The sequence below is a fragment of the Solanum dulcamara genome, chromosome 12 (genome assembly GCF_947179165.1).
Source record: "Solanum dulcamara chromosome 12, daSolDulc1.2, whole genome shotgun sequence".
Lineage (NCBI taxonomy): Eukaryota > Viridiplantae > Streptophyta > Magnoliopsida > Solanales > Solanaceae > Solanum > Solanum dulcamara.
In genome coordinates this window covers 23,034,007-23,106,095 of record NC_077248.1, presented here as the reverse complement: position 1 = coordinate 23,106,095, position 72,089 = coordinate 23,034,007, and the positions used below count along the sequence as shown (strand labels likewise).

Below are 72,089 nucleotides of genomic sequence, written 5' to 3'. Positions count from 1 at the left end.
GGCAATGAAATTGCTTCGTTGTATCATCACTAGCTCATAAGTGATAGTTGTCGGTTAGAGAAACTCTTAATTCAGTAAGCATTGCTTATTATTATTATTATTATTATTATTATTATTATTATTATTATTACAATTATTATTATTATTTTTAAACTTACATTATATATTGATGTTGAGATGATGTTGAGTTCTGACCCGAGTCTTCTTGAGAGGAGTTTCTTGATATTTGTCCTTACTTTTCTGTCATTTTACATACTCGTACATTCCACGTACTGACGTCATTTGACCTGTATCATTTTATAATGCAGATACAGGTGTTATAGATCCTCAACAGGCGCATCGTTGAAGATCATTATTTTTCAGCCATTTGGTGAGTCATTCTTGTATTCGGAGGAACTCTTTATCCTTTTATTATTATTAAGTATTATGTTTCTTTTGAGGTAGTCATGGACATGTCATTGGCACCGTCTGATAGTATTAGAGGCTTCATAGACAGAGTTTGATGATGTAATTAGAGTAGTTCTCCTTTGAAACTACTTTTTCTAAGAATTTCTTTCTTTCATTTGATGTTGATGATGGAGAGCCCACATAAATATTCTTATTTTCACCTAAATCTTCCACTGATGAATGAATAAGTGATGAGACCAAGTAGTTCTCTCGGAGTCTAGAGATGGTTTTTGAGTGCCGGTCACGCCTAGGATACCCTCTCGGGGCGTGACAATGAAAGGCTAAGAGTACAACTCCTATCTCAATTACCCACACCCAAAACCCTAAAACTAATTTTACTTTTCTTTTTCCCTCATCAAAGATCTCACTCTCTTTTTAAACTCTCTCACCCTCACTCTTTCTCTCTCTCTGTCGACTCTCACACCCATTATTCCTCTATAAACAAATCACCATCCGCGTCCCTTCCACCACCGTACACCACCCTTTCTCCCATCATCGTCCCCTCTACTGTCTCGCTCACCGGAAAGACAACCAAACGCCGCCTTCGCTCCAGTAAACAACCACCACTAGACAGTGGTATACCCTCTCCCTCTATTTTTATTATCTCTCTATCTCGTGTCGCTGCTGTGTTGGAGGACCCAGTCGGCGCCACTCATCTCTCAATGAAGCAACTCCTTTTCAGTGAACACCATCCGCCTTTCCACGCACCTCATCACCAATGAAAACCACCAGCAGAGAGGTCTGGCAAAGCCAGCTACTCCGGTCAATGGTGAAGACGAGGCGACACTACTTGACTAACAAAATGAGAGGTCAAAGACGGATCCATCTTGGTATGGTCCCATTTAACCCTTAATTACTATGTATTTTGTTCTTTTATGAATAGATTTAAAAGTTCATACTCCTTTTATGATTATTGTGTACATGTTGGGCTGATTATATTTTGTATTCGGTGTTCTTAATAAGTTTCTTACTTGGAAGATTTAGACCCTTTTTCATATTAGACTCCATTTACAAATTTTTATTTTCGTACGAATGTTGGGCTGTTGATTCTGTTCAAACTCATTATTTCATCCTTGAATGATTCTGAAATCTAAAGTGAATTTGTTTGCTGTTAAGTTGTTTAGTATGAAACCTCCATTGTTGTGTAAATTAGCTTCGAATTTGCTAAATTATTATTTTTATTTTGGTATGGTTTGCACTGTTCTTGGCATTATTAAAGTCTTTAGTATACTAATTATGCCCTTATTTTCTACACATTTCATTTCTTTAACTGATTTAGTATCATTTTGAAATTAGAATAAATTCTATATTTAGTTTAATTGTGTGTAATCTAATTTGTCAATTAGTTACTTAATTCTGGAGATTATTTATGATAAGATGTGATATTCCTTAATCAATTTTCCTTTTTATAGTATGTATAATTGATATTCTTAAAATTGGAACAACTCTAAATCTAATCTCTTTAGATTCTCACTTGTTCCTATTATAGTAAATGTTACTTTATCTCTGCCTATAATTGAATATTTCTTTAAATTAAATGAATAAATGTTTTACAATTATTGTTAGTGGGTCCCCCTATGCATTACTTTTGACTTTTGAAGCTCCTTTTGAATAAATTTGGATCAAATCTTGGAAAAAGCAGATTGTAAGGACCGATAAGGTCGTTTTGAGAACTAAAACTTTTCATTTTATAAAATATTCATCCCGTAAATTTTAATGGGTATTTTGAAAATTATAGATTATTTAGTAACTAAGGTTAATTAGTTGAGGGGTGATTTTAAATAATTAATTTAGTTGGTAGACTAAATTTATAAATTAATGGTTATTAATGATTGGATATATTGGATGGAGATGGGCTAATCATTTTATGGCATTGGTAAGCTTAATTTTTGGAGAATCTTATTTTGGTGTAGAAAAGAATGGATACTGCTGCAAACTTGGTAAGGCTAAATGGATAATTTTTATTGTTCTGTCGTATTTGGTAGAATTATTGGCAAATCTGATTCTTATGGTTCAAGATTTTAATGAGTAATAATGATTTATAAGCTAATCATTAGAGATAGGGATATGTAGAATGGATGTTTACATTTAGGTTAAGGTCATGCATCTTGTTTCCGTAGTTAGAAGTTATTGGTCACGAATTTACTATCATATTATGATTTAAGTTTTGATAATATTAGTGTACCTAATTGAATATTAGGTGTAAATATGGAAACCTTAGAGTTATGTTATTTGGAGGAATTAAGACTTAATCCTAGACTTGCTATTTAGCAAGTTGATTATAGTAATATGAGTGTCTATGGACTCATTTGCTTATGAATATTATATACTTGATAGATTGGAAATGCGAGGCGTCGAAGAAAGGAAAGACACTGGTGAATTAGCTTGCTTGACATTCGGTTCTTCGGTTGAGATAGGTTATGGTTTATTCTATATCATAGATAGACTCTTAATAGCGATTGATAGTCATTGAGTAATGTGTGAAGTTTACTACGTATTTAATTATTGTGGTTTGGATGGTTGATATGTTGTTGTGATTGGTCTGAAATCCCAAGACCGTAAAATCTATAATTTTGAAATTGCCCTATCAAAAATGGTTTCTTGAAAAAAGTAGGCTTGATAAAATATTGCTAATGAAGTAGAATGTAATAATAAAGAATGATAAATTAATTATATTTAGATCGGGTGTCACATTTATACATGGTATACTTGGATCGGGTGTCACGTTCTGACATGATATTATTGGATCGGGTGTCATATTCTGACATGGTATTATTGGATCGGGTGTCATATTTCAGCACGGTATATTTGGATCGGGTGTTACATTCCGACACGATAATATTAAAGGAAAACAAATTTAAATGACTTAATGCTACCCAATCTCCAATAACTCATTTTTCAAAAGAGCGTGATGTGGAGGCCTGAGTTTTCATGTGTGATCTTAATATTGTTGATTGGTTATGTAATTGTTCATTTCTTGTTGGTTGTCACATGTTAAGTGTTATGGTTAATTTCCCACTATTACTATACATATTGATTTCTATTTTGAGTCGGCCGATGATACCTACTCAGTACATATTGTCCCGTACTGACCTACTTGTATTTTTCTTTGTTTGATTTTGTGGAGTGCAGCGAGTGTTCCATCGACTTCGACTCGATCTCAGCTCTAGCCAGTGTCCAGCACATCAGGTTCCAGGGTGAGATATTCATTCTAGATCATGTTGGATTCTCTCGGGCATGGCATGATGTCCTTAGTTTTCGAACACATTAAGTTATTTATTTATTCTGGTGTTTGATATTTTCAGACTTAGTATTTTAGAATTAGATGTCCTTGAAGTGCTGACTTTCAAGTTTTGGGAATGATATGTAATAGACCCTAGAGGATTGTTGTTTCTTATTTTCGTAAGTTGGGCTTCCGCATTATTGTAGCATTCCATAAGGTGAATTGCTAACTTAAGTTGGATTTGTTGCGTTGGTTCTCCCACCTAGGAGTTTAAGTGTAGGTGTCACTCATAGCTCATTTTGGTTCATGACACAGATGTTGTTGGATTGTTTTGGCAAATCTTGAAAATCTTGCTATCTTTTGTGAAAATTAATGGCCCTCTCACTGACTTATCCGGCAAAGTTTGAATTTAAATCTTTCCCAGCTATTTTTGGACATGATCACTTATTTTTTCATAAGTATAAATTAATAGCCCATCTTCATTTTTTGGGACGGACACAGACAGAAAAAAAAGAGGGATACATACAGGGAGAACACAAAAAAGAAGAGAGTAAAGAGAAAGGAAGAGAAAATATTTTACTTTACATTCTTAATACCTCAAACAAAAACAAAAACAAAAAGAAAGGCTTTCTTACATACTTTTAATATTCTATTTCTAGTTCTTGACATCGCTGTCCGAATTTGTTTTTTATTCCTCTTAACCGAAGTATCTAGGTTAGTCCCAACCTTTCTTTATATGTTAGTTTATTATTTTTTTAAAATGTTCTTGCCTTGCTTGTTTGCTTTATTGAAATAAAATTATATAATCATGTTATACCTCCATATTATTTTTATACTGCTTGTATTTTCTGTATGGTTTATCAGGGATTGGACTTTAAAATTCAAAGTACAAGAAGAGTTCACCGGGGTTTAGCATACATTCTCGGATGGATTGCTTTGTAGTTTAAATTGTATTGTTGTTACTCTTTCCCTAAAGTGTTATTTGTATTCGGTTATGTAGTAATTTTGTAATAACTCTTTCTATATAATAAATTATGTTGGGACTATATAAGGGGGATGGGAACTTACGTGCTACTTGCATTTATTTTATTCTATCATAATTTGTCCATGTGCTAGATAAATACGCCTATAAGAGTTAAATAATTTTAGTTATTTAAATCATGCCTTTATCGTTATGCTTAGATAATTTTAAATGATTTTCTTTTTTTATAGTTGTCACTAATTTTAGTTGATTAAAAGAGATCAATCTTTTGTTTGAATGATGATAATGTAATCTGGACATCATCCATTTATCTACCATCAATTGTCTAGTTTTAACATATTTTAACCCTTTTATATAATTATCAAGTAATATGCTAGTTCCCTTTGTTGTTTTGTTTAATTTGAATCGCCAACTATTAGGTTAATAAAGTCATAATTAATTTATCTATGTATATGTTTCCGCTTAGAAAAATTGCCAATAGGATTTAATTATATTTTTTAGCATGTTAAAATTATATAGAAATCATGCCTATTTAATTCAATTATATTATGAGCATATTATGTTATAGAAATCATGGCAATAGGTTTTCATATATTTTTTATATCAATTCGTATAGAAATCATACCTATAAGATCATAAATATTTTCAATATGTCACATTACCAAGAAATCATGTTTCATAAGATTTATTTAATATTCTTTAGCATGCTAAAATTATTTAGAAACCATGTCTATAGGACTTAACGAATATCTCTATATTTTATAAAATCATGTTATATGTTTTAATAATAATTTTAGCACATCATTTAGATTAAAAAAATATTGTTTTATGTAGAAATAATGCTCATAGATTAAAATTGACCTTGCAAGTTAAAATCATGTCCAAAATAATGTGATCAATCTAGAAATCATGCCCATAAGATGTAATAAATAATTCTCACCATGTTAATTTATATAGAAATCATGTCTATAGGATTTTAATAAACATTTATCATGATCTTATATATAGAAACCAAGTCTATAAGATTCTAATAAATATTTATCATGTTATTCTATTTTTGAAATCATGTCTACATTTTAATAAATTTTCAGCATATCATTTCATTTAGAAACCACGTCTATAGTATTTCAATAACTTTTAGTATGTGATTAATCAGAAAACCTATGCATAGAATTTTATAAATACTATTAGTTAATAACTAAAATTGTCGAGCATGCCTTCTTTTATTACAATTACCTTAGTTATTAAAATTGCCCTCATATGTCTAAATAATGAAATTTTCCTCCATGCTATTCAAGTTTTTATATTTATAATACATACGTCTGATTGTGTACGCACACACGGTAATTTTTATGGCTTTCCACAACTTATTTATGTTTTCAAGTATGCTAATTAATTAATCTAGATGTTTACTTGAGATTATATATGTTAACTGCTTGTCGTATCTATTTTGTTTGACGATGTGTCTAATTAGGATGCCTATATTTTCTTTAGTCTAAAACTTACCTTAATATTGCGTCCAATGCCTCTTGGATATTAAGTTGGACGTTAGACACATTTTAGGACGTTAATTTTTATTATTTCTTTTAGATTGCTTTAGGATTATAATAATAAATAAACCTAGGAGAGGTAGGGGTAGATTGGCCCTTCGAAAATGATGGAAATTGACTCGAACATAAAAACGATAAAATACTATATTTTTGTCTTTCGATTAATAAGCCGGCGCTGATCCGAAGAATATAAGTACATAAATATTTTTTATCCCTTCTACTTTTAAATATTTTCCTTTGTATATATTTGGGTAGTTTAATGTTTTTTAAAAAAACTGAAATGATTCCTTTTAGGCATCATCAATTCCTATTATTTCGCTTGCCTTTACTCTTATTTAATTAGTTGATAATATTTATTTATCCTGTATTCATTTTAATATTAATTATTTAGTTTAGCTTAATTAAATACCTTAAAGAGAGACCATTTTTATGATCATTTGTTTTATTTAAATGATTTATTTAAATTATCCCTCCTTTATTTAATTATTTTCATACCAAATCTATTTCTCTTATAAATTATCCTAAATGTTTTAAAGTTTATATTCCTTTCAAATTTTTTAATGCCTCGATAGTCAAAATCAGAATTTTCAAATCGCCGGATAACTATGCGTTAGCAGCTACTTTGAATATTTAGCACCTTGTCAAAGTGGAAATGAGTAGGGTTGGGCATTCGGTATTCGGTTCGGTATTTTTAAAGTTTGGGTTCGATAATTCGGTAATCGGTAATTCAAAGTATATACCAAATACCGAACTTTAAAACTTCGGTTCGGTAATTCGGTAATCGGTAAATCAAACTTTGGTTCGGTACGATATTCGGTAATACCATATTTTTTTAATAGTTAATGTACAATAAAATTTTATCCGCATTTAATATTTACATTAACCTAAAGAATACATATCTTAACTTACATTTTTATTACTACACCATAATTAAGTAATATATGCATTTTAATTTATCGAATACCAAAATCGAAATTGCTCTGAAGACACATTCTACGGAGGAGAAATGATACATTGTAAACAAAGAGAAAATAATTTACGAATAGATACAGAATAAAAAAAATATTACCATGTAATAAAAATGATGAAAAAGAGTGAAAACAAAAATCTCTAATATATCACACATAATTTTTATACATATGTTTTTCTTTGAATCATCAAAAAACTCTACATCATTGCACTAATTATTAATTAGATCCTGCAAAGATATGAAAGAGTTGGAATCTTTCGTTTTCAATGTAACTACCAAACAGTTGATGTAGATAACTGACGTGGTAAATCATGCAAAGTGAAATTAGAATTCTTAACCAATTGCATAAATTTGAAATTAGAATTTATAATTTTTACATGTACATTAATTTAAATTTTAGCAGTTATCCATAATATATGTATTTGAAAGTGTGCATATAGTATGCTGTAAACGTGGGAAAGTTGAAATGGAAATGGTAAGGGAAATGAAAAAATGGGATAGTTTCCTCTTACTAAACTCTTCTCTTTTTGGTATTTTTTCTTCTTTTTTTTTCCAATTTTTTTGTATTATAAAAAAAATCGGTATTCGGTGAAACCGAAATACTAAATGCCAAAACCAAAATACCAAATTTTATATTTCAGTACTGAATACCGAACCAAATTACCGAATACCGAAATAGCCGGTTCGGTTCGGTAATTCGGTTTTCTGTATTTTATGCCCAGCCCTAGAAATGAGAACCTCATACATTTTTCTCTAAATTTTTAAGACTTAAATCTGTTAGGGTCTTTTAAATTAAGTTTTCTTAATTTCTTTAAAAAATTACGTGGCAACTCTTCTTTTCTAAAATTTATTTTTTTCTCTATAAAATTGAAATTAATTTTAAACCATCTTTTCCCAACATAACACATACAACGTGTGCGTTTTTTTAAAAGAAAAACATAAGAATATAATTTAAAAATCAAATGTTTTAAATATGAAAAAATAATAATAAGACATTTATAACTATACCTTGAATAACATATAAAATTCTGTATATTATAATTGCTCTAAACAAATAATAATAATTTATAGTAATTGATAGAATTATTTCACCAATTCTAACCACGAATACATGATTAGTTACTTCAATTGTAGTAATTAAGAATATGTTTCAAAATTAAAAAAAGGAATAAAATCATATGTATAAGTATGTATTGTATATGTTTATATATATTTAGGCCCAATTCTTAATTAAATAATCAATAAAATTATATACTTGATTTGATAAGGTGTCTAATTGTACCGCTTAATTGTTGTTCTCTTGGGAATTTTATTTCTATTTTGGTAAGTTAATATATAGGACATGTATAAATAATTTATTATTAATATCTTATTATTACTTATATTAATCTTTTATTGGTACATGAGAAAATTATAAATTTTAATAATTGGTCTCTTTTATTTATATTATTGATTTGACTTTATTTGTTTGTACCATCTCGCATTTAAGTAGATAAAAATTAATATATATATATATATATATAACAAATAATTTAATTATATTGTATTTATTACTTTATCTACTAAAATAGAGTGTTGCAATCATTTTTTCTCCCTACCTCAACATTGATATGTTCATTATTCACAGAAGCTCAAAGTTTTGTAATAAGAATAACAATTCAGGACTAAAGTCTGATTACAACATTAATGTGTGACTATCTTGGGTTGCTATCAATATGGTCGACACTTATAACTATATAATTTTTTTATGATTTCTAGGGTATGTTGTTGTCTATCGTGTAAGAGTGTTTTGAGTTTGACAGTTGTTATTATAATATTTTTAAATTATATTAAAAAATTATTTGAATATATAGTTAAATTTATTTAAACATAATAATTAATAAAACTACACACATATATATAGGTAATGATTCGCAGGTTATCAAATCGGCGTAACATAGGGACACAAGACTCTAATGTTAATGTGTGACTTTTTTGAATTATTGTTAACTAGGGTCGACACTTATCCACTATATAAATTTTATGATTTGCACAATGTGTTGATGTCTATCATGTGTAAAATATTTTGAGTTTTGACTATTCTTATTAAAATATTCTCAAATTATATTTAAAATGTATTTAAATATGTAGTATAAATTTATTTTTACATAATAATTAATAAAATTATTTAATTAGAGATCATATTAATAGTAAATATAAGTAGTGATTCGCAAGTTGTTAAATTGGTGTAATATAAGGGCACATGACTAGAACATTAATGCACGACTCTCTTGAATTATTGTTAATTAGGATCGACAGTTATGAACTATATATTTTTTTGTTATTATATTTCTATAACGTATCGATATCTATGATATTTAAAGTGTTTTAAATTTTAACTATCGTTATTGAAATATTATCAAAGTATATTTAAAAATTATTTAAATATATAATTTAAATTTGGTTAAACATAATAATTAATAAAATATTTAATTAAATGACATATTAATAACAAATATAAGTAATTATTCGTAAGTTATCAAATCGGGGAAGACTACTACAACATTGTGTAACTTTTTTGAATTGCTATTAATTAAAAATGGCACTTATAGGCTATATATTTTTTTATGATTTCTATAATGTGTTTATGTTTATCATGTCCAAAGTGTTTTGAATTTTGTTTGTCATTATTGAATATTTCAAATTATATATATATTTTAAAATAATAATTTAAATTTGTTTAGATACAATAATTAATAAAAGTACTTAGCTAAAAGTCATATTTGTAACATATTTTTTAAAACAAAGTGGTTTATGACAAAATTTCAGTTGTTTCAATAAAATTAATTGAAAAAAGACACTAAAACACATTGCTTACCTATTTGGGTATTACTACTTAAAACATTTGTTATAATGCAATAAATCTGTCCCTTTCCCATGCATTGAAAATGTATGGGAAAATAATTGATGAATAAATTAATGAAAAAAGTTCAAATTTGAGAGGAAGGACAAAAATGTCAAAAAAAAACTAGTTTATAGTGTGAATAGATCTTTTTAGCATTTGGGTCAAATTTGTTTGGCCGAAAGGATTTTCCCATAATTAAAAATAATTTTAACTTTAAATTTTTCTTTTATCATTAATGCAATGATTTACAACTACATAAATATCTAATTATTATTTTAAATCACAAATTTCTCAAGTCTTCACTTTCTTCCCTCAAACATAGTGCTAAATCAAATGATGTCACATAAAATGAGACGAAGAGAGTACTATATAGAAACCGAGGGCGTTTTTGAATTTTTTGTACTCTTTCTGTTTTATGTTATTTAATGTGTTATACATTTGTAAATTACGTAATAAATACTATAAATCACAATAATTAGAAACTTAAAATATTTAAAAGATATATAGAAATTTTGGTTGATTCACCAAATTTTACTAGTGTCACATAAATTAGGATAGAGTGGGTAACATATATTATTTGAAATGATATAAAAAGTATTTTAAATCAAAATAATTAACAATTTAAAATTTAAATGATATATAAGAATTTTCAAAGATTCTCAAAAGTCTATTAGTGCCACATAAGTTGGACAGAGAAAATAACTATATTATTTACAGTTACGTGAAAGGTACATTTAAAAGTCAAATACAAATTTTGATTGTGATAGAAGGAGTAATACATATTATTGAAAATTATGTAAAAAGTACTATATTACAATAATTAACAACTTTAAATATTTAAAGATGATGTTAAAATTTGATTGACTCTCCAAATTCTGACTGTATCTTTTAAATTAAGTTTTAAAAATAATAAATATTGGGTCCGTGCTAGCACGGACTCCCGTATCTAGTACACTTATATTGTAATGTAAAACTTGATCGATAAATTTATATTGTAAATTTTTTTACAAAAATTATCATTTTAAATTTTACAAAAAACAAAGTGCTCATCGTGAAAAGATTGTCATTACTATGTGAAAAGATTATATTTAAAAATAGCTAGTTACTACTATTGTTGACTAGTGAATTTTTATAAAATTATGTATATTTGAAAGTCTGTAATCGTAAATGTTTATTTACGAAAGGAACATGGAGATATGTGATTTATCAGTGCTGCGCTTTAGAAAATTTCGATATCTTGTTTATGAAATATGGTTTGCTCATTTGATAAGATTGAATAAGTATTGAAAAAAATGATTTTTCACAACTTATGGCGTTTTCATATTTATAAGAAAAATTGTAACTTAAAAATTACATTGCATGTTCAAACAAAATTTTAACTACAAATCAATATAATTTCAAATCAATTTGATTTTAAATCATGTTCAAACGAGCCTAGATTTGCAACAATCGTTTATTAATTTAAAAACTCATATATCTCTCAAATATAAATATATATCCTTCTTCTCTTCTTCCTTTTTTTTTTTTTTGTTTAACTCATGTATATTTGATTAAAGCCTATCTTTGAAAAAGAAAAAAATTATTTCTATTCAAATATTCCTAATGATAAAATGAACCTCAGTACGTCTTTTTTAAATTTGTCATTCAAAAGTATTTTCCGGAAAACAATAATTGGACCAAACACAATCAATTTATTAGATACTAAAACAAAGTAAAGTGAATTAGCCATATAAACTTCTCTCCAAAAAAAAAAAACTTTCTAGGAAACTATTTTGCGAATTTTTTTTATCAAAATAAATAATTTATAAAAATTGTCCGAACAAGAATCAATTATTTTAGGTTGGACATGAGTAACTAGTGTGAAAAGATGACCAAAATTTTGAAATGCATTTGCCTATCCATTTGCTAATAATCTAATAAAAAAGATTCCATTCCAACTTGCCCAATTGGGCTACCACATGATCCCTTATCCTACAAGATTACAAGGACTAATCATATTTTGTTAGCATAATCTTATTATATTACTTTTATACCAACTAGAAAGAACCTAAAATAAAAGTCATCCCAAAATCAAAGCACATGTTGGCCATGTTACGAAGAAAATGTGCGGAACCTCGTTTTTAGATGACCGCCGCCTTCACCTTCACAAAGAAAATTAATGGCTTAAAAATATTGATTGATTTTTTTATTTTTTATTAAAGATTCTATAATAGATAAATTATTATTTATTAGTTTTTTTAAAATGATGATTATTATTATTATTTAAAATTGGATTGCGTCATTAGAGTCAGTGTTTCAAATGATGCATTTTGCAGCTCCAATTTTTAATTACGGAGAAAAAATAAAAATCTACTTGGACAAAAAATAAATACATCAATTAGAGGAAGTATTCCTAATCATACACATTTTATCTTCGTTATAGTACTAAAATTATTATTTTCTTATATTAATTACTCCTATTTGACCTTTCAATTCAAATTTTATGATTTTCATTTATTTATCATGACCATCACAAACCCCCCCCCCCCCCCCCTCTTTCTCTCTCTTCAAGTTTTGAATACCGAAATAAGTAACAATTGTATTTGTTGACATTTTTACTTTTTATTTCTGTTATATTTCATTGTTAGGTGAAATCTAATTTATCTGTTATTTTTATTTGTAAAGATATATGAATACAAAAAGAAATTAAAGAGGGGTCTAGCTCCAAGTTACATACAAAAGAATAAAAGCAGACTAATCTCTTGTAAATTTCTTCATATGATATAAGGGGATGTGAATAAAAATAATATATTTTTTAAAAATATAGCATAAATTTAAGGAAGGATTACACAAATCTCATAATGTTAATTAAGAGCTAATTACATCATATTCCTATTCTTTTTTAAATTACAAAAATTCCTTAGATTTGATAGAATCTGGATACATCTCAAAACATCCTGATACATCATGTAAAGTGACGTATCCGACCGATACATCGTGTAAAATGATGTATCCGAGAATAGGAGAGAATATGAATTTTTATAATTTTTTTTAAATGACAAAAAAAAATTAAAAATATAATAAAATAAGTTATGTATTTAGGTAATTAAAATTACCTTTGGATCGATGATTGCCTTAAGAACTATGAACAATAATAATCCAGTGAAATCCCACAACGTAGGATCTGGGGAGGGTAAAGTGTACGCAGACCTGACTTCTACCAAGATAGGATAGTTGTTTCCGAAAGACCCTCGGCTCAATAAAAGCATAACAGAGGTTAGATAAGGCATATATGGGAAAGAAAATAACGAGAGTGACACAGATAAAATAGAGTAATCAAAGTACAGAAAGTAATAGATAATAATAAAAATCAGAGCACAAAAAATTATAATGCGCTAATGCGCCTACTAATAAGGAAGAATAACGAGACTATGTACTAGCCTACTACCCTAATGTGGGTCCTCCACACCCTCCTATCTAGGGTCATGTCCTCGGTAAGCTGTAATTGCGTCATGTCCCGTCTAATCACCTCTTCCCAATATTTCTTCGGCCTATCCCTGCCTCTCTTGAAACCATCCATAGCCAACCTCTTACACCTCCGCATTTGGGCATCTGTGTCTCTCCTCTTCACATACCCAAACAATCTCAGTCGCATTTCCCGCATCTTGTCTTCCACTGAGGTCACTCCTAGCTTGTCCCGAATAGTCTCATTTCTAATCCTGTCGCTCCTGGTATGCCCACACATCTATTTCAACATTATCATCTCGTCAACTTCAGGCAGATAAAGCAGCTATCAAAGCTATGCCTGAGAGACCTTAACCGACCAACACTCCACCCCATATAACATAGCCGGTCTAACCACCACTTTGTAGAACTTGCCCTTAAGTTGTGGTGGCACCTTCTTGTCACATAGCACACCAAAAGCGAACCTCCATTTCATCCACCCTGCCCCAATACGATGTGTGACATCATCGTCAATCTCCCCACTGCCTTGCATGATAGACCCAAGGTACTTGAAACTATTTTTCTTTTGGATGGCCTGATCACCAAGCCTAACTTCTGCGCCAACCTCTTGAGGTGTCTCACTGAATTTGCACTCTAAGTACTCTATCTTGGTTCTACTCAGCTTAAACCCTTTAGACTCCAAAGTATGTCCCCAATCCTCCAGCTTAGCGTTAACTTCACTACGAGTCTCATCGATCAGGACTATGTCGTCCGCGAAAAGCATACACCAGGAACCTCACCTTGAATTTATCGCGTCAATCCATCTATCACTAAGGCAAATAAAAATGGATTGAGAGTTGATCCTTGATGCAACTCCATCCCAACAGAAAAGTACTCTAAATCCCCTCCTACTGTCCTTACCCTGGTTTTGGCACCCTCATACATGTCCTTGATCACCCTAATGTACACCACAGGTACATATTTAGCCTCCAGACATTTCCATAGTATCTCTCGTGGGACTTTATCGTAAGCCTTTTCTAGGTCGATGAATACCATATGCAAGTCCCTCTTCCTCTCCCTATACTGCTCCACCAGTCTCCTCATAAGATGGATGGATTCTGTAGTTGATCGTCCCGGCATAAATCCAAACTGGTTCTCTAAAATAGACACGCCTCTCCTGACCCTCATCTCCACCACTTTCCCATACTTTCATAGTATGGCTTAGAAGCTTGATACCTCTATAGTTGTTTCAGCTCTGGATATTCCCCTTATTTTTGTATAGAGGAATCATTACGCTCGACCTCCATTCTTCGGGCATTGTTGCTGTCTCAAAGATGACATTAAATAACCTAGTCAGCCACTCCAAACCTACTGAGCTCGTGCTCTTTCAAAATTCTCCAGAAATCTCATCAGGTCTGGTCGCTCTTCCCCAACGCAACCTACGAACAACATCATTAACCTCCTCGACCGTAATACTCCTGCAACACCCAAAATCATGACGCCTCCTTGTATGTTCCAAATCTCCCAACACAATCTCTCTGTCCCCTTTTTCATTCAAGAGTTTATGAAAGTATCGTTGTCATCTCTGTTTAATAAGGGTCTCATCTACCAATACTTTTCCATGCTCGTCCTTAGTGCACTTCACTTGATCCACATCGCGTGCCCTTCTCTCCCGTGCCCTAGCTAGCCTGAACAATTTCTTATCCCCGCCTTTCTCTTCTAGTTCAGCATAAAGGCATTCAAAAGCTGTCGTTTTTGCTGTTGAAACCACCAACTTCGTCTCCTTCCTCGCTATATTATAAAGTTCCCTCTTCGTCCACTTCTCCACCTCAGCCTTGCTTTCTATCAACTTCGCATATGCCACCTTCTTTTCTTCCACCTTCCCTTGCACTTCTCCATTCCACCACCAGTCCCCTCGATGCCGACTACGAGTACCTGTCAAGACTTTCAACACTTCCCTTGCTACAATCCTAATACAACTAGCCGTCTTATCCCACATATTGTTCGCATCCCCATTAATATACCAGATCCCCATATCTTTCAATTTCTCTCCCATCTCCAAGGCACTAGTTGTGGTCAAACTCCCCAATCTGATCCTAGGTTGGTCCTCCCCGACCCTCTTCTTCCTCGTCATCTTGATCCCTAAATCCATCACCAAAAGCTTATGTCGGGTTGTAAGGTTGTCGATCAGGATGACCTTACAGTCTTTGCACAGACCTTTATCATTCTTCCTAAGGAGTAGAAAATCTATCTGAGTCTTAGCCACCGAACTACGGAAGGTTACCAAGTGGTCCTCCTTCTTTGGAAAACTCGAATTGGCTATCACCAACCCCAAAGCTCTGCGAAATCCAAAAGTGAAACTCCTCCTCCATTTCTGTCCCCGAAGCTAAAACCTCCATGCATATCATCATACCCTCCCGAAATAGACCCGATGTGCCCATTAAAATCCCCTCCCACGAAAAGCTTCTCCGTAGGAGGTATGCCTCCCACTAACTCGTCCAAATCCTCCCAAAAATGCCTCTTATCCTCCTCGCCTAAGCCCGCTTGCGGCGCATAAGCACTAATAATGTTCAACGTGGTCCCTTCAACGACCACCTTAATCGACATCATTCTATCAGTGACTCGCCTAACCTCCACCACCTGATCACTTAAATCATTGTCTACTAAAATGCCTACCCCATTTCTATACTTCGATCTACCAAAGAACCAAAGCTTATACCCGTCTACCTCCTCAGCTTTAGAACCTACCCATTTGGTCTCTTGGACACAGGCTATATTAATCTTCCTCTTCTTTAGAATCTTAACTAGCTCTATGGATTTTTCCGTTAACGTCCAATGTTCCAAGAACCTACTCTCAGTCTAGACGCTCCTTTAACCCACTTGCCCCTCCTTACCCTCGTCCCCGTCTCCGTCCCCGTCCCAGAGCGAGAACATGACCCTAGTCTACCATCACTACCTAAAGCCACGAAAACGCGTATGAACTAATAAATTATTCAAAGGTCTAAAGTCGGCAAATTGTAACTATAAGTGTATGAACAAATAATAGATATGGAAACCGGAGGTACCAATTCCAGTTGAAATGAACTTAGTTGCCGCCGGAAAATACTGTTCACTTCGGAGTACTGCTCACGTCGGCTTACCAACAAGCTTATTTTCCTCTTAGACAATTTATCGAACAGATGGGGTGCATTCAAAATCAAAGCTGAAATTGAAGCACCCAATATAAAAGATGAGGAGAACTAAAATGGGTTGTCTTTAAAAGCCCAAATAAAAACAAAGATCAATGTTACATGAAATTGATTTCTGCATGTAACAATTATTTATTTATTTATTTATATCTTTGTATAGTCAACAAGGTAATTTGTATGAATATAGGACGATTTTTAGAGAGCATGTAAAATGGAGAGATCGGGATCATGTTCTGTTTATTTAAATTTTAAAATTTTCTTTACGTAAAAGAAAATAATATATTTTTTATTTTTCGGCATGATATACACGTACGCGAACACCTACACGTACTAAAGTAGTTATTATTAAAATAGGAATAACAATGTCGAATGATCAAAATATTTTTAAAATAATTATAGACCTGTATACCCTTTTTACTCTAATTATATTATATTTTATTGCTTACTTTGATAAATAAAAATTATCACAATTGAAAATATAGTTTAAAACAAATACTACTTCTATTTTTGATTTTGAATCTAATTTATTAAAGAGTTGCTATCATCACATTGCGGAATAAGAAAACATCAAAACGAATGTCTTTATTTTTCTTGGAGTACTTTTGTAACTGAAAGTTGTTTGTGCTTGTAAATTTTTTAAGTCTAACTTAGGAAAAAATTAGGTAATTATTAGTTCATATTTTAACAGGTTTAGATATTTTTAGATTCTCTTATATGTTTGATCTTAAAAAATAGAATAAGTCATTGTACTAAAGTAATGTATTAATTTTACGACAATGAATAAAATAATCGTCAAATTTATGTATGATCTAAAGTCAAATGTAGACTAGGTAATATATCACCTCTCTAAGGTCATTATTGCTATTTATCTCTTTTTTCTTCTTTTTTTTGATATTTTTCTCTATTTCTTCTTCTTTTTTTTTAATTAAAGAATTAACCATATTCTATTTTATTTATTAAATTTCATTAAATTTTATAACAATCTTATTAATTTATTGTGTATAAGTTATTATATATATTAATGAAGAATTGGAAAGCCATTTCAATTTTACCTTCTCCTTTCTTAATTCTTTTCAATTACTATTTTATTTACCTTTTCTACATTATTTTGGTTTTTCATTCAATTCATTCATGTATTAACTATTTATTTAAAGCACACAAAGTGTCTATTAAATTAATTTTGAAATAGTCCGTTCTTTTTATAAGAACAGTGGAGCATTTTAATGAGAATATCTTTAGGCCAAAAAATCTATTTTTTAAAATTAATTAGATAAATCATTTACATAATTAATTGTGTCTTTTGATTATCCGTCTTTATTATTATCTTTAAAACACAATAAATTTTATAAACACTTATTATAGCTTGATTCTCTTCAATTACGTATTTTTATCGTATTATTTAAATCAATAAATTCTGAAAATGACTCATTAGGTCGTTTTGAGAACTAGAACTTTTTATTTTATAAAAGATCCATTCCATAAATTTTTAATGGGTATTTAGACTATTCTATAACCATAATTATTTAGTTGAGGGGTAAATTTAAATAACTAATTTAATTAGTGGGCTAAGTTGATAATTTATTTAACACTCTATACCAATTATTAAAGGAAAAGGATAGGATTTATTAATTTTGATACATAATTAAGTAGAAAAGAAATGAAAGAACAGAGAGAAAACTTACCGACACGACACGAGTGCTTCAGGTACATCACAACCTCGCCCAAATCTTTGTTTTACTGAATAATGATAACAATGAAACTTAGGGAAGTAATCGTTAGAGATTATATATTATTATATACATATAATAATATATATAATAGACCCTTGTGGTCGGGCCCTTCCCTGGACCCTGTGTTGGAAATAGCCTCTGGCAGAAATGTAAGGTAAGGCTGCGTACAATAGACCCTTGTGGTCAGGCCCTTCCCCGGACTCTGCGTATAACGGGCGTTTTAGTGCACTGGGTTGCCCTTATATACATATAATGGCTTTGTAGGAAGCATAATGTTGGCTTCTTAATTAAAGTAGCTAGTGGGTAATCGTTGGTTCATGGAAATAAGACAATTGGAAAATCTTGAACCCATGTACATTGCACGTTAGGTATTGGATCAAGCTGCAACCTATTTTTCTTGTACAGTAACACCACGACCAATTGTATAACGTGGCTTCGGTCTTTATTTCCACATAATTATTGCATTATAATTCAAATTTTGGTGTATTAAGATAGATAATTAAATATTAGGTGTATTGTATTACCTAAATACCATTAAAGTTATGATATTGGAGGAATTAAGATTTAACCCTATACTTGAGGTTTAGGAAATTGATTATAGAGTTGGATTTGTTGTTGGTTCTAGGTTAAATATATAAATAATATTGGTGTCTACGGAGTAGACGGAGTAGTTTACTTATAAATATTATATATTTGATAGATTGAAAATGGTTTGAGGCATTGAAGAAAGGAAGGACATTAGTGAATTAGCTTGCTTTACTTCGCTTCTTCGGTTGAGGTAGGTTATGGTTTATTCTATATCATAAATAGACTCTTAGTAGTGATTGATAGTCATTGAGTAATGTGTGAAGTTTACTACGCATTTAATTATTGTGGTTTGGATGGTTGATATGTTGTTATGATTGGTCTGAAATCCCAAGACCGTGAAATCTATAATTTTGAAATTGCCCTATCAAAAATGGTGCATTAAATAAAGAAGGCTTGATAAAATATTGCTAATGAAGTGGAATGTAATAATAAAGAATGATAAATTAATTATATTTGGATCAGATGTCACGTTCTGATACGGTATTATTGGATCCTTTCTTTTAGCATCCCTAATTCTGAAACTAGGCATTTTCATTTTATCCATCTTGAAGTATCCTCTGGCCTCTCTAGGAAGATCTGAAAAATTAGAAGTATCCGATGGATTATAATCTTATTTGCACCATTCAAAATTTTTAGTCAAATAATAAATAATATGTTAAAAGATAAAAAAATATTATGAGAAAAAGATATAAAAAATATTTATAAAGTATATCAAAGTAAATATTTTTATGTATAAAATAAAATTTTAAAATTACATATGTAATGTCGGGTTGGTTCGGTTTCAGATTGTAAGTTAAAATCAAATCAATTCAAGTATAGTAGGATTTTTTTTCAATGCCAAACCAAGTCAAATCAAATCGCTAGTCATATTTTTTCTCGGTTTGTTCAACCCTAACTACGGGTATAGATACCTGCCGTTTAGAATGCTATCAGAGTAAGAAAGTTAGCCAAGTTCTCCTGCCTAGTTTAGATAAAGCACCCCTTATCGCCCCACGTCATTTAATAAGACACAAAGCTTATTCTATTTCTAAAATAGCAAATTTTATAACAATATTCTTCCTTTTCGAAGACAAAGCACTCGTGGCACATGCATGTACAAATTAATACGATATTTGATTTATATATTATTATATACAGAATAAAAAATATAATAAATAATACATGAATAACTTATTCCTATATAACTAGTATTTTTATAAATGCATGTATAAATTTTTCATAGCTAATACATATATATTATTACCAAACGACTCTTTAATCTATGAGGATCGCGATCCATGTTTGACTTCAAAGTTAAGTTTTTGAAGAGACAAAGGCGGGACCCAGCCATACACCCTGTATCAGCGGGTATTGTGAAACCCTTGAATTTGAATCAACGGTGTATATTTCAACATCGTTACGCACGAAGACCGACCCTAGATTCCCTCTAGTATGTATGTATCTCTCTCCATTTAGCTACTCTCCTTCCTCATTTTCTCTCTCTAAAAACCATAGCCTCATACTAAGAGAGAGAAAGAGGAAGTGTGTAAACTTGGAATTATGAATGGCGATATGAATCAACAGCAACAGTTGCAACAGCAACAACAACAGTGGATGGCGATGCAGCAGTATCAGCAGCAATGGATGGCGATGCAGCAGTATCCACCAGCGGCGGCAATGGTAATGCAACAACAGATGATGTATGGTCAACAATACATGCCCTACTACCATCAACAACAACAGCAGCACATTCAGATTCAGCAGAACTCAAGCGAAGATAACAGAACCATCTGGATTGGCGATCTTCAGCAGTGGATGGATGAAAGTTATCTTCATTCTTGCTTCGCTCAAGCTGGAGAGGTTTTCCTTGTTTCTCTCTATATTTCTCTTGCATTTCCTTATTTAGAGTTTCTTTGAAATGAAATTAAACTGAATAGAGCCGAATTCATAAACTGGATCCCGACTAGCTTGAGATTGAAGTATACTTTCTCGCTCTTTCTATTGCATTTGCTTATTTAAAGTTTCTTTGGAATGAATTAGCCTGAATAGAGCGGGATTCATAAAGTGGATCCCTAATAGCTTGAGATTGAGATGTAATTTCTCTCATAGCTCTCGGGAAGGAAATGAGGATTCATAAGGTCGATGCTGATTAGATGCTGATTAGTTTGAGATTGAGGTATAGCTACTTGCATATTTCAAGTGGAATGAACAAAGGATTCATAAAGTTGATCCTGGCTAGTTTGAGATTGAGAATTGAGATGTAGTTTTATCCATATTTATCTGTGGTATGAATTGGACTCGAATAAAGAAGAAAGAATAAGGATTCATAAGCCGATTCTGACGAGTTCTGGACTGAGGTATAGTTGATTGAAAATTTAGAAAGTAAACCTCTAAAACCTGGATAACTACCCATTTAATGTGCCATTGATCGTGAGCAAAGACGTTACCAGAAATGAGATTCCATCTTTATGGGCATATAAACTACTGAGATTCAAAGAATGATTCGTTGGATTATGTGGTATTCCCGGCTCCCCAACCTCCCTTTTTTGGCCATCTGTTTGAATGGAGAATCAAAAGTTGAACATGTAATTTTTATCGGTAAACTCAGAATGCCTTGGTACTTCTATGATAATTGGATTATGGAAGAGTTACATACATTTTACCACCTTTAGATTCATTGTAGTTTTTCTGTATTAACTTAATATCCAGTTTATGATAGAAAATCACACCTGATTTTAAATGGGGATACAAATTGGTAAAAATGATTAGAAAGTGTTCATGTGGGGTTTAATAACATAGAACTAGGTCATCCAAGCTGCATGTGTTGATTATCTTGTTTAACCTAAATGGACGCCCGCCTCCCCTCTTTGCACTATAAGGTACAAATTAGATTTGGTGCATGCTTTTTGCCCATACTTGGCTTGAGCAGGCCCAAGTGCTTTTTGCCCATACTTGGCTTGAGCAGGCCCAAGGCCGGCAAGAGGGTGAAACCTCTAAAGCAAGCTTTAGGCCCCAAAATTTTGTGGGCCTCATTTTTTTCTATTATTTCTGTATTGGTTTTGAGACCCCCTCAATTAATCCGAAGTCGTGTCAGGTAAGGCCCATTAAACGGAAAAGCACTTTCTAGAAAGTTTTTTTTTCTATTCCAAGACTCGACCTTGATACCTATCTTTATGGAAAGATGGATCCTGTCCATCCCGCCACAACCATTTATAGTAGGGCCCTGTTTTATTACTGAAGTAATAAAGTTATAGGTTAGTTCTTCTTTTAAAGATATTTAATATTTCAAAGAGAAAGGTAAAATATTTTACAAAACTAGTGATAAATTTTAGTTTGTGATTGATGTAATCTTTTGAACAAAAATTGGAGGAGAATAACTTCCCTTAAACCCTTATCATGAATGCAAAATTTGGGGTCATTTACATTCTGCAATTGCTTTTTCCTAAAATTTTATGCGTTGGCTTGAGCATGCCCAAGGCTGGCTAGAGGGTGAAGCCGCTAAACCGAAGCTTTGGGGCCTCATTTTTTATTTTTCATTAGGTGTTTGGTATTAGTATTGAGACCCCTCAATTAATCCGAAATCGTGTCAGGTAAGGCCCCATTACACAGAGAAGCACTTTCTAGAAAGATTTTTTTCTATTTCAAGGCTCAATCATGATAAAGAGGGATCTTGTCCATTCCACCACAATCATTTATAGTGGGACCATATTTTTACTATTAATAAATTGTAGGTTAGTTTTTCTTTTGAAAGATATTTAATATTTCAAAGTAGAAAGGTAAAATATTTTACAAACCTAGAAGATAAATTTTAGATTTGTGATTGATGTAATCGTTTGAACAAAAGTTGGAGAAGGAGAATATCTTCCCCTAAACCTTTGTCCTGAATGCAAAATTTGGGATTATTTACATTCTACAATTACTTTTTTCTAAAGTTTCATGCGTTGCAACAAGTTAGTTGAAGCATCAGAAAATAGTTTAATATCAAGTTATCGACTTCTTGAATTAATTTCTATTACCCAAGATCAGCAATGTCTCAGGAAATGAGGAAAGATTAAATGGTTTATAAGAAATTATTAACAACTGAACATCTCAAAAAACTAAAAAAATAGATTTTAAATAAAAATATATAAGATTTTTTGTGGTAAAAAAAAAGACCTTTCATTAAAGTTTGCCTTTAGGCCACCAATCTCATTGAGCCAGCCCTTAGTTCACCTTACCATGCTCCCCTGTAGACCTGTTGCTTGGATGGGGAACAAAGGGGCCCAACAAGAATTTCCAGAATATTTGGAACACTATCCCATGCGCAATCTAGGGGACAGTATGGCTTGAATGAAATAACATTTTTTTTGAATACATAAGTAGAAGCATACTTAAGTCTTAAATTTGTATTGCATTGCTAGCTTTTTGGTGCAACTTGTCCCTCACACATGATGTACATGCTATGCTAGATATTAGTGGGGATATGCAGAATCTGCAGTTATGTGCTTTTTGTAGCAGTATCTTATGTATCTTAGAAAAGTGAGGATCTATTATTATACTTGTATAGGATGGGTTAAAAAAAGGGGATTGATTGGAATTTTTTTGAGTGTATAGCTACCTAAGGCTCTATTACATCATGTAGTAGAATGGGTTGTAGATATGCTAAGAGAATGAAAACCACTGAGAGGCAAGTTCATATAGGAAGTTTTGTTTTGATAGGTAATTTAAGAAATCTTGTATAATAAAAAAGTTATAGTAGAAAATTCCTCCTGAAATACCACTTTTGAACTAGGTGCCATGGCAAAACAAGCATGGATTATGGTGTTTGATCAGGTAGTTTAATAGCAATGATCTGCATCAGCTTTCTTGGTTGATCACTTATCATAAAACATGCAGGTTATTTCTGTGAAGGTCATTCGAAATAAGCAGACTGGTCAATCAGAGCGTTATGGTTTCATTGAGTTCATTACTCATGAAGCAGCAGAAAAAGTCCTACAGAGCTACAATGGCACTATGATGCCAAATGCAGAGCAACCATTCCGCCTAAATTGGTCAGCCTTTGGCACTGGTGAAAAGCGTGCAGATGTTGGTGCTGGTGCTGGTTCTGATTTATCGATTTTTGTAGGAGATTTGGCCTCTGATGTCACTGATACAATGTTGCGTGACACATTCTCCAGTAGATATCCATCCGTCAAAGGTGCAAAAGTAGTAATAGATTCAAACACGGGTCGTTCAAAAGGCTATGGCTTTGTTAGGTTTGATGATGAAAGTGAGAGGTCTCGAGCCATGACTGAAATGAATGGCATATATTGTTCTAGCAGGGCTATGCGTATTGGTGTTGCTACTCCAAAGAAACCATCATCAATACAACAATATTCTTCACAAGGTACAAGATATTGTATCCTGTTTTGCTGCAAGTCATTTACTATACTGGGTATACAACAAACCCAGTGTGATCCCACATGTGGGGTTTACGCATACCTTACCCCTACCTCGTGTAAGGTAGAGAGGTTGTTTCCGATATATACTGTACCGAATATAGTGAATCAAATTACCATAATTTCCTGTTGTTCGTAGTCCCTCATTCTAAATGAATGAGCTATTTTCCACAGGGTCATTCTAATCATTTTTTCTACTATGTGGATATTACTTTATATCTTTAACTTATCATCCATATATGTCAGTTTTCCTGTCTTACTTTTCCATTCACTCTGGAAGTTAGTCAACTTGATCACTGATCAATGTAATATTGGAGGAGGCATTATGTCTTTTACCTGGCTGAACAATTTTGACTATCTGCTGGTAGTTTAACTATGCCAGATACTTCTTACCTATGTGCCTGCAATTTATTTTTGTTATCAAATATTTGGATCTTATTCTTATATTTTCTTCTCGAGGTGTTGAACTGCTGACACTCTTTTTCAGCTGTAATATTAGCAGGTGGACATGCATCAAATGGTGCTGCAACCCAGACTCCCCAGATTGACGGTGATTTGTCAAACACAACAGTAGGTGCTTCTCTCTCTTGTGGAAATTGGTCTTAGTTACTCAATTAGCTTTCAAACTTTTGATTTACTGTGTAGGTTTTTGTGGGAGGACTTGACTCTGATGTTACTGATGAAGAACTCAGGCAGTCATTTAGCCAGTTTGGCAATGTAGTCTCTGTGAAAATACCAGCTGGAAAAGGATGTGGTTTTGTACAATTTTCGGACAGGTAATGTGTGATATTGCTTAGCATGAAATAGCTGCTATTAAGAAATTCAGTACAATGTTTGGTATATAAGGCAATGAGGAAAAGTGACTGTCACGACTCAGGAATAGTGGGGACAGATTGGTGAAGTCTTGGAGTTCCCTTTATTTGGTCTGATTTGATAGAACCGACTTAACTATCAATGAATGAAAATGGTTGGAGCTTTTAGGTTGGTACTAGTGTAGTATTTTTATTAGTGTTTGGGTTGGCTGTATTTGTGATACTTGAGAATCTGCAACACCTCTCTACCTCCTCGAGGTAAGGGTAAGGACTAAGGTCTTTGTACACTATACTCTCCCCGGACCCCGCTTATATGGGACTACACTGGGTTTGTTGTTGTTACTTGAGAATCTGCAACCACAGTTATCATGGTAACATACTCATCAAAACATATGAAACAAGATGTTTTACCCGTTAGTGAGCAACTGTATTTCTGAGAAAGAAGGTGAAGGTGTAGGGACTCATTCATCTTACCAGGACTAGAGGTTCACAGATTGATGAAGAATTTATCTTGGTTACTAAATGTGAATTGTTTCAAAATGGAAAATTCTATATACTGATTTCTTCCGTGATTGAACAAAAGGAAAACATAATTTCTGAATCCAGAAGAACTCTTTCTCTGGGTTATGGAATGGCCTTCTAGTAAAATATGTCATTTATAACCAACTTGAAATCACTCAGAGGTAATCAACTAATCATATTATCAAAACCTAGCCAACAGTTGGAAAATGAACTTGCTGCGTGAACTCACTGATAAACTAAAGAGGTTACACACATATATGCTCAAATTTTTGTTGTTACTACTGTTTCCATGGCGGCAGGGGATGGTCGGTTGAACAACCTTCGCCAGAAAATTATACTATGAATAAAGGTCAAATATTACTTTGTATACATATATATTAAATCTTGAACACTCTTGAGGTATTTTCTGTCTTCGTCACTGGATGGACGTAGTCGTGAAGCTTTCAAATGCTAATGTTGCATAACCTACTTGCATCTTATGTTCCTTAGGAGTGCAGCAGAGGATGCAATACAAAAATTAAATGGAACAGTTATTGGAACTCAGACGGTTCGTCTTTCCTGGGGTCGAAATCCAGCAAACAAGCAGGTATGTACCAAAATGGTAAATGTGTATTTAGAAAAGCTTTTTCGTTAGATGTTGAGTAGGTCGTGCCAGCATTTGTTTTGTGGAGTCTCCATGTTTTCTGTCAAAAGTTTCCATATGTTTAATGCTTTGAGCAAAATGAGAAATAAGGCAACAATGTTTCCCAGAAAAACCCTACTAGTGTTCTGCTTTTTGTATGGTGATGAAGAACAATTCTGACAAGTTGATAAATCTGTACTTTCATGTGTGGTCTACTTGATACATATTAAAATAGTTCTACTGTTTTTTCAGATTTTGTGAGCTCCCTCACACTAGGCTAGCCCTTAACATGGTGGTTCTCTTTTTGCTTTTTGGCTAGTTCCCTGACCCTTTCATAGCATCTTGTATAGGAGCTAGCATATCTTTTTTTTTTGTAACCATTACATATCCTTGATGCCAATCAATGAACAACTTACTTTATAAAAAAAAACATATACGGTTTGCAGGTGTGCATAATCAAACGAGTAACTGTCGCATCAACAATAAATATTCTTTTAAGAGATTATTAACAGATTTGGAATTTTAAGCAATTCACCTGATACATCAGTTTTTTTAATGGTGTATCCAAATGAATTTAGAATTTATTTGGTGTCTTACCTTCCCTTATTGACTACATTGACATTGGATGTTTTCTTTTGCATAATCTCACTGGTTCTGGAGGATGTTCTGTAAAATAACGACTTATATTAGTAACCGACTTATATTAGTTTTACTCTTGGATTTTCCCACTATGATGTAATTGAAACATTTGGAGCTCAAGAGTGATGCGCTTTATTATTATTTGACCTATATTTTTGGATTTCAGATCTAGTTTGTAGCTGGAAAATGATTTTCCTTGGATCCCCCAGGGAAGTGATTTTCCACTAATCTTTGGAAAACATTTTCCTTAGGCCAAGTTTAGTGCAACAAAAAAAAGAGAGGGAAAATGTTTGGGGTCGATTTTCGGGGGCATGAGGAGTCACTGGAGTTACTTATGCAAATAGATAGTTACAAGCAGGCTAGAAAGATGGAGAATGACTCCATTATCAAGAGGCCTAGATACAAGGGGTTCAGGAGCTCAAAAGGCTCTCATGTTTTGACATCAATTTCAAGAGTGATGGGGAAATGGAGAGGGGAAAAGAGGACAAGTTTTTACAATGAAAGTAAAACTCGTGTCCTGGTATGTAAGGGGCCTAAATAGGTGGGAGAAAAGAAAATTTGTGAAGAGCTTAATTCTCAACTGGAATGCAGACAGTTTGTTTACAAGAATCTAAGCTAGAGGGGGAGATTAAAGATATGATAAAAGAATTATGGGGTGGAAGATGGGTCAAGTACGCCTGTCTTCAAGCTCGTGGCACTAGAGGGGGCATTGTGATGATCTGGGACATCATATCATGGAGAGGGGAAGTTCTGGAAATTGGCTCATACACTCTTACCTGCAAATTTGAGGCTATGTTGCAAGATTATAATTGTCATATTACAGGAGTATATGCTCCAAATTGCAAACTAGAAAGAGAACATGTAGGGGAGGAAATAGTAGTTGTCAGAAATTTGTTTGAGGGACCATGGGTAGTGTGTACTGTGTAGTGACTTTAATGTCAAGATTTTCATCTGAGAAGAGAAATTGCAGGAGAACACCAGCAATGATAGATTTTTCGGACTTCATTGAAGATATGGATCTTCTGGACTTACAATTAGAAGGCGTAGCTTTACATGGTTCAAAGGAGACAACAACAATGTTGCTTCTAGAATTGATACGATTCTGATATCTAGGGAGTGGGATGACAGTTTCAACAAAATTAAACAGGTTGTGTTGCAGAGATTGTGTTCAGACCACAATCCAATTGCAGTACAATGTGGAGCCTGATTCACAACAAATCCTATTTCAAGTTTGATAATTGTTGGTTAAATACTTGGGGTTTTGTGGAAAGAGTCAGAGGATGGTGGGAATCTTTTGTTTTCACTGGGAGGCCTGATTACATCCTGGGATGTATAAATTAAAGGCCTTAAAAAGGCAAACTGAAGGAGCGGAGCAGCACAAGCTTGGGCAATCTGGGAGTGCAAAAAGTCTAAATACTGAGCCAGTTAGCCACTCTAGATGCAGTGATGATAAACATGACTTCAGAGGCAACTTTGGAGGCATCTCTTCTAATGGATTTTGAGGAGCACCTAAAAAATGAAGAGATAGCATGTAGACAAAGATCAAGGGCACTTTTGCTGAAAGAGGGGGACAAAAATACCAAATATTTTATAAAGTGGCTAATGCACACAAAAGAAGCAACAATATTGACCAACTGATGATTCAAGAGGAAAATGTGATGGATCTAGTGAGAATAAGAGGGTAAATTACTGGTTTTTATCAGAATTTAAATTCAAAAAACAGAGGTTGGAGTCCTTCAATTAACTTGATCAATTGTCCAGTGGTCATTGAAGATGAAAAAGAAGCTCTACAAGGGGAGTTTGAGGAACAAGAAGTGTTTTCATGCTTGAAGATGTGTGCAACAAACAAAATGAACAAAGCTCCTGGTCCAGATGGCTTCACAATGGAGTTCTATATCAAATGTTGGGATGTAGTAAAAAAGGATATCATGGAAACCTTCAAGAACTTCCACTCTGATGGTGTTAGTGAGAAAAGTTTCAATGCCACATACATTGCTTTGATTCTAAAGAAGAATGGAGCCAAGGAACTAAGAGACTCTAGACCTATCAGTCTCATAGGTATTGTCTACAAGCTGCTATCAAAGGTGCTGACAGAAAGATTGAAAAGAGTTGTTGATAAGCTAGTAGATGTTCAGCAGATGGCTTTCATCAAAAACAGACAAATAATGGATGCTATCCTAATTGCACATCAGGGGGTAGGTAGATTCCAGAATTACTCAAGGGAAGGCAAGAATTTTGTGCAAATTGGATATTGAGAAGGTACATGACCATGTAAATTGGAAATTTTGCTGAAAATGCTCTCATGTATGGGCTTTGGAAGGAAGTGGCTTCACTGGGTAAAATACTGCATTTCCACGCTAAGTTTTTTAGCTCTTATCAATAAATCATCGGAAGGTTTCTTCCCTGCAAACAGGGGTTTGAGGCAGGGGATCCTTTTTCCCCTTCTCTTTATCATAGTCATGGATAAAGGTGGCTAAAAATAATGACTATTTCAGAGGTTTTGAGGTAGCCACAAACCAAACCTAAGTCAGAATGCCAACATGGAAGTCACACACTTCCAGTATGCTGATGATACCTTAATCTTCTGTGATGCTGAGGAAGGTCAATTATTGATCCTGAGCTCAATTCTAGTGCTTTTGGAAGGAATTTCTGGACTACATATCAGTTGGAGGAAAAGGCAGTTGTTCCCAATCAATGAAGTCCGTAATATGTTGTAGTTAATTGGAATTTTGGGAGGGGATGTCGGCTCCCTGCCTACTATGTACCTGAGTGTACCTTTAGGTGCCAAGTCAAAGGCCATGAGCATCTGGAACTCAATGATTGAAAAGTTAGTGATTGAAAAGTGTGAGAAGAAGCGAACTAGATAGAAATCTGAGTACATCTCTTTTGGAGGCAGAGTCACTCTCATTAATTCTGTTTTGGATACTCTTCCAACCTACATGATGTCTATCTTTCCCATTCCTGATGGAGTGATACAAAGGTTGGACAAGATTAGGAGAGATTTTCTTTGGAAAGGGATCAAGGAAAATGACTACTGTGCAGTACTTGGTCAAATGGAAAAAGGTTCTTTGGGGAAAGAAGCAAGGGGTCTATGAGTATGAAATGTGCAAATGCAGAGCAAGGCACTTAGATTGAAGTGGTTATGGATATACACTCACAAAAGCCTCAAGCATAGGGGGCAAAGTAATCAAAGAGAAATATGGAGAGGAGAACAAAAGGATGACAGAGGAGGTATCTACATCCTATGGTATAAGTCTATGGAGGTCTATCAGAGTCCTTTGGCCTTTTCTGAAAAAATAACACAATTGTGAGGGTAGATAATGGAACCTCTGTTTGGGAGGACAAATGGCTGGGCTGTGCTAGCTTAAAGAATCTTTTCCCAACATATGAGCTTAGTTGACAGTTGGACACAAGAAGGATGGAACATTCTGTTTAGAAGAAATTTCAATGACTTTACTGACAGAATTTTTTAGCACCAACGTATGAGCTTAGTTGATAGTTGGACACAAGAAGGATGGACCATCCCGCATGTGAGCTTAGTTGACAGTCGGACACAACAAGGATGGAACATCCCGTTTAGGAGAAATTTCAATGACTGGAAAATTGAAACTGTGACAGAATTTTCCGGAGCTTTGGATGAGTTCAAAGGGACAAAGGATGAGGCTGATAGACTATGGTGGAACAAAGATAGAAAAGGTATGTTTAAGGTGAACTCAACATACAAGTTTTTGAACCAAGGTGGACAGCAGACACCACAATGGCCATGGAAACAAATCTGGAAAACAAAAATTTTAAATCCCCTTTAAGGTGGCATGTTTCACTTGGCTACTGGCAAGAGAAGCAGTCCTGACACAAGAAAATCTTAAGAAGAGGAAGTTCTCTATGTGCTCCAGATGCTGTTTGTGTAGAGAAGAGGTTGAGACAATCAACCATCTATTTTTACAGTGCAAGATAACAACCCAACTTCAGCGGATTTTTTTATTAGCCTCAGGGGTTTTGTCAGCCATCTGTTTTTTTTACAATGCAGGAGGATTTTTATCAGCCCAACTTTGGAGAATTTTTATCAGCCTCAGGGGTTTTGCTTGGACTATGCCTAACAGAATCGACCATCTTCTCTACTATTGGGAAGAGATAGGTGTGGGAGCTTCAGACAGAGACGCATGGAGGATTGTCTCGGCCTGTATCTATTGGATAATCTGGAGAGAGAGTGAACTGCTAGATGTTTTGAGAGCAAAAATTGTGATCTTCAGAAGATAAATGTATCTGACTTCTTTGTTTCTGGTACAAACAGACGTACCTAGAGTAGATGCTGAATCAATTATAGAGATCCTAGGCTCTTGTTAGATCTTAGATTCAAATACCCATGTACTGGTTTTAGTTAATACATACAAATGTTACTTTCTCCCAAAAAAAAAACCCAAGAGAAAAGAGAAACATTTTCTTAACATCAATCACACCTCCACTATTTTCGCTACCACTGGACTAGAGAACCTCCGCACTATATTATGCCTCTTCATTCATTTAACTTCATCTTTATTTTTAAGTTCCTTCTTCTATTATTCTAGGTTATCCTTTTTTTCTTAGAATGAAGAATACAATTACAATATTATGAAATACAAAACCTCCAGTATACCACAATTGACTTGATTAATAGCTAGTCTCACTCAAAAATTCTGAGAGAAAAAAAATGGATTTCTCCTTCCCGATTTATGTGATACACTTTGATTGGGCACGAAATTTAAGAAAGAGAAGACTTTTGAAACTTGTGGTCCAGAATAAACTATACATATTTGTGTGGCTATAGATAATCTCATTAAGAGTAAACTAAGAATTCTTTGTCGTACTTAGAAAAGGATGATTCTAAAGTAGGCGTCGAGCTATATATTTGTTTGGCTATAGATAATCTCATTAAGAGTAAAATAAGATGTCTTTGCCCTACTTAGAAACGGATGATTCTAAAGTAGGTGTCAAGCTGAGATAAGAAAATTAAATTGTTCCTAAATATATAAAGGTATGATTATCTTTGGTACAGTCAAAAGTAGAGTGCATCACATAAATTATGATAGAGAGAGTACTAACCAATTGAACACACAAGAAAATATTTTGCGGAACCGCTCATGCATCAACCAAATACTGTAAAATAAGTAAGAAAACAATGGAAATCATTTGCTGTAGAAAACATTCTTCTTTCCAATCAAACAGACACCCAGTGAAGCTTCATAAAATATTTTCTATATATACAACTTGCTCTGTTTTTGCAGTTCAGAACCGACTCTGGTAGTCAATGGAACGGGGGTTATTATGGAAGGCAAAATTATGGTGGTTATGGGTATGGTGCATCACAAAGTCAAGATTCCATGTATGGTGCTGGAGCAGCTTATGGGGCATCCTCCAATGGCTACGGGAATCACGAGCAATCAGTTATCTGAACTATAGTTGGTTGTGCTGTTTAGTTAGAGTTTGGCAAAATTTTATTTTTGAAGTTTATTTTTGGGGGCGATTTGAATTGACTTACAGGTTAATACTGGTTGTTGAGGATTTGTGGCATGATTTCTTTTATGCTTTGATGCGTGAACTTATTTGTCTCTTGTTTGTGTCTTCTGCTCAGCATTTAATCTTTGGTCGACTTCATAAAGTCATCAGGGTATGATCAAGCAATGAGTCATGGCAAAAACAAAATCACACTGTATTTTCCTCTGACCTAATGTGCTGAATTGTGCCCAAATACAAATATGATAGGAACAGTGGTACGTACTCATATCATTGAAGAGGTTGATCCATTCGGATTGCCATAGATCATAGTTTTCCACAGAGAGTTTGGTTGGTTATAGTGCCTTTTCTGGGAGAGAACCAACTTTAGCGGAAACAATACACCTCAATTGGGAAGAAAAGAAAACGGCCCATAAGAGATTCAATTCGAGCTAGAAATTTTCTGCTATATCCAAAATCAACAGGGAACAGTATTACCAAGCTAGATAGACACTGTTTGATTCTACTTTGATTTGTAAATAATACATACAGATGCCACTATTATTACTAGTAGTAAATAAGTTAGGACTGACAACAGCAAGTTTACAGTATACATGATTCCTTTAGCAATTTTCCCTCTACTCCTTATAGCCAAAATAAAAGAACTGTCTAAGAAAGCAAGAAGATGAAGAAGTGTGCAAATGTTCTCGTTTTTTCTCTGCTGAGCTTCTTGGCCTTTGTACAAACCGAATATTCTCCGTGTACATAGGACCAACAATGGTTTAAAGAAGCTGATAAGATATTGGCATTGCCAGGCCAACCTCAAGTTAATTTTGCTCAATTTTCTGGTTGTGATCATTGAGATAATTGCGTCATGTTTAACGATTTTGTATAGTGAAATTTCTACTATATAGAAGAGCCATATCGACCCATAGCATTTTAGTAATTTTAACTTCACTTAAGACCAAATAATAATTGTCTAATTAATGGTCAAAATGAAAATCTAGAAAAATCCATACATGTCATTACTTTTGTTATGGGCCCACTCATAAGGATATTTTTATAAGGATAAATTACTTAATTGAATGTGTTTTAAAAAATATTTATCATTTTTAAATATACTTTTAATTTATTATCATTTTTAACAATCAATAGCAATATTTTAATTAAAGAAATATTATATACCCTTTTTATTTGAGGAAGAGGAAATGACGTTTCTCTCTCTAAGGTTTTTCTTCAATTTCTGCGTCTCTCTCTTATTCCTTCATCTCTTTTTCATTCTTCCCTTATTCCTTTATCTTCTTGTTTATTTCAGACGGAACTTATAGGTTTTAGGTGCACAATTGTAATGGAAGGTCAGAAATCTCCTAGAAGAAGCCCACGAATTCGAATTGTTGATTCAACCGACAGTGGTGAAGTGAATGTCGGTCCAACTTTTAGTTTGAGAATTTCTGCAAATCAATCTCTAGAAGAAGCTAGTGGTGAGGTTAATCAAAATTTTCAAGCATTGCATGTGAAGAAAAAGGGCGGTAGAAGTAAGAAAAAAACCAATGAATTGAGTTCTAAATCTAAATCGAAAAGAAAACGAGTTGATGCTGCATCGGCATCTAAGAAATTTGTTGACAGTGGTGATGATTTTGAGGATTTACCTCCTCAATTTCAGTCAAAGAAAGTGAAACCTACAGTTGCTCAGGAGAAGAATCTAAAAATTCGAAATCGATTGTGCAAAAATACGGTTCTACCGGAGAGTTTATATCCGGTATGTCATTCTACCAACACATTATTTAACTGATAGCATTTTCAATCTGTTTATGTGTATTTTCTTAGTTTATTGTTATTTTGAACTTGTGTGCTAGATGTTGATTTTTTTTTGTGTATTTGATACTTTTATTATAGTCTAAATTTATTTGCTCAAGTTTATTATATCAGTGATTGTTGGGAGTTTTGCCATGAATTGTTAGATCTTTTGTGTTGCAATTTGTTTATTTTTTTTAAATAAATAAATATATATGAATTAAACTTTGAACTAAAATGTATTACACATACATTAAAGTTGAATTAGAAGAGAATAAGAGATGAATGAAATCTGTAGTTAATTGAAAAAAGTTTTAAGTTATCTGTACACCACAAAATGAATTAAACTTGAATGAAATTGTGTATTACACATATTAAAGTTGAATTAGAAGGGAATTAGAGACTAATGAAACCTATAGCTAATGAAAAAAGTTTTCAGTGATTTGTACACCACAAAAATGAATTAAACTTTGAACTAATATGCAACCTATGTTAGCATCTTCCTACTTATTGGAACAATCAATAATCTCATTCATCATCCTCCCATAAATCTAATATTTTTAGAACTAGCCACATGTAGACCAACAAAAACTGCAGGCAAAAATGAATCCAAAGCAGATTTCTTTACCATATGATTCTTCAAGCTTATTCTCCCTCACAACTATTAGTTTTTCAATGAGAATAATTTAATCTAAGCTGAGACTGCTTTCAAGAGTCTTCCATTATTAAAAGAGGAGTGAAAATGAAACAGTAATATCCCCTTTTTTGCAAAAAGCAAAGCAATCATTAAAGTTTAGTATGTTTGTGATGATGTGTTTTCCTTGAAACTTGAGGAGTACACATTGGCAGTAGTTCATTTTTAAATAAAATATTTGATTTGCTTTTATTTTACATCGGAGCCATGTCTGTTTCTTTTCCTTTCTCCTTGATTGCTGAAGAAATCTTTAGATGTATAACTATTGCATGACTAGCTCCTTTTTATATATCTACACTCTACAGTATCTCTGTATGTTCACTTTAAATCAAGTGTAGTTTGATAAAATTCTGATTTATTGTCGAGTGCAGTTTCTCTATTTTGAAATCACTTCTTACATTAGATTCATAATCCCTTAATCTTTTGTATTTATCTTATCTTATTGTTGAGCTTAAGACCAAAGGAAGATTTGATATCAATAAAAAGATCTTCTAAGATCATTGCTTTGTATTATCAATTATTGTCATATAAAAGACATTTCAATATAAAAACAGTCATGGGTAGAATTTACAATTTTCTGTTTTCTCTTGTAGTTTTCATTATGCTTCATTACCATTCTTCTTCACTAGCTAATATTAGCACTGATAAAGCTACTCTTCTTTCCTTGAAATCTCACATATCTTTTAAGTCCTATTTGAGGGTTCATGTTAAGATATAATTATCTATAGTGATAGATTGATATTATTTATATGTAGGATCATAAATTCTGGAGATATCCAGATATTTTGTATTCTTCAAGTAGGTGGTCGTCATATATTAATCATGACGTGATTAAGAAAATAAAACTTTCTTTATCTGAAAAACAGCTCGAGTTGTTTAGGAATACTTGTTTTGGTTACTTTCTTGACCTTCCGAAAGTGATCACACAACTCCAACTTATTCATTGCCTTATGAATAGGGAGTTAAAATACACACCAGATGATGTGTTTGCTGTTGAATTAAATGAGAAGATGTTGTTTTTCGGATTTAGGAAATTTGGGTTAATTACAGGCTTAAATTGTGTTAGTGATGGTTGCTCTGTTAATGTTTCAGATTCTCCTTGTCAGTTGTTGAACAATTATTTCCCTGAACAAATTACTGTTCAAAAGAATCATCTACGCGAGTTGTTTTTATCAAAAAAATTCATAGATGATGATTCTATCGTTTCACTAGCTGTTTTGTTCTTTATTAATAATTTTTTGTTCTCATATGAGAACAATAAATACCAAATTAGTAATAGAGATTTCTACCTTGTGGAAAGTGGACAATTTAATTCTTACCCGTGGGGTTTAGATGTCTACAAGAAGTTGCTTGATAATGTGAGGCACAAGCTTAATTCAATCAATCAGTACTATAGATTAGGTGGATTGCCTCTTGCCCTTCAAATTTGGATATTTGAGTGTTGTTATAGAGTCGATGAAGATTTAGCTCTTCGAATTTCTGATTCTATTCCAAGAATTTTGAGGTGGAAAACAGTTGTTGAAAGTCCTTGGCAAAATCATATTGAAAATGGCATCTTCATGCCTACGAAATGCAAGGTATCTATACAAAGTTAATACAATTTATGACACACACATATATATATATTATTTCAACTCAAGTTAATACATCTATTTGTTTCTGTATTTTAATTTCAATTTAAGAATATAGTGGCGAGTGAAGATGAGGTATCTAAATTGAGGCTTCTTGAACCTCGTGATTACCATTCTGAAATCTTGAAATTGGAGCCGAAAAGATCAAATCATAGTCTAGATATGTTGACCAGGGAGGTTATAGAGTTGAGAAAAAAACTTGTAAAGGTATAAGCTAACTTGCTTTTAGGCTTTATCTTTTTCAAAATTGTTATTCTAATATTTGTGTTATATTTGATTATATATTAGGCGAATGAAAATCACAAAGCTCTTGAAGAGAAGATAGACTTACAATCTATTCAAATGAAAGAATTTGTGATGAATTCCAACAAACAATTATTGAAGGATATTTCTTTGTTGTTTGCTAAGAGAGATAACAATTGTTTTACTCAAAAAGCCAGGAAATCATCTAACGAAAAGGCTGGCGAGACATTTTCTGGTGGATTAGACTTCAATGGAGGTTCTCTTATGTTTTAAATACATCTATATTATCTTGTTTTGCTTGCTAGCAGGGACTTAAGTTTATTTACTGTTTAGAGTTTTTACTTATCTAAATTGTAGTTTAAGCTTGAATTTTTTATTCACATGTTTTCACTTAGAAGAATGGTGAACTTTGACTATGAATATAATTTGCTGCATGGTTTTAGCTGCTAGTGTTACTATTCATAATCATAGACCTTGGAACTGAATAGTGAATTATGTGCTTGTATTCTCTGTGCTAATGTGGAGGAGTTCTTGAATTGGGTTAGCTTCATTTTTGCTGGTGGTAGCTCGTGAGTCTTTGCTCTTTTTTTGCCTTTTGCTTGATGGATTTTGTATTTGCTTTACAATTGAGGTAAAGATTATTTTTTTCACATGTTTTCACTTAGAAGAATGGTGAACTTTGACTATGAATATAATTTGCTGCATGGTTTTAGCTGCTATTTTTACTATTCATAATCATAGACCTTGGAACTGAATAGTGGACTGTGTGCTTGTATTCTCTGTGCTAATATAGAGGAGTTACATTTTTATGAATTAGACACGAATGAAAATTGTAGTTAATGAAAAAGCATTCAGTGATGTGTTTCAGTAGTGTTATCAAACTGAAACCTGCATTATAAATTAAATTTGAATGAAAAATGAATTAAACTTGAATGAAAAATAAATTACATACATATTAAAGTTGAATTAGAATAGAATTAGATACGAATGAAAATTGTAGCTAATGAAAAAGCCTTCAGTGATCTATAGAAACACAAAAATGAATTACATACACACTAAAGTTGACTCTACCTCCCAAAGTAGGGGTAAGGTCTGCGAAGACTCTACCTTTCCCATACACAGGGTATGTTGTTGTTGTATATGATTTATCTGCTAGTGTTACTATTCATAATCATAGGCATTGCGGAGCTGAATAGTGGATTGCGTGCTTGTATTCTCTGTGCTAATGTGGATGAGTTCTTTTACCAAACTAAAATTATTTGTGTGCTATTGTTTTCAAGTGACATTGACTAGCACTGTCATATATAGTTTAGTTTTAGCGATTTCCATACTCTAATGTAGTGTCTAGTTAATCGTCTTCCGTTTCACTCCATAAATTTGGTTAAAGTATCTTGAATAGAGAAATTGGATGTAAATGAGATGGAGGAGATTTTTCATTGTAACAGAGCTTGTTGTTTGAAGTTGGAGATTTTTAATATGTTAAAAATTCTCTGTTCCCATGATAATGGAAATGCTTATACTTATCGAATTCTATGTGTAACTTGGGATAAAAAAGAGTGGAAGTAAAAGTGGATAGGTGTCATCCATTTTTCAAGTTTGGTAGTGAAATAAATTAGGGAATTGTAATAACAGCAGGATAGCTGGGTAATTATCCATTTGGCTTTTTCAATCTTCCTTCTCCCTTATTTTCCTCAAGGAACCAAAAATGGCCTATTTTGCTTAGACTTTCCAAAAATATTGTCGCACCTATGTTGGGTCTTCCAAAAATGCACTATTCTTGGAGGATCCGACATGCACCTAACTGTATTTTTGAAGAGTCCGAGAAACATAGAACATTATCTGCCAAAATTGATTAGTTTCCCACTTTTCCCCAAACTTTTATTCACATGTTTTTCTTGTAATATATTTTAATTACACATAATATTTTTTCCTTGTGTTGATGCATCGATACATGTGTCAAGAGGGAATGACACTCAAGTTGTAGAATCATCTCAGCATGAAAAATCTCAAGTGTGTAAAGCTTTCGTTAAATTTGCTACTGTTGGGAATTCTGAAAGCAAAATTGGTAATGAAGGGTTTAATACAAATATAATACATATTTCATATACTTTCATTCAACTTTGTTTAAATTGTTCATGTTATGTACAGATGAAGCTGTTGCAGGAATTGCTATTGAACAAGTTTTATCTGAGGTTGTTGCTGATATAAATGGTATTAGTTTTATTTTGAAAGTTCAAATAAACCTCTTTGATCTCTAATTACTCTACCTGTTCCTCCCTTAATGCATTACTAAAAGATTTATTTTGTATATAGGAGAAGAGACTGTTGATCTTAATTCAGTTGAGGCACAACCTAATAGTAGTGCAGTTAACAAAGGTGAACTAGATTATGGTGCGTCTACTGATACCGATGCGGCAAAAGGTTGTCAAAAAACTCCTCAAATGCTTTATGACTTCATGTTGTGTGCTGAAGATCTTTCCCAAATTCGTAAGGTAAAAGCATCATATCTAAGAAAGAAAACCATTGTGGAGGAAAACAAAAAGAAAAAGGCAGCCACCATTGAGGAAAACAAAAAGAAAAAGAAAGCAGCCGTTGATGAAAATAAAAAGAAAGCGACACCGAGGAAGCGTGTAAGGAAAAATTTTCCAGGAAAGTCAATTAATTCTCCTTATATACAACATTTTGAATCTGGAGGGACTTTATGTGTAACGCGTCAAATATTTGAGATAAAACATCCCTTTTCACTTGTAATCGGAGTAAATGATGAATCTGATTTGATAGATTCATTCAGTTTGTGGCTTTATATGGGTATAAAAAAGAGGTAATTTATTTATGTTTGTTGTTTTATATGCCAAAAAATTTCTTTAGTTTAAATGAGTTAACTGACTGAAAATTTCATTTTTTATGCTTTAAAGGGGAAAGAAATCGTATCCAGATGCTGTTAATGTCCTCAAGCCAGCATTTGAATTAGGTGTTTGCAATGTACAAGCAAAAGAATAGTTTTTCAAATTGACACATTCTGATCAAGCATGGAATGATGAGGTTAGTTATGTAAACTCCAGTTGAACACTCTCATTTTTCTGAATCAACTTCTTCTCTCATTTTTTCTGGACAAGCTTTAATGAGCTCACTGGATTGACTGATACTTGCTACAGATTTGAAGTATTATCTGACACTTGACATCATTTTAAATCTTTTGCAACATCTTGACATCATTTTTTATTATATTAGAAAGAAGGGGAAGTATGAAACCAATAATAATATTCAATTTACAACTACTGATTGTCTATTTAAGACAAAGATTGCTCAATCTTATTTTCAATTTTATGAAGCTCATGAAAATAAGAAGAAATTTGGAATTAAAACTTCATATGCTATTGCTGAGTATATATGCGGACGCCATTTGTTGGCAAGCACCTCATGAGACAAAGTGGATTATGTTCTCTTTCCAGTAAATATTAAAGAGGGTTATCATTGGATTTTTGTTGTATTTGATATTGTTGAAAGGTATTTGAAGGTGTATGATTCATTTTCGCTAGAGGGGGGGGGGGGTGAATTTTCTGACTCAAAACGTTGCTGGCATGATTTCATCGGTTTTACCATACTACTTGAGTGTGGTCAAGTTTTATGATAAGCGTCCTGAATTGAAGAAATCACCTAAATACAATGGAAAAAATGAGTTTGAGCTCATTGAATGTAAGTTCATAACTGAAGGGATTCCAAGACAACAAGAAGATTCATCGTAAGTTTAATTGTTTATCAAATAAATACTATCTTTTGTATTGGTCTTATTAAACTCAATAGTATTTTTATAATAATTTTATATTTTAAATTTTGTAGGGACTGTGGAGTTTTTGTGGCTGCATTTGCGGAGTTAGTGAACAATGGCCAGGATATTGCAAATCAACAACTAAGTGCAGACAGTCTTCGAAAGAGGTTTGGGGATCTACTATGGGAATATGCAGTGAAGAAGCAAAAGAGTAACCTTCAAAGTGAAGACGAAAGACCACATAAATAAATAAATATAGTTATATTAGTTAAAATGTCTATAAAAACTATGTTGTCTAAAAATAGTTTATAGCTGATGTATTAGTTAGGTTTTGAAGATTGTTTTGTGCTATCCTTTTTAAGATGATTTTTATACATGTAAAATACACTTTTAATATAGTTTTTTGTTCATATAAAATATATCTTCTTTTTTTATAATGCAATACATAGCTACGTTAATGTTAAAGTGTTTTGATAGTGTTATCAAACTAAAACCTGTATTATGAATTAAACTTGAATGAAAAATGAATTAAACTTGAATAAAATATAAATTACATATATATTAAAGTTTAATTAGAATGGAATTAGACACGAATGAAAAGTGTGGCTAATGAAAAAGCCTTCAGTGATCTATAGAAACACAAAAATGAATTACATACACACTAAAATTGAATTGGAAGAGAATTAGACAAGAATGGAAAATGTAGCTATTGAAAAAGCCTCCAGTAATCCATAGAACACAAAAATGAATTAGACTTGAACTAAAAATAAATTACATACACACCAAAGTTGAATTAGAAGAGAATTAGGCACGAATGAAAATTGTAGCTAATGAAAAAGCCTTCAGTGATCTATAGACCATAAAAATGAATTAAACTTGAACTAAAAAATAAATTCTTGCAGCAAACTAAAGCCCTTAAACAAACAGAGTTTATTCTTTATTTCAAATGTCATTCTTTATTCTTAATCCAAAGGCCTAATATTCTTGCAAGTCTTCCTATTGTGACCTTGTTGTCCACAATAGCTGCATGTTATTTTTGATTTTTTGAATCCATCTTCTCTCAATTATTTGTGTCTTTTATATTTTGGCCTCCCAAGAGGTCTCTTTCCAAATGGTGTAAGTACAACCTCTTCAAGAACATGTGTTGATATATTCTAGGTGCTTTCATTTGGGATGGGATTCAGTGAAACTGGTATGTCAACAATAAATTTCCTCTTGTGTATTAATCAGAGCAATATTTTTTATAACTAGTGTGTTTTGTTGTTAAAACAGCTAAAGCATGTGGACATGGCAACTCATCTAATTGAAATCTCCCACACGTACATGTACGTTGTTGAAGACATACCGTGAATCGTGTAATGCCATCAAGTACTGTATACACATATTTATTTGTCTCCCTAACCTATAAAAAATAAGAAGAAATATAAGCAAGAGAGATATTATATGTGAATCAGAAGAAAAAATATTAGCAAAAAGAAATTTATAGATACCATACTCTTAATTTCTCCGATGCAGTTTTGTTATGTTGTAGAATTTTTTCATACTTTTTCCCAAGGTAAAATTCTAAAAATATTGCCTTTGACCTATTATTTTTATTCCATTTTTGAACAAGTTGTCTCATGAATTCTAGGAGGTGCAAGACTGTAAGAATTTTGGCATGTCTTGTTCTTGAATTGACTGATTCTGCAATGTTTGATGTCATCATCCAAGTCCTATTTGCCCGAGCATGAACACGTGACCATTTGTTGTATCCAATGTTCAGCAAGTAGTCTTTAATCATTTTGTCTATCTTCTCAACAATTTCCATATGTTGATTAAACTCTACCGTGGTGTATGTTTTTTTCTATAGAGTAGAACAATTCTGTTACCTTTTGCTGACTCTTTCTGAAGTTTTTCATTATATTTTGCAACAAGTGCCATATACACACGAAATGAGGTATTTCATCATAAACAGTTGAAGTTGCATTAATAATGCTTGCATGCCTATCCGAAACGATACACATCTCTGATCTTTGACCAAATGCCTCTCTGAATTGTTCAAAAAACCACCTCCAAGATGTATCATTCTCTGAATCAACAATGGCATAAGCAAGAGGCAATATACTCCCTGCATCAGGTATAATGTTTAATATATTTTTAATACATTTTTAATATATTTTTGTTTCATGTGTAATAAACTTTTAATACATTGTGCAGATTTTTAATACAAATTAAAATTAGAATTTCATTTATAGTAGCATTAGTATTGTATTCGAAAAGTCTCACCTGCTGCATCTAAGGTATTAGCTGTTAGCATTGTCCCTTTGTATTCTCCTTTTAGAAAAGTTCCATCAACAACTACAATTGGTCTATAATACTCCCATCCTTTTATCGATGTAAACAGAGCTATAAATGCATATGGGAAATAGTCATCCTATGATTTGTGCAATCTTATATAAAAACCAGGGTAAGTTGCCTCTAGTATGTGAAAGTAACTTGGAAACTTTGCATATGATTGAGGTGGATCACCTCAGACTAATTCAAGAGTTTTTTCTTTAGCTCTCCAAGCTTGCATATATGTGAGCCGCACACCATATTCCTATAACATATCATTTTGTATATCTCTTGGTGTGTAGTTGGCATCTGGATCAATACATTTGTCAACAATAATACTCCCAACAACTGTCTTTGTTGCTTATCTTTCCGATAATGAATTATGTAAAAACAAACACGTGTGTTCTTTTTCAAAATCTCTAATAGCGAATATTTGAGATTTATTCACGCTTGAAGAGCATAAATTCCGACTATAGTTTTCTCCAAGGCATTGTATTGAATAGCTGTTGAATTTTTTTTATTAATAGACAATCAATAGTATAAACTAACTTGAATTTGAGTCTTACCATGTTGAGCTTGATCTCAATGTCTTGAATTCGAAGTGTTTAAGAATGGAATGTCTTTTTAGTGCACTGGTAAGGACATTTATTTTTGTAAATTTGATCTTTCTCAAAAAAAGATTGATTGGGGTTAATAATGATGCGTGGTTGTATTTCTTCTTGCTCATCAACTTTCTCACATGATCCAAAGCCAATTAACTCCAGCGCATCACCGATACCACTAAATGCATTAGAAAAGTATGAATTGTGTGTAATCCTCATGTCTTCTGAAGTGTCTAAACATAATAGTGGAATTAAGGTGGAATCACTCTCCAAGTTGACCGATTCAGTGGTTGTGACAAATAAAAGATATTTTGACATATCTCTATGTTTCTTTTTTATTTCAATATACACTTTTACTCCCATATCGTTATGAATCTGAATTGGAGGAGACCTTTCATCAATCTTATATCTAATTTCAACTTTACTTGTTGATGTATCTATTGATAATTGAGCAGCAATCACAGAAGCGAGGCTAGCAAATGTTGAATCGGTATTTATCAACACACCATCTGCCAAGTAATTAATATACTTGTTGCTAGAATCCCATCGTCCATTGAAGTAAAGTAGCACAGCCAGATTAGCCATGTTTTTCTCTTGCATATTTTTTTGAAGATGCCAATAAAAATACTGATTTGGAAAATAAACCAGTGTTCTGTTTGTCTATGTTGTTGTCGCTGTTATTTTGATCAAGAAAGTAGTATATTCTCGACAAACAAATAAGAAAAATAGAAATATAAACACAAGCAGAGATCACAAAGATTCTAAATAAAGGGCAATATAGTAGGACAAACTTATTATCAGGCTCACAACTGAAGTCACTCAACTTAATCAGCATCATGCATCATGTGAATTCTTAAATTTTTCCCATGAGGCACAAATATTTGAGTGTCTCGATGTATTGTATATAGTATCATATTTATTATAAGCATAAAAGATTTTCCTGAAGTGCAAGAATTGAACCTTCAGCTTTTTTATATACTTGTATATAAATCCATCAACGAAAAACTTAACTGATCATATAGCTAATCAAATAACAACTGGAAAAATGTGTCACTACAAAGAAAATAAGTACTTAGAGGATGGATAGAAAAAAGAGAAAGATCGTATACATGATCACTTCACAAATTGGCTAGTGCATTCCCTAGCAAAGTGGCCTGCCTCACCATAGTATATTAATTAAACTTGAACAACAAAGGTATTACACACACATTAAACTTGAATTAGAAGAGAATTAGACACGAATAAAACATGTATCTAATGAAACCAACTTTTAGTGATCTGTAGGCCATAAAAATGAATTAAAGTTGAACAACAAAGGAATTACACATACATTAAACTTGAATTAAAAGAGAATTAGAGATGACTGAAACCTATAGCTAATGAAACCAGTCTTCTCTGTAAGCCACAAAAATGAATTAAACTTGAATTAGAAGAGAATTAGACACGAATGAAACATGTATCTAACAAAACCAGTCTTTAATGATCTGTAGGCCACAAAAATGAATTAAAGTTGAACAACAAAGGAATTAAATGTCACAACCCGGCTTCGTGGGCTGCGATTGGTGCCCTATTTGGACACCCAAACGAACTTACATACCAAAACCGTGCATGTAGAAAATAACATATCAAGCCAAAAAGGGCGATGAAACGCGCATCGCCAGATATGAGCATATATACAAACATATGGGGCCGTATTGGCCATTATAAAGGAAGGGACCGTATTAAAACAGAAGTTATAAACAAACGAACATACATGATCCATGACCCACACTGATGTCTACAGTCCTCTAGCAAAACATAATGAAAATATATGATGGGATAGGGCTCCGCCGTACCCAAATGGTCAAATATACAAGAGTATGTACATAGGTAAGCCATATACCAAAGTGCAACTCTGGGTCAAAGGAGCACTCTATAGTAGCAGAAGGTGGGTAGCCTATGCTAATGGGTAACGAACGTCTGTACCTGTGGACATGAAACACATGACCCATAAAAATGAGGTCAATACGACATATGTACAGAGTATGTAAAGCATGAAGATCGTAACTGAAAGGAAAGGTACAAGGAGCACATACCAAATCAGGACATTAAAATCTATACTGAAAACATATGTACATAATGCAAATAAAAATCATGCATAAGGTTCGAGAACGTGGTCACCACCCTGACGCTGGTACCACAACACATCATACTCCAAAAGATTTCAAATCTCCGTACAAACCCCGAACATATCATATCATCATAATATTCCATATCATTAGAACATATCATATGCCATATCACATCATGTCTCCATAGACGGTACCCGACCCTATGGCGAGGTCTCGGGACTCGTAACACACCATACTGCCGAATACATTATAGGACGCATGATTATAAAGCCGGCCCGGGTTCCGGTGAACGATATCATAATAGTAGGCATGAGCGGAGTAGTGAGAATCTAAATGCAATTCAAAATACAAAACACTTATAGAGACTCAATAGCATAATCCTGATGACAAATCATATAAATAAAATTGAACAATAATCATAGCACATGCCTTTCTGATGTCACATTAATTTATATCAAAATAATCTTTCTGAAATCGTCTCCATATTTTAAAATATATTATGGAGCTTGATGGAATAATTAAAATTAAAGTCATTTAGTATTTTGAATTCTACTCACCCTAAGTCAAATAGAATAGCAAAGAAAAGTTCAAGAATAGTGGGCCCACCTCAACTGAATGAGGTGGTGTACACAAATTATGTGTGTTAAGCTTTATGACATTACTTTTGAGAGTATTAAGATATTTGGGTTCTATTTGTACAAGTTCTAGAGGTTTAGGCAATTTTTCAAACTATTCATAAATATTTAATTCAATTCTATTGAACGAAAAAGGGACAAACTTAGGCGTAGATTCCGAAGAGTAGAGTCATCTCCGAGGCTCGTATTCAAACCTATTACACCTAAGACATGCCAAGAGAAGAAAAGGTAAAGCTTTACATACCTTATCCGGTTCTTCCGCTCACTCAAACTCAAATCTCATTTTTTCCAAAATCTACAAATGGTTACGATTACCAAATGTAAGTTATATGCCTTTAAGAGTTCAATTTTAATCCTCACTTGTCTACAGAAATTTGGGCAGCACCTCCTCTATACATTCAACATCCTCGAGAATCTAACTTGGCCGAAATATCAACAACAACAACCACAACAATACCGACAACATCAACAATCACTACAAAATGCATTGTAACATTAGTAGTCTTTCTTCTTTCTCTTCTTTCTTTTTGTTACATAAAGCAATAATTTGTACTCCAACTTCACACCTTGCCACTAATATCAACATTTCATATTCACTCACTAACTAATTTGAAACCATTTAGACATACTCAAAAGAAATTTACATTATTCCATATAATATACCAAAAATTCCACCAAAATCATAATCCATCCAAAACTTCTACAAACACAAGAAAACTACCAAATCGCATTACTTTCTTCCATATTCGTTAAGGATGACAATAATTTCCATAATAGAATTCTACTTCCATAATTACATATAAACTATACTAAAATCACATAATCCCCTATAACTTGTAACCAATTTTGAGGTCGTCTCAAATCATGAAACTATTAATTACACCATAACCGCCATAACGACACCACTAATAAGCTAAATAAAGTTCAATTCCTCTTCTCCCAACCATCACCCCACACGGCCACACACACCCACTTGCACATCCACATGGTCACACACACACATACATCACAATTGCATGATTTTCACTTAATTCTACTAGCTACAACACACCCACTTCTTCCATAACATGAGAAGATAAAATTCTTACCTTATTCTTCAAATTTTGACTTGCCACAAATATAGTTTTCTCGCTTAATTAATTATACCACGTTGAAGAGGGCCTCGAACTTGACAAGAATTCAAGAAGACAAGATTTTTGGATCAAAGTTGAAGAACTTGAAATTTTTTCCCCTCTTTTTTTCCCTTTAAAATCAGCCAAGAGCCCTTGTTGCTCTCACCCTCTCTTTTTGATTTGATGACTTTGCTTTTCTTAAAGTTTCTAGTAGATGACACACACACACACACTTATATATATATAGATGATGGGCTCTCTTAGTTAATTATCAAATGGAATTAATTTTCATGGGCTGGGCTAGCCATCCCTTGATTTGGGCCTCATTTTCTCTTATTATTATAACTTTGTTTGAGCCCAAAACTATAAGTCTTTTTTTTGTAGCTCACAAAACTAATTTTCAAAATTTTCAATTTTTACCCTTTGTCTTCCTCCGTATTTCCACATAATTGTTTTCCCATGGACATCACACCGGTTCTAAATAAAATAAATAAACCAATTCACAACCTCATTCCTTGCAAATCAGATTTTTCCAAATGCGCAAAAGTGCAGGATGTAACATTAAACTCACATTAAACTTGAATTAAAAGAGAATTAGCGACGACTGAAACCTGTAGCTAATGAAATCAGCCTTCTCTGTAAGCCATAAAAATGAATTAAACTTGAATTAGAAGAGTATTAGACACGAATAAAATATGTAGCTAACAAAACCAACCTTCAGTGATCTGTAGGCCACAAAAATGAATTAAAGTTGAATAACAAAGGAATTACACACACATTAAACTTGAATTAAACTGTAAACATATGAGATCAAAGTTAAATAGATGAACATACGGCGAATCTGAGAAGAAGACATGATTTGCCGACAGAAAAATCACCGATTAACAATAGTTTGAACAAGTAATCGTTGCAATCAAAAAAATGAAAATCGATAATAAAAATAAAAAAATTTGGAGAAAATTCCGCATGAATATTATTGAATATCGTACTATTTGTTGCTCATGTTTGCTTCTTCCTCTTTTTGGTTATGGAGAACAAAAATTTTTCTTCTGAGAAGTGAGATTCCACCGAATACACATCACTTAATTCCAAAATTGGACTACAAATATTGTAGAAAGTTGTAGTTGAGAAGCTATGAAGCTAAGTATTGCCCTAATTTTGGAGAAAATTATGGGTGAGAAGATTGGAGAGAATATTGGTGTAGCAAATTTGGAGAGAAACAGGGAAAGAGAAAATAGCGGGTGAGAGTTAATTTAATTCAAACAATTTGCTATATATGGTTAAAATAATTATGTTACTCTATATGGTAAATATTTTTTGAATACTGTATATTTAGGTGATTTTCCCTTTTTATAATTATGTTAAAATGAAGAGTTTCTATTGCTGAATTTCTCACAAACAATAATAAATGTTAAGCTTGTTTGGACATATTTTAGAAAGAAAGTTTTTTACTTAATATGACCACTACTAAAGTTCGTATTTTGCTTATTACAATATAAAAATGATGTATCAATTTTGTTTATTTAATTTTAAAAAATGTCAAATTTAGTGATTAAAAGAGAAAACAATGTTTGACTATCAAAAAATTGTTAATTTTGATAATGTATTCATCGAATGATTAAAAATTATTAATTTTTCACTTCTATGTAGGATATTTTCATAATATCAAATATGATAAACTATTTAACAGAGAAAATTTGAAGAAAAAAAGATTTAATATTCAAGTTCTAAGGAATACTAGAATACAAACTAAAGAAAAATGAGGAGTTAAAACATAAAAAAGAACAAAAGAAAAGGACTATGTTGAGAAATTTAAAGGAACAAAAAAAAAGGAAAAACATTCAAAAAAAGAAAAATAAGTGTATTGATTATTTTGTGGGGTAAGATTGAGAGTTTTCTTTTACGATATGATATTTAGAGTTCAGTAATAAAAAAAATTAATGTAATTTAGAATTTAACATTAAGATAATTGTTATTTTATTTATAAAAATAAAGTTGCTTTCATGATCGTTTTTTACTGTTTTGGAATTAGAAATCAATTTTTTAATAATTACTTTTAATATTAAAATCAAAATACATAGAATATTTCTACTTATAGAAGACAATAATAAAATGTATCACAAAATTCATCGACAAAGCAAACCACAAACAAATTATACATGAATTGAAGTAATAGAAAATTGAAAGGCTTTGAAACGATCTTTACATATTGGTTGATTAAGAATTTGTATATTATCTGAGGCAAAGTTTGTAGTGCAAATGTTACAAAAAGAAGATAATAACATTGTGAAAAATAGATATCATCTGCGAAAATATATAAAGATAAATGATTTTTTTCAAAGATATCAAAATTTTATATATTTCTCGAACATGAAATGTGCTAACTCATAATCTAACGTAATTCTCTATTTCATTGATGTATAGAGTTTATTGAAATTCAGCTTTCTCAAGTTAGGTTGTAAACGACGCATAGATTTCATATGAAAATTTGAAACATATTTTGAAATAATGTATTGAAGCTGTTCATTAAAAAAATAAAAAAATTACCTAATTACACTCCCTTATTTACCATATTTTCTATTATTCCCATCCATTCCTAAAAAATTCAAAGATCACTTCTTTTCATCCGGATACACTAATTCAGTAATTCAGATACATTAATTTACATTAATTCAGTAATCTGGATACATTAATTTTGATTCTTAAATTATCTCTATGTTTAATGTATCATGCTTTAAATGTTACCTGCTGATACTTAAAAACCCTAATTTTAGTAATTTTTGTATTCGAAACTGAATTAATGTATCCAGATTACTAAGTTAATATATTCAAATTGCCATATTTTAAAGAAATTTCTGTAAGTTATGGTAATTGAGTATCATTGGTACTGTATTAACAGCATTGACCATACATGCGTGGGTAATATGTAGACTGTAAATTGCTTAATGAGTTTGGAATCGAGGTTTTTACTTGTGTTTGTTTGTTTCTACTTTTACTGAGTAATACTGTGATGTTTTGATATAGTGGTGGAGGTACGATTTTTGAATAAATTAGCTAAATATATGAATTTTTATACCCTCACTTTTGCTAAAAAGAAAATTACTTATAGCATCAGAAACCAAAAATTGAAGAGAGGACGACCAAGGGCATTATCGTAATTTCGCATGTAAGATTTAGATATTTTGATAGAAACATCAGACTACCTCCATGGCAGCGCTTTAGGTTAATTTTTGTCTTTTCTCCTTCTTCTGAACTCCTTTGATCTTACTAGTTAATTTTCTGTTGTTACCAAAATTTTTCAGTTGAATATCCATTTGATCCACTGCTGATTGTTGTTTTGTTCTTTCAGGATAATTACTATTGGCTAGATAATACAATGCCCAGCTATCAGTAATGGGGTCTATTCTGGTGATGTAGGTTCATTTTTAGTTTATTGCTCATACAATTCCTTAAATGTGATTTATTTTTCCAGAGTATATTTTATGATTTCAGGTATGATTTCTCTATCAAATTTTGCTTTACTCTTTTTTTTTCTTTTTTAAATCTTTCTCTACGGGGATACTCTTAATAATTTTCAATTTCATGACTTCTTGTCGTTGTTCTATTGTGACATTATTATGCCTATAAAGTGAGGAAATTGAAAAAAAAAACATAAGTTGTCTTGATATGGTTTTACTTGCTTTTTTCAGCATAATCTTTAGGCATAGTTTCAACTATATACAATAAAGTAATTAGTTTATAACAAATATAGTCATATTTTAATTACATAAAAAAACATTTACAAGTCTTGAACATTGATACTCTCATTTGTAGTTTAATCCAAACAATATACTGTGAAGAAATGTAAAGTGCTGCTTTCCATTGGTGCAACTATTCAGGTTTTGATGTTCAAAGAGCCAAATGTAAATTTATTTGAAGTTGAATTTTCTAATGTATTTTCTTTTGTTTTACATTTTGGACTATTCAATCATAAAAAAAGCATCTTCTTTTCGAATGACTTTTTTGGCCACTCACTCTACTTATGTATAGAGTGTCTCAGTAATCCAAAGCCAAAACAACTTCTCTTCGTATGCATTGCACATTTTCTTGATTAAAAAGTATATACTTACTTTGGTTGGTTGTTTAGGTCATGTGCTATTACGATCCAGGCCTAGAGCCTAGACGTGACACGGTGAATGAGGAATCCGGAGGTACCTCACCCAAGTCTCTTAGCATTCGTTGGCCTTTCATAGGTAATGACTAAGAGCAATAAGCGAAAATAAAAAGGAAAACGGGACTAAGAAAACATCTTAGAATAAGAGTCAATGTCAAACTTAAACATAATACACTTAGGTCTAAACATACATCTACTAAAGATTTGGCGGGGGCTAAAATATGTCGCTAGTTCACCCTCATAATAAATGGATACAAGTACCAAAAGGGTATCCAAAAGTTTTTACATAACACAAGCTAGAAAAGAAAAGGAATATTGTTCCTGAATAATTATAGCCTTCAACGAACTCAACTAGCCACGTGGAGGTGAATGTGGAGCAATACCGGTTCCTACATGGTGATATCATGTAGGCAAAAGAGTATGTAGTAGTACTTTGAATGTATTAAGTATGTAGACATGCAACTCAATAAAAACATTTAAGCATCATAAGGTATAGTACATGAGTAAATGCATGCATGAACAATCAATCATAAATAACATTTAAAACGTTCATTTCTGGGAAGATGACCGTAACCGACATTTAAGACCATGTGAGATATTACATGAAATCCAATATAATCCCCTACGTTGGCACGAGGAGACTACTTTTCGAGTAGAGCTCTGTCAATTTTATTCATTTCTTTAACATTTAGGGCTATTTGTGTATCCACTAGTCTAAGTCTACTAGGGCTCCTACGTTAGCACATAGTTAATGAGACAAGGGGTTGCTACTAGGATTCCCTTATCGAATCTCATCTCAATGTCCTATTCGGTGCTAAGTCAATCCCACGAAATAGTTCATATAACATAAGAACATAATCATTTGCATAGCTTTATATCATCAAAACATCATTCAATTTCTGTGATTCACACAAGTGAGAAATGACCTTTCACAAGTGGAATCCATAATTTCATAATCATTTCATTATTCTTTCATTTCGTAAGACTCCCTTTGATTAAAGACATTTGTTTTTATAACATTCATTTTGGAGTCAAAGCTTTTAATTCATACTTCATTGAAACATAGTGAAACTAGGTGGGTTCTATTCAATCGACTTTCAAATCATTTAAAACAATATTAGCATGCATGAGAGTAATGAAATGCATCGATTAAGATATCTTTAAAGCAACTCACCAATACACCTTAAAATGCCTTTTTATGCTTTCATATAGGACCTTAATAAATCAACCATTCCATGAATTAGGAATCAATATAGGTTAAGATAGATAAATAAACTTCAAATATTCAATAATTCATACATTTGAAATCATAATATGAAAATTCGTAAAATTCACAATTTAAAATGAGCTACTAGGTTTAGAAAAATACTTGGGTTTCATGGGCGGAAGAACCTATGAATGAGATCCACATACCTTAGGGAACAAAGCCTTAACGCAAGCTTGGAAATGGAGACTTGAAGACTTGTGATGAAATTCCAGCTTTCCTTGGTGAGGAAGAAGACCTTGAGGGGAGCTTGAGAGGTTAGGATTTTGAGTCTTAGAATTTGAATGAGTGTAATGAGTTGGGAAAGGCTTAGGGTCATTAAGATAGGTTAGATTTAGCCCCCCAAATGACCTCACTTTGCTGATAAAATACACAAAAAGACCAAAAATTCTTTTTAAAATTGTCTGGACTCAGTTGTACGGAGGACCCATCATGGTTCGTGATCATCACCACTGCCCATGGTGGTGTTCCATAATAATTAACTTAGAGGAGAAATCTTGGGGGTTTGCATGGAAAGTTTCAATACTTCCTCCACGGAGATCTTCATTATCCGTGGAGGGCATCATGGTCCGTGAAACATGGACGTGGTGCAGGACCGACAATAGTGACTACCAAGGAACCCACCACGGTCCGTGAAGGGCTACACGGGCCGTGGTGGTCAATTGTGGTCTCTCCCTAGGAAGGTTTCGTAAGGGCCTTAGGGGAGGGGTCACCACGGAAGGTACTACGATCCGTGGTGCTCACCATGGTCTGTGGTCCCTTCCCTGCAGGACTGGGATTTAGAACCACCACCACGGTGCTCATCACGATCCGTGGTTCTGACTACGGACCATGATGACCTTCGTGGTCATCACCTAGTGACAAGGTCTGCATTTTTCTAGAATTTCATCCATTGTTCCTCGTTTTAGGACTTTTCAACTTTCGAAATCATACAATATCTCTCCATTTGAAACATTCGTCCTCGAATGTGATTTTACTAGTATAGAAAAGACACGAAAATGAGGACTAGCAACCCAACAAGAGTACAATAACACATACACATGTATAAACCATGAGACTTTCATACTTAACATAAAGAGAAAATACATAAAGTCCCCCCTAAACTTAAACCTGTTTTTTAAGTGGACACCTAAAGTTTGCGGGGGTTCTATTATCACACAAAACCGTTTTCAACCATTATAAAGACACCATTTTAACCCATTTTTACATCAACTGTGATATCACATTTGAGAAGCGCGTGAATAAATAAAACTCAACTCCAAATCAGTGCAAAAATGGCGCGTAGTATTGCCAATTTGAATCCCAAATTACTACATCTTCTTCATTTAATGAAGAGAGCAAAAAATGTGAAGAACTCCCAAATCCTGAGCAATAGACTTTAGCAAAGTTGAAGTAGTTGTTGAAGATGCTCATACTGTTCCACTGCCACCCCTGCCGGCCAAGGAGGAGGAGAAGAAATCAGAGGATAAAATAGTAAAATTAGTTGCCGCCGCCATCGAAGGAGAACCCAACTAGAAGTCGATGAAATTCTTCGCCGGCGGCGAACACTGTGTAACTAGTTGCAACTAAATCTCTCCACCGAAATTCAATCTGAAACAGCCAAAAAATACCCATAATTTAATTAGTGAAATTTGATCGATTTGCAACTCTAGACTTCAAAATTTCTTAAAAAAATAAATATAATTGGAGCCAATAGAGAGTGAACAATTTTTCGAGTATATGATAAAGATACAAAATATGTCGAGCAAGCTTTTGGATCAACACCCCATGACCAATTGATAATCTAAACATCATGTCTATTCCTTGTTTCACTTTAATTTGCAATTGATTTTTTCTTGTTTATGGTGCCATCAACTTTTTAAAAAAGAATTTCACAGTAGTTTGAGAGGAAAGAAGGACAAAAAGGAGAGTGAAATGAGTTATCCAGTTGGGTTTGAGGATAAAAATGTGAACAGATTCGGGTTTTATCCGATCCTTTATCAATGGGTAACAAAAAATAAAATTATATTATTTTATTTGGGAGTGAAGACACGCACCAGCTTTGAGATTAGCATTGTTGTCAAAATGATGTATTTATAATGGTTGAAAATGGTTCAATGGGGTAATAGGACCCCCGCAAACTTTAGGTATCTATTTAAAAATATGTATAAGTTTAGGGCACTCTATGTATTTTCTCTAACATAAATAATGACTTTAAAATCAACTTCATAAACATGCATGCATATGAAGACTTAGGAAAAAAGTAAAACGTAGGAATCTTAGCAATTCAAGCGTAAATAGCTTAGTACCTTAGGCTTTAGTAGAATGAAAAATATGAGGGTATCGCTTTATCATATTCTTTTCCGCTTTTCATGTAGCACTTTCAACTTGTTGATTTCTCCAAAAGACTTTGACAGATGCAACTTCTTTATTCCTCAATATCTTAACTTGCCAGTCCAAAATTTCAATCGGGACCTCTTCATAGGTCAAGTTTTCTTCAACATTCACTACTTCTAAAGGAACAATGGAACTTGGATCACCCGCACATTTCCTCAACATAGACATATGGAACACCAGATGAACCATGACCATTTCCAATGGCAACTCCAATTCATAGGCAACCTTGCCGACACATCTCAAGATTTTATACGGCCCTACATACCTAGGGATCAACATCACTTTCTTACCAAATCGAACTAAACCCTTCATGTGTGAAACCTTCAAGTATATCCAATCATTCGGATTAAACTCAAGATCTCTTCTCCTTGTATCGGAATAGGACTTTTGGCGACTTTGAGCCGTCTTCAACCTTTCTCTAATGACTCTCACCTTTTCTAAAGAATCAAACACCAAATTAGGACCCAACAAGGTCATCTGGAAACCTACATCGCCTCCCATACAAAGCCTCAAATGACGCCATTTCAATACTTGAGTGATAGATATTATTATAGACAAACTCAATAAGCGGTAGATGGTCATCCAAACTCCCTTTGAACTCCAACACACAAGCTCTTAACATATCCTCTAGGTTTGAATTTTCTGCTCGGCTTGTCCATCGGTTTGAGGATGGAATGCGATACTTAGCTTCACCTTGGTGTCAAGATCCTTTTGAAATGATCTCCAAAAATGAGAAGTGAATTGGGTACCACGATCCAAAATAATAGACAACTTTACACCATGCATCCTTACCAATTCCCAAATTTATTGTAGAGTTGCATGAAAAAGGAAATAATCCTCGGCAATATAAGAAGTCTTGACCGGTAGAAAGTGAGTCGACTTATCATTCTATCGACAATTATCCAAATCGAATCATGACATTTTTGAGTATGAGGCAAACCCACTACAAAGTCCATGTTCACATCTTTCCACTTCTAAGTAGGGACTTTAATATCTTGTGCTAGTCTACCCATCCTTTGATGTTCGGCCTTAACTTGTTGGCAATTTGGGCATTCGGCCACGAACCTTGCTATGTCATTTTTCATGCAACTCCACAATAAAGTTCTTTTAAGTCTCGGTACATTTTAGTGGAACTTAGGTGAATAGAATATGAAGAATTGTGAGCCTCCTTCAAGATCAAACTCCTTAGGCCATCCACATGTGGAACATATAACCGACCTTGGTAGAGAAGTACTCCATCTCCCCCTTGTGAAAAGACCTCTACCTTCTTTTCTTTCACCAATTTCTTTAGCTCCACAAATGTCGGGTCAAGGCCTTATATTGACTTAACATCCAACATCAAAGATGATTTGGACCCATTATGAACAAGCACACCACTATCGTCGAAACCACTCAACTTCACCCCTAATCTAGCTAACCAGTGAACATCCTTCACCAACTCCCTCTTCCCTTCATCGACATGAACTACACTCCTCATAGACACCCTACTAAGTGCATTAGCAACCACATTGGCTTTACCTGGATTATAATGCACACTCATATCGTAGTCTTTGAGAAATTCAAGCCACCTCCTTTGCCTTAGATTGAGGTCATTTTGGGTGAACACATATTGGAGACTTTTTGTGATCTCACAACACATCCACATGACCCTATAGAGGTGGTGTAACGATCCATTAGATCGTTTTGAGTACTAGAGCTTTTTATTTCATAAAAAATTTATTTCATAAATTTTTAATGGGTATTTTAGACTATTCAATAACTACGGTTATTTAATTAAGGGATAAATTTAGATAACTAATTTAATTAATGGACTAAAGTGGTAATTTATTTAATACTCTATACCACTTATCTCATATTATTAAAATAAGCTAGGGGTATTTGACACTTTTAATACACAAGAGTTTTAGAAAAGAAAAGAAAAAGGAGAAGAAAACTACCTGAGATGAACGAAAGGGTGGCGGCAAAAACTCATCGGGTAAGTTCTTTTCTTCTGTGTTGAAGTACTTTGGGTTTGTATTAAAATTATTGTCAACAATTAATATATTGGTTAAAATGCTAAGGAATTAAGGTTGGATAGCAATAGCAGTCATAGAACTTATATTTTATAGTGAAAAAAGTTAAAAAGCTTGATGGCCTAATGATTAGGGCAATGGTGAGTAATGATTATGTAGGAATGATAGTGCTCATGTCTGCAATTGCTAGAAGTAAAGTACTGTTTTCGTGCTAGGGGTAACGTTCTGCACTTCACATCCTTATTGCGCATTAGTTTATAACAGTCGTTTCCTTTTAAATTTTGTTCTTTTAATTATCACATTATAATTCAGGTTTTGATATATTGAGATAGATAATTAAATAATAGGTGTATTGTAGTATTTATTAATATAATTAGATTTATGTTATTGGAAGAAATTAAGGCTTAACCCTAGGCTTGAATTTGAGGAAATTAATTATAGATTCAAGTAAGTTTTTGGGTCTAAAGCTAGATATATAGTAATATGAGTGTCTATGGACCCGTTTACTTACAAATATTATATACTTGTTAGATTGGAAACGTTCTAAGGCATTAAGGAAATGAAAGACATTGGTGAATTAGCTTGCTTGAGTTCGGTTCTTCGGTTGAGGTAGGTTATGTTTTACTTTCTTCGAGAGGCTATGTGACTTTAGGAAAACTCCATTCCTTCTTTTTTTCGTGCTATTACTTGAATCCAATTGGTATCTAGGTGATATAAATTTGTATCTGACCTTATTCATTCTATTTTCGTAGATGGTTTGAATTAGAGCAACAACAACACCTGAGCTAGCCATTGGGGCTGTAGCCAGAGGAGGAGTAGCAGCGAGAGGCCATGGTAGAGGTCGTGAGAGAAAGCCTAGCAGGGAAAAAGGTTAGGCAGTTGGGCCAACCAAGAAAAGAGTAGCGACCCCTCCACCAGCTAATGAGATAGCTAGAGAGGATGTTGAGGTGGACAATGAGCAGGTTCATGAGAAAAAAGCACCACCCCAACCTACTCTAGAGATGATCCACCAGGTTCTCACCTATCTTAATGGGTTATCCGATCAGGGACAAGCGCCCCCAGCGCCTTATATTAGGGGAGTACAGTATGCAGCTGTTGTGGCTCCCAACATGAATGCGTCCTCAGGAACTAGCATGTTTCCTCGATTGGCTACAGGTCTAGTGTAACATCCCCTAAAAATATTGTATACGATATTTCAATTCTCGCCAAAAAAAATAATACAATCTTTGTATTTTGGCCATAACTTTTCATAGGATGGTCCAAATTAGGTGATTCAAATTTCTGAGTAACCCAAATATCATTATCTACAACTTTTGTGAAGATCATATTTTAAGTTTTGGAGGTTAAGTAGGTCAAATAAATTAATTATTGTAAGATACGATGTTGTGACGGAATGGAGTGTTTATAGAAGAAAAATCATATCTTACTATAGGATGCTCCAAATTTGTTTATTCTTGAACGACATGAAACTAGACTTCCAAAGCTACATTTCTTATGAAGACACAAAATCCTAATAAGGAATTTATCTTGTTTAAACGTAGTTTCGAAAAAGAATATTCTGTTAAAGAGAACTCATCTAGAAGATCTAGAACCCTTTGACATCATCAATGACATCAAAATCCTCAATTGAATTTTTAAGATCATCCTTTGTAATTATTTTTATTTATTATTAGGTCCTTCTTCTACACCTATAAATACCAACCTTATTTCCTCATTTTATTCATCAAGCTTTCTCAAGCAACTCTTCTCTCTATACACTTCTTTACTCATTCTCAAATATGGTTTTAGTTCTTAGTAGTGAAGAAATACTATTCCGGTGATTCATATACTTCGGGTAGTACATAAAGCATTTCAGCGAAGAGAAAAGCTAGGACTCGAGAGTGTTCATTAAATCCTTCAATTCCAACTAAAGCTTCAGATTTCAGGTATGTAAGGTTTCAATGAGAGTATTCCTTCCACTCTCGTGTCTAAAGTATTTTAATTATATGATAAATTATGTTTATTTTCGTTAAGCTTTACTCTAAATTATGTGGGTGTTTATCTATGAGTTCTTCCATCTATGTAGTCCAAAAACTCTTTTTCAATTAAATCTCTTGAGTTCAGGTAATATTTTCTTATGGAAAATTCTTATTTATTTTTAATAGCATGAATCATGGTTAAACTAATGATTATTGGTCTATTTTGATGCAACATGATTTCATATGTATGAATTGATGGATTGCAAGTAATTTATCTATTTATCTCTTTAAAGGTTCTTGAAATTCATGGTGGGTTGGTTAAAACATGATTTTTAATTAATGGATTTCAATGTATTTATGCATATTTATTTACATACATGTTTGCAAGTTGAAGTGATTTGAATCCACCTAGTTTTACTATATTTTTAATGAAGTTTGACTTAAAAACTTTGACTCCAAATGAATATTTATGAAAGCAATGTCTATAATCAAAAGGGAGTCTTATGAAAAAAAATGATGAAATGATATGAATAATATATTCTTTATGCAATAAGGACAATACTTGCATATTTGAATTACCAAATATTTTAATGAGCTATTCTACCGAATATGATATTTTGAATTTTTAAGCTATATGCTATGACTATTTTGAAGTATTAAACTATTCCGTGGGATTGACTTAGCACCGAATGGATCATTGAGGTGAGATTTGGTAAGAAAATCCTAGTAGAAACCCCTTGTCTCATTAACTATGTGCCAACATAGGAGCTCTTGTAGGCTTAGACTAATGGATCCATGAAAGCCCTTAAAGTTAAAGTTAAAGAAATAAATGAAGTTGACGGAGTTCTACCGGACAAGTAGTCTCTCCGTCCAATGTAGGGGGTTATGTTGGATTTTATGTAATAGTTCGCATGGTCTTAAATGTCGGTTATGGTCATTTTTCCATAAAATGAATGTTTTAAAGGATATCTATATGATTTATTATGCATGCATTACATTATGTTCCATATTACATAAATGTTTTAATGTTTCCTGAATGTTCATGCATCCTTACATATTTAGTACATTCAAAGTACTAAAGCATACTATTTTGCCTACATGATATCACCATGTAGGGACCAGTGCTCCTTCTCGTTCTCCTCCACGTGGCTAGTTGAGATTCAGTTGAAGACTACTTTTGGTGAGTTATTATGTTTCAGGAACAATACTCCTTTATTTTTCTAGCTTATGATATGTTGAGATATTTTACTATGATATTTCTTCTATTATGATTGAGGGTGAGCTAGGGACTTGTCTTAGCCCTGTTAAATCTAAAAGTTAGAGGTATTATTGCACATATGTAAGTTGAAAATTTACTATTATGATTTTTGCTTGTTTATTTATCATCATTACCTATAAAAGGCTAAAAGAATGCTAAGAGGCTTGTTTGAGGTACTTTCGAATTCCTCATTCGCCATATCATGTATAAGCCCTAGGCTTGGATCGTGACAGCCGGCAATGACTAGTGACTAACATGATCTCTTTGTTATGTTCTTGAATTTAAAACCCCCGATCTTTAAGGGTACTGAATCTGAGGATGCCTATGATTTCCTTATTGATTGTCATAACATGCTTCATAAGATGGATATTGTAGAGCGATTTGGTATTGAGTTTGTGATATATGAGTTTCAGAAAGACGCCAAAATATGGTGGCAATCTCATATTGAGTGCCGACCAACAGAGGCACCACCTATGAGTTGGGCAACCTTTTCTTACTATTTCATGGAGAAGTATATTCTCTGGACCTTGAGGGACAAGAGGAGAGACGAGTTCCTGAATATAGAGCAAAGGAGAATGTCCATTGTAGCTTATGAAGCTAAGTTTCGTGCCTTAGCCAGATATGCTACTCAACTTTGCTTTAGTCCCGAAGAGCGGATTCGCCACTTTGTGAAGGGATTGAGGTTATATTTATAGATTTCAGCTTTACAGGTGGCTGCTTCAGTAAAATCTTTTCAGCAAGTGGTTGATTTTGTGATAAAGGTGGAGGGGGTGAGCCAGATGACTTTGCTAAGGCGACAACGTTCAAGAAGTTTTGTAAGGGAGGTGAGTTTAGTAGTTCTTACTCCAAAGGGAAGAGTTCTGAAGATTATTCGGTCCATCCTATTCAGTCTTCATTGCAGGTTTTTGATGGAGGTTCATCAAAGACTAGCCATCCCTTTTCTAATTTTAGGGGTTATCTTCAATCTTCTTCGTCTTCACGGAGACCCACTTTTGACCTCAAGACTTATTACAAATGTGGTGAGCCTGGACATATCAGAAAATATTGTCTAAGGCAGAGTCAGACTTTGTATAATCAGGGTTACATAGCCCCACTAGCTAGAGGTGGAGGCGGCTATGGTTGGGGCCATCATTTTGGAGGACGTAGTTGCCAAGGTCGTGGTGATCGCCAGTCTGGCTGGGGTGACGATTAGGTTAGAACTACTGGAGTACAGCCCAACAGGGGTAATGATCAGACATGCGACAAAGCCCATTGTTATGCTTTCCCCGGGAGGTCAGAGGCAGAGGCAGAGGCATCCGATGCTGTTATTATAGGTACTCTTCTAGTATGCGATCGCATGGCTTTCATATTATTTGATCCTAGATCCACCTTTTATTATGTATCTTCCGCATTTGCTGATGGACTTGATTTGCATTGTGACTTACTTAATATGCCTATTCATGTTTCTACTTCTGTTGGTGAGTCTCTACTAGTTGAGAAAGTGTATAGGTCTTGTCTTGTGACTTTTATGGGGAGCAGAACTTATGCAGATTTGATTATTCTGGAGATGGTTGACTTTGATGTAATCTTGGGTATGACTTGGCACTTTCTCAATTTTGCTATCTTAGATTGCAATGCTAATACCGTGACCTTGGCCAAGCCTGAGATGGATCAGCTGGTGTGGGAGGGTGACTATCTTCCTGCCCCAGTTCGGATTATCTCTTTTATTCATGCTAAGAAGCTGGTAAGTAAGGGTTGTTTAGCCTTCCTAGCACAGCTCAAGAATGATAGTTCTAAAGTACCTTCGATTGAGTCTATTTCGATAGTGCGTGTGTTTATAAATGTTTTTACCACAGACCTGCCTGGTATGCCACCAGATAGGTATATTGATTTTTGTATCTACATGGAGCTGGACACTCGTTCCATTTCCATTCCACCTTATAGAATGGCCCCGATTGAGTTGAGGGAATTGAAGGCCCAACTTCAGGAGTTGTTGGGTAAAGGTTTTATTAGACCCAGTGCCTCTCCTTAGGGTGCTCTAGTTTTATTTATAAAGAAGAAGGATGGTAGTCTTTGTGTGTGCATAGACTACAGACAGTTGAACAAAGTGATTGTTAAAAATAGGTATCCTATCCTCGCATTGAGGTCCGGGTATTACCAGCTCAAAATACGAGCAAGAGATGTGCTGAAGACTGCTTTTCAAATCAGGTATGGGCACTATGAATTCTTGGTAATGTCTTTTGGGCTTACAAATATGTTTGTTGCTTTTATGAGCCTAATGAACGGAATCTTTTAGACATATCTGGATCTTTTTGTTATTGTATTTATTGATGATATATTAATCTACTCAAAGAGCAGAAAGGAGCATGAAGAGCATCTAAGAATGGTTTGGAGTTGTTAAGGGAGAAGAGATTTTATGCCAAATTCTCCAAGTGTGAGTTCTAGCTCGATTCAGTGTCCTTCTTTGGGCATGTGGTTTCTAAGGATGGAGTGATGGTGGATCCCCTGAAGATTGAAGCAGTGAAGAGTTGGGCAAGACCCACTAATATCTCAGAGGTAAGGAGCTTTGTTGGTTTAGTTAGATACTACCATCGTTTCGTCAAGTGGTTTGCTTCCATTGCTTCCCATCTTACCAACTTGAACAAGCACAATGTTCCATTTATATGGTCGAATGAGTGTGAAGAGGGTTTTCTTAAACTCAAGACCCTGTTGACTTATCACGACCTAAGCCTAGGGCTCAAATGTGATACAGCGAATGAGACACCCGGAGGTACCTCACCCAAGCCGCTTAGCATTCATTAAGCATTTCATTGGTAATGATAAACAAATCAAGCGGAAACATAAGGGATAGAAAGGCTAAGGGACTTGTTGTTAATAACAGTAAAAAAACAACATAACATCTATTACTATGTCCAATAATACCTTCTATATTAAGTCTTGGCGGGGGCTACGACATGTTTCTAGCTCACCTTCAAGATTAAGTCAAAAATACCAAACTTAATTTAAATGTCTAAACATAACATAAGCTAGATAAGATCAGAGTGCCGTTCTTGGAACATGGGAACTCACCAAAGTGGTAGGCATCAACGCTAAACTTAGACACAGAGAGGATAGTATGGAACGACGCTCATCCCTACATGGTGATATCATGTAGGCAAAAGTATGCGTTAGTACTTTGAATATACTAAGTATGTGAGTATGTTATGTAATGAAGAACATAGTAGATAGACATATATAGGCAATATGCATAGGTGAATACATATATGAGAAATCATCATGTGAATTCTTAAAACATTTATTTTGTGGGAAAGTGACCATAACCAAAATTTAAGACCATGCGGGCTATTACATGGAATCCAACATATCCCTCTACGTTGGCACGACGAGACTACTTATCAAATAGAACTTCGATCAACTTTAAACATTATTTAACATTAACTTTAATGGATAATCGTGGATCCACTAGCCTAAAATGGCCAACAAGGGACCCTATAGTTTCATATAGTTAATGCAACATGAGACTTTACTTGAGGATCCCTTCGGTCGAGCCCCCATCTACATACTACATTCGGTGCTAGGTCAAGTCCCACGAAATAACATTTAAACGTTAATAAAACATAAGTATTATATAACTTCAACATTATAACATCAATCGGTGAAATAGCTCATTAAACCCTTTTATTTGGTTTAATACGAGAATTGTCCTTTCACATTGAAACCTTACTTTGGCTAAGAAGTCCTTCATCAATCAATCATTTAATGAAGACTCCTACTCATAAGCATTTACTTCAAAACATTCATTGGAGTCAAACTTAATTTGAACTTTACTTCATCATAAGAAACTAGGTGGGTTCATTTCATAAAGACCTTCAAATACATTTAAAGAATAATTGTATGCATGAGAGTGATATAAATGTATAAGATCAAACATCTTCAAAATAACCCACCATATGCACTTTAAAACTACCTTTCAAACCTTCATATAAGAACATTAGCAAACCATTCATTTTATGAAATTGAGAGTCAATATATATCAATATAAAAAAATAAACTTCAAATAAATCATGAACTATGCATTTGGGATCATCATGTAAAAGCCCATAAGATTTCATCATTTAAAATTGAAAAGCTAGTTTGAAAAAAATATTTGGGCTCCATTGGTGGAAGGACCCATGGATAAAACCCACATACCTTGAGGAGTAGACTCTTGAATGAAAAACTTGAAACGAAATGAAGGCTTGATCTTCTTGGGGTGAAACCCTAGAATATTTCTTGGAGATGGAGGAAGAAAGCTTGAGAGGAACTTGAGAGGTTAGGGTTTGAGTCTTTGAATTTTGAGTGAGAGTAAATGAGTGTAGGAAGACTTAGTCTTTTAGATGGGTGGAGTTTTCCTTCAAAACGACCTCACTTTGAGTTAAAACATAGGAGAAGACTAAAATACCTCTTTTAAAACTATCCAAAATTAGACTTCACGGGGGACCATCACGGTCCGTCATTCCCACCACGTACCGTGGTGGGGTCTCGTGGTAAAAGACTTGGAAAAATACTTCAGAAAGCATTGTAGAGAAGTCTTCGGATCGTACTGAGGTTTACGGAAGAGCATTATGGGTCGTGGTTCTCACCAGTGATCCCAGGTCTTAAATGGGTTGAAAACGTGGCCTTCACAGACAACCACTATAGACCGTATTGCGTTTCATGGAAGACCACCATGGTCCATAGTCTTCACCTGTCTGAGCAGGTCCACTAAAATGACCATAACCTTTTACTTCAAACTCCAAATGAGGAAAACTCGGTGGATTTGGAAAGAGGATTCAGAGAACTTTGATTTGGTAGGTTATGGAACATCTTATTCTATATATTCAAGGAGATATGATCTCTTAAAGTTGACTTATGTAGAATCTTACATCGAAACTCAACCGGTAAGGAAGCTTTGAACTTAACTTTGTGCTTAAGGATTCTTGTGACCTTAAAACATCTCTAAATCCATTCCCACATTAAAGAATTAACCTTAAAGCCCATATTAAAAAATGAAGGGACCCCTGGACGGACCATCTTTTAGGTCCGTGAAAAGCTCCACGGTCCATCGTGATCATCCGTGGCCCTTTCCTTGGGATGTTTCCTAAGGGTTTCAGGGAGGGGTCACCATAGAGGTCTTCACGCCATGTGGTTCTTACCACGGTCCGTGGTCCTTTGTTGTGGTCTTCTCCCTGCAAGTCTGGACCTCTAAATCTCTACCATGGGTTCTTAACACGGTCCTTGGTTTTCACCACGGCTCATGATGGCTTCTGTGGTCATCCCCTGGTGCCGATTTCTGTAGCTTTCTGAGATTTCCTCCTATGATCCTTGGTTTAGGACTTTCCAAGTTTCTGGGGTCTTATAATATCTTCCCCTTGGGAATATTCGTCCTCGAATAAGAGCCGTTCGCATAGAAAGAACATGGCACGAGGACTAGCAACCCAACATGAATACAATGACATTTGAAATGCATCAGCCATGAGATCTTTAAACTTAAACATAAGACATAACATTGAAATTCAACTTCATGAATATGCATGCACATGAGGGCTTAGGAAAACTAAAACATAAGAGTATTAAACATTTGAACATGAATGATTTATTACCTTAAGCTTGAGTAGAATGAAAGAGATGAGGATAACATTTTATCATATCCACTTCCGCTTCCCATGTAGCACTTTCGACTTATTGATTCCTCCAAAGGACTTTGGCGGACAACTTCTTTATTCCTCAATCTTTTGACTTGCCGGTCCAAAATTTCAACTGTGACTTCTTCATAGGTCAAATTCTCCCCAACATTCACTACCTCCAAAGGCACAATGGATTTAGGTCTCCCACACATTTTCTCAACATTGACATATGAAACACCGGGTGAATAAGGGTCATTTCCGAAGGTAATTCCAACTCATATGCAACTTTGCCAACCCGCTTTAGGATTTTATAAAGCCCCACATACCTAGGACTCAATTTACCTTTCTTACCAAACCGAACCACACCCTTCATGGGTAAAACCTTCAAATACACCCAATCATCTACATTAAATTTAAGATCCCTTCTTCTAGTGTCAGAATATAACTTTTGACAGCTTTGAGCCATCTTCAACCTTTATCTAATAATCTTCACCTTCTCCAAAGCATCAAGTACGAAATCGGTACCTAACAAGGTCATCTCACCTACTTTAAATCAACCAATTGGAGATCTACATTGCCTTCCGTACAAAGTCTCAAATGGCGCCATCTCAATACTCGAGTGGTAACTATTATTGTAAGAAAATTTAATGAGCGGTAGGTAATCATCCCAACTCCCTTTGAACTCCAACACACAAGCCCTTGACATATCCTCTAGGGTTTGAATTGTCCTTTTGGCTTGCCCATCGGTTTGAAGATGGAATGCGGTGCTTACCTTTACTTTAGTACCGAGATCCCTTTGAAATGATCTTCAAAAGTGAGAAGTGAATTGAATACCACGAGCCAAAATAATTGACAATGGCACACCATAAAATCTCACCAACTCCCTAATATACAACTTTGTATAATCTTCGGCGATATAGGAAGTCTTAACCAGTAGGAAGTGAGCCTACTTAGTCTTTTTCTCAACAATCATCCAAATAGAATCGTGTCACTTTTGAGTGTGAGATAAACCCACTACAAAATCCATATTCACATCTTCCCATTTTCAAGTAGGGATTTCAATATCTTGGGCTCAACCACCCGGTCTTTGATATTCGGCTTTCACTTGTTGGCAATTCAGACATTTGGATACGAACCTTGCTATGTCCTTTTTCATGACACCCCACTAAAACAAATCTTTCAAGTCTTGATACATTTTCGTCTAATCGGGGTGAATGGAGTATGCAGAATTATATGCCTCAATCAATATCAAACTCCATAGGCCATCCATATCTATAACACATAACCGACCTTGGTAATGTAACGCCCCATCTCCTCCTTGTGAAAAGGCTTCTACCTTCTTTTCTTTACCAACTTCTTTAACTCGACAAGGGTCGGGTCAAGGTCTTGTTTCAAATAAACATCCACCACTAAGGAGGATTCATACCCATTTTGGACAACCATACCACTATCACCGGTACCGCACAACTTTACCCCTAGTCTAGCCAACTGCTGAACATCTTTCACCAACTCTCTCTTTTCTTCATCAACATGGGCCACACTCCCCATAGACACTCTACTAAGTGTATCAACAACTACATTGGCTTACCCAGATGATAATGCATACTTATGTCATAGTCCTTGAGGAGCTATAGCTACCTTCTTTGTCTTAGATTGAGGTTCTTTTGGGTGAACACATATTGAAGACTTTTATGGTCTGTATACACATCTACATGTGCCCTATAGAGGTAGTTTCGCCAAATTTTCAAAGAAAAAATAACTGTTGCCAACTCAAGATTAGTTACGCTCATGCACTTTCAATTGCCTAGAAGCATAGGCTATGACCTTACTGTTTTGCATTAAGACACAACCCAAACCAATCTTCGAAGCATCACAATAAACCACAAACCCTTCTAATTCTTCCGATAGAGTCAAAATAGGAGCGGAGGTAACTCGATCTTTCAAAGTTTGGAAACTCCTTTCACACTCATCCATCTATATGAATTTTTCCTTCTTTTGAGTCAACTTTGTCATAGGAGATGAGATGAAAGAAAACCCTTGAATGAATCTTCAATATTAACCGGCTAGACCCAAGAAGCTCCTAATGTTTGAAAGAGACAATGGTCTAGGACAATTCTTGACTTCTTCTATTTTCTTAGGATCCACCTTGATCCCCTCGTTGGACACTATGCGACCGAGAAAGACCACCTCCTTCAACCAAAACTCACACTTGCTAAATTTTGCAAACAATTGCTTATCCTATAGTGTTTGGAGCACAACCCTCAAATGGTATTTATGTTCTTCCTCACTCCGAGAGTAGATCAAAACATCATCAATGAACACCATAACAAAAGTATCAAGGTAGGGTTTGGATACCCTATTCATTAGGTCCATGGACACCGCTAGTGCATTTGTCAACCCAAAACTCATTACCACAAACTTGAAATGATCGTACCTAGTCCGGAATGCCGTTTTGGGAATGTCACATTCCCTCACCCTTAGTTGGTGATAGCCGAACCGAAGGTCGATCTTGGAGAAGTGACTCGCCCCTTGTAGTTGATTAAATAAGTTATCTATCCTACGAAGTGAATACTTGTTCTTAATAGTCGCCTTATTCAATTACCGATAGCTTATGCACATTTGAAGTGACCCATCCTTCTTTCTTACAAATAGAACGACGACACCCCATGATAAAATACTTGGCCTTATGAATCCCTTTTCTAAAAAATCCTTTAATTATTTCAACTCCTTCAATTCTGTCGGGGCCATTTGGCAAGGAGAAATAGATTTAGGTTGGGTATCGGAAAGGAGATCGATACCAAAATCAACTTCTCTTTCGGGAGAGACACCAGAAAGGTTATCGGGAAAGACATTAAGAAACTCATTGATTATGGGGATCGACTCAAGAAGAGGACTTTTAGAGTGACATCCCTAACTCTCACTATATGGTAGATATAACTCTTATTAATCAATTTTCGATCATTGAGACAAGAAATGAATCTACCCTTCACCACCGAATCACGACCCCCCCATTCAAGAATGAGCTCATTTAGGAATAAAAACTTGACACGATGAGTCTTACAATCTATGGAAGCATAAGATGCATATAACCAATCCACCTAAGGATGACATCACAATCTACCATGTCAAACTCTATAAGATCACAATGAACGAATTTATGCAAGATGGACACAAGACAACCCTTATAGACCTTTCTAGCCACAACCGAGTCACCCACGGAGGTAGACACCAAATAAGGCTTTACTAATATTTTGGGCAATAAATCAAACCTATTAGCTAGGAATGAAGAAACAAATAACAAGTTTGCACCCGGGTCCAATAATGCATATACATCAAAAGTAAAGATCCTCAACATACCGACACAACGTTTGGTGCTCCCTCAACCTCCTGCCTCCCATGCAAGGCATAGAAATGGTTGGTGCGTTAGCCAGCCCCTTGAGCTTGTTGGCCAAGAGCTACTTGGCCTTGAGGCCTATTACCACCACCATTTCTACAATTCTTAGCATGGTGACACGATTTGCCGCATTTAAATCACACATTTGAGCTGGCCAAGGACTCCCCTTTGTGGGTCCTCCCATACTTCTTACATGGGAGAAAAGATTGGGCGCCAACATTATCTCTCGGGACCATTTGGTTAGGACCCTTATCCTTGTTGAACTTGGGAGGATGAACATTAGTGGAACCTTATCCCCTAAATTATTTCCCACCTTGACCTTTGCCATTGCTACCATATCCGAACCTTTGAGGGTTGGACCCTCCACCATCTAATCTAGCTTTTGTCAACCCTCTAGACTTCTCCATCAACTTTTTGTCTTCGATTTATTCGGCATAAATCATTAATCGAGATATGTCCATCTCCTTGACCAACATGGCTATTTTGCATTTCTTGGACACCAAGCTTGAGATGCCGGATATAAACTTACTCATCCTTGCTCGGGGGTCGAAGACCATAAAAGGAGCATACTTGGAAAGTTTTGTAAACTTGAGGGCATACTCCCTCACACTCATACTCCATTAATGGAGGTTGATGAACTCTTAGATTTTGGCCTCCCTAAGCTCTAATGGGAAGAAATGGTTTAGGAAGGCACTTTTGAACTCTTCCCATTCTATCAGTCCCATTTATTCATCCCTCTCAACAATCCATTGCTCATACCATACTCGAGCCACGCCTTTTAGTTGGTAAATCACTAGTCTGACCTTTTTATTTGGTGGCACACCCATGATAGCCACAATTTGGTATACCTCATTGATAAACTTCATAGGGTCCTCATCTAGCTTAGAATCATCAAAATCGGACGAATTCATCCCTTGAAAATCCCAAATGTGAGAGTTCGGATTTTGCACTTGAGGAGGAGGGACACCTTGATGCCTTTGGTGGGCTATAACTTGAGCCAATAATGCGATGATGTTGCAGAACTCAGCATGAGTTACCCCCTTCTCCTGATGTGGGATATCCGAAATCGGAGGAGCTTGGTCCTCATCATCAACCCTTGATCTTGTAGGTGGTCTTACATGGGGCATTATGTAAAGAACAAAAAATTTCTTGTTAGTTAGAGGAAAACTTAGGACAGCCTAGGGCACAACATAAATTGGAAAAAGTGAAGACCTTCTTAAATGTCCCATAGTCTCTAATTTATTGTTGTGGCGCGCTTTAAAACCATGAAAAAGACCCTATTTGATGCGGTGTGTTGGACTCCGAGGACTATTTCAAAACCTTGTGCTCTGATACCAAGTTTTTCATGACTCAAGCCAAAGAACTAGATATGACACGGCGAATGAGACACCCGAAGGTACCTCACCCAAGCCTCATAACATTCATTAAGCATTTCATTGGTAATGATAAATAAATCAAGCAAAAACTTAAGGGATATAGGGGTTAAGGGACTTCACTTTAATAAGAGTCAGAAACCACATAACATCTTTTACTATGTCCAACAATACCTTCTACATTAAGACTTAGCAGGGGCTGAGAGATGTCCTTAGCTCACCCTCATGATTAAGTCAAAAATATCAAGCTTAATTTAAATGTCTAAATATAACATAAGCTAGATAAGATAGGAGTGTTGTTCTCGGAACATGAGAACTCACCAAAGTGGTAGCCATCAATGCTGAACTTAGCCACGAGAAAGAGAGTGTGGAGCGACGCCCATCCCTACATGGTGATATCATATAGGAAAAAGTATGCATTAGTACTTTAAATATACTAAGTATGTGAGTATGTTATGTAATGAAGAACATAGTAGAGAGACATATATAGGCAATATGCATAGGTATATGCATGCATAAGAAATCATCATGTGAATTCTTAAAATATTCATTTTGTGGGAAAGCGACCATAACCAAAATTTAAGACCATGCGAGCTATTACATGAAATCCAACATATCCCTCTACGTTGGCACGAGGAGACTGCTTGTCAGGTAGAACTTCGATCAACTTTAAACATTCTTTAACTTTAACTTTAATGGCTAATTGTGGATCCACTAGCCTAAAATGGCCAACAAGGGCCCCTATGGTTTCACATAGTTAATGCAACATGAGACTTTACTTGAGGACCCCTTCTGTCGACACCCCATCTACATACTATATTCGGTGCTAGGTCAAGTCTCATGGAATAATATTTAAACGTTAATATAACATAAGTATTATATAACTTCAACATTACAACATCAATCGGTGGAATAGCTCATTAAACCCTTTTATTTGGTTCAATACAAGAATTGTTCTTTCACATTGAAACCTTACTTTGGCTAAGAAGTCCTTCATCAATCAATCATTTCATGAAGACTCCTATTCATAAGCATTTACTTCAAAACATTCATTGGAGTCGAACTTAATTTGAACTTTACTTCATCATAAGAAACTAGGTGGGTTTATTTCATAAAGACCTTCAAATACATTTAAAGAATAATTGTATGCATGAGAGTGATATACATGTATAAGATCAAACATCTTCAAAACAACCAACCATATGCACTGTAAAACTACCTTTCAAACCTTCACATAACAACCTTAGCAACCCATTCATTTTATGAAAATGAGAGTCAATATATATCAATATAAATAAATAAACTTCAAATAAATCATGAACTATGCA

The 72,089-nt window shown here is 34.0% G+C and overlaps 3 protein-coding genes and 2 pseudogenes across 6 annotated transcripts; 4 read left to right on the top strand and 1 right to left on the bottom strand.

The window, feature by feature from the left end:
• The first annotated feature begins 20,396 nt into the window (after positions 1-20,396).
• Positions 20,397-32,563, top strand: LOC129877536 (polyadenylate-binding protein RBP47-like). 4 transcript variants are annotated; one of them, XM_055953054.1, is made up of 6 exons: positions 20,397-20,824; positions 23,840-24,329; positions 24,869-24,951; positions 25,027-25,157; positions 26,205-26,301; positions 32,243-32,563. In XM_055953054.1, exons 1-6 carry the CDS (start codon positions 20,525-20,527, stop codon positions 32,255-32,257), a joined length of 1,116 nt encoding a protein of 371 aa, XP_055809029.1. In that variant the 5' UTR covers positions 20,397-20,524; the 3' UTR covers positions 32,258-32,563. The 4 variants fall into 4 exon arrangements, with proteins under 4 accessions (XP_055809029.1, XP_055809028.1, XP_055809027.1 ...); XM_055953053.1 differs by having other exon boundaries at positions 20,399-20,824; positions 24,884-24,951; positions 32,238-32,563; XM_055953052.1 differs by having other exon boundaries at positions 20,399-20,824; positions 24,881-24,951; positions 32,238-32,563.
• Positions 32,564-32,648: 85 nt separating this feature from the next.
• On the top strand, positions 32,649-34,237 carry LOC129875688 (uncharacterized). The gene is made up of 2 exons (XM_055950955.1): positions 32,649-32,723; positions 33,761-34,237. Exons 1-2 carry the CDS (start codon positions 32,709-32,711, stop codon positions 34,235-34,237), a joined length of 492 nt encoding a protein of 163 aa, XP_055806930.1. The 5' UTR covers positions 32,649-32,708.
• Positions 34,238-35,883: 1,646 nt separating this feature from the next.
• Positions 35,884-40,852, top strand: LOC129875687 (uncharacterized; annotated as a pseudogene).
• A 206-nt stretch (positions 40,853-41,058) lies between these two features.
• On the bottom strand, positions 41,059-42,579 carry LOC129875686 (uncharacterized; annotated as a pseudogene).
• An 18,153-nt stretch (positions 42,580-60,732) lies between these two features.
• LOC129875684 (uncharacterized) lies at positions 60,733-62,381 on the top strand. The gene is made up of 4 exons (XM_055950954.1): positions 60,733-61,038; positions 61,081-61,194; positions 61,272-61,551; positions 61,978-62,381. Exons 1-4 carry the CDS (start codon positions 60,733-60,735, stop codon positions 62,379-62,381), a joined length of 1,104 nt encoding a protein of 367 aa, XP_055806929.1.
• Positions 62,382-72,089: the final 9,708 nt, after the last annotated feature.

What these genes read in the sequence shown, in the direction of transcription:
- LOC129877536 (XM_055953051.1), top strand. Translation starts at nt 20,525, where the DNA reads ATGAATGGCGATATGAATCAACAGCAACAGTTGCAACAGCAACAACAA. An exon ending in GCTTCGCTCAAGCTGGAGAG is followed by an intron (nt 20,825 to 23,839) that starts GTTTTCCTTGTT and finishes TAAAACATGCAG; the next exon opens with GTTATTTCTGTGAAGGTCAT. An exon ending in ACAACAATATTCTTCACAAG is followed by an intron (nt 24,330 to 24,868) that starts GTACAAGATATT and finishes ACTCTTTTTCAG; the next exon opens with CTGTAATATTAGCAGGTGGA.
- LOC129875684 (XM_055950954.1), top strand. Translation starts at nt 60,733, where the DNA reads ATGGATATTGTAGAGCGATTTGGTATTGAGTTTGTGATATATGAGTTT. An exon ending in CAAGAAGTTTTGTAAGGGAG is followed by an intron (nt 61,195 to 61,271) that starts GTGAGTTTAGTA and finishes TCTTCATTGCAG; the next exon opens with GTTTTTGATGGAGGTTCATC. An exon ending in TGATCGCCAGTCTGGCTGGG is followed by an intron (nt 61,552 to 61,977) that starts GTGACGATTAGG and finishes TTGCTATCTTAG; the next exon opens with ATTGCAATGCTAATACCGTG.